The 68093-nt window shown below is 45.3% G+C and overlaps 2 protein-coding genes across 4 annotated transcripts; both read right to left on the bottom strand.

Moving 5' to 3' along the window:
• Positions 1 to 22869: 22869 nt before the first annotated feature.
• On the bottom strand, positions 22870 to 31563 carry LOC135540245 (alpha-1,3-galactosyltransferase 2-like). 3 transcript variants are annotated; one of them, XM_064966782.1, is made up of 6 exons: positions 31443 to 31563; positions 31221 to 31238; positions 30692 to 30781; positions 28136 to 28231; positions 24144 to 24281; positions 22870 to 24007 (listed from the first exon to the last, which is right to left on the bottom strand). In XM_064966782.1, the coding sequence occupies exons 2-6, from the start codon at positions 31223 to 31225 to the stop codon at positions 23320 to 23322; spliced, it is 1017 nt and encodes a 338-aa protein (XP_064822854.1). In that variant the 5' UTR covers positions 31226 to 31238; positions 31443 to 31563; the 3' UTR covers positions 22870 to 23319. The 3 variants fall into 3 exon arrangements, with proteins under 3 accessions (XP_064822854.1, XP_064822852.1, XP_064822855.1); XM_064966780.1 differs by having other exon boundaries at positions 31221 to 31241; XM_064966783.1 differs by lacking the exons at positions 30692 to 30781; positions 31221 to 31238; positions 31443 to 31563 and adding an exon at positions 28635 to 28905.
• Positions 31564 to 32587: 1024 nt separating this feature from the next.
• Positions 32588 to 53695, bottom strand: LOC135540246 (zinc finger protein 362-like). Its single transcript, XM_064966784.1, has 9 exons — positions 53433 to 53695; positions 47948 to 48011; positions 47155 to 47407; positions 46663 to 46788; positions 41672 to 41981; positions 41338 to 41562; positions 40600 to 40678; positions 37697 to 37855; positions 32588 to 37474 (listed from the first exon to the last, which is right to left on the bottom strand). Exons 2-9 carry the CDS (start codon positions 48008 to 48010, stop codon positions 37358 to 37360), a joined length of 1332 nt encoding a protein of 443 aa, XP_064822856.1. The 5' UTR covers position 48011; positions 53433 to 53695; the 3' UTR covers positions 32588 to 37357.
• Positions 53696 to 68093: the final 14398 nt, after the last annotated feature.

Consider the following 68093-nt stretch of genomic DNA (forward strand, 5'->3'; position numbering starts at 1 on the left):
GCGTCTGCCTCTCTCTGCGTCTCTGCCTCTCTCTGCGTCTCTGCCTCTCTCTGCGTCTCTGCCTCTCTCTGCGTCTCTGCGTCTCTGCCTCTCTCTGCGTCTCTGCCTCTCTCTGCCTCTCTCTGCGTCTCTGCGTCTCTCTGCGTCTCTGCGTCTCTGCCTCTCTCTGCGTCTCTGCCTCTCTCTGCGTCTCTGCCTCTCTCTGCGTCTCTGCCTCTCTCTGCGTCTCTGCCTCTCTCTGCGTCTCTGCCTCTCTCTGCGTCTCTGCCTCTCTCTGCGTCTCTGCCTCTCTCTGCGTCTCTGCCTCTCTCTGCGTCTCTGCCTCTCTCTGCGTCTCTCTGCGTCTCTCTGCGTCTCTGCGTCTCTCTGCGTCTCTCTGCGTCTGTCTGCGTCTCTGCGCCTCTGCCTCTCTCTGCGCCTCTGCCTCTCTCTGCCTCTCTCTGCCTCTCTCTGCCTCTCTCTGCCTCTCTCTCTGCTCTGCCTCTCTGCCTCTCTCTGCCTCTCTCTGCCCTCTCTGCCTCTCTCTGCCTCTCTCTGCCTCTCTCTGCGTCTCTCTGCCTCTCTCTGCGTCTCTGCCTCTCTCTGCGTCTCTGCCTCTCTCTGCGTCTCTGCCTCTCTCTGCGTCTCTGCCTCTCTCTGCGTCTCTGCCTCTCTCTGCGTCTCTGACTCTCTCTGCGTCTCTGACTCTCTCTGCGTCTCTGCCTCTCTCTGCGTCTCTGCCTCTCTCTGCGTCTCTGCCTCTCTCTGCGTCTCTGCCTCTCTCTGCGTCTCTGCCTCTCTCTGCGTCTCTGCCTCTCTCTGCGTCTCTGCCTCTCTCTGCGTCTCTGCCTCTCTCTGCGTGCGTCTCTGCGTCTCTCTGCGTGCGTCTCTGCGTCTCTCTGCGTGCGTCTCTGCGTCTCTGCCTTTCTCTGCGTGCGTCTCTGCGTCTCTGCCTCTCTCTGCGTGCGTCTCTGCGTCTCTGCCTCTCTCTGCGTGCGTCTCTGCGCCTCTGCCTCTCTCTGCGTGCGTCTCTGCGCCTCTGCCTCTCTCTGCGTGCGTCTCTGCGTCTCTGCCTCTCTCTGCGTCTCTGCCTCTCTCTGCGTCTCTGCCTCTCTCTGCGTCTCTCTGCGTCTCTGCCTCTCTGCCTCTCTCTGCGTCTCTGCGTCTCTGCGTCTCTGCCTCTCTCTGCGTCTCTGCGTCTCTGCCTCTCTCTGCGTCTCTGCGTCTCTGCCTCTCTCTGCGTCTCTGCGTCTCTCTGCGTCTCTCTGCGTCTCTGCGTCTCTGCCTCTCTCTGCGTCTCTGCGTCTCTCTGCGTCTCTGCGTCTCTGCGTCTCTCCCTCTCTCTGCGTCTCTGCCTCTCTCTGCGTCTCTGCCTCTCTCTGCGTCTCTGCGTCTCTGCCTCTCTCTGCGTCTCTGCCTCTCTCTGCGTCTCTCTGCGTCTCTGCGTCTCTCTGCGTCTCTGCGTCTCTGCGTCTCTGCCTCTCTCTGCGTCTCTGCGTCTCTGCCTCTCTCTGCATCTCTGCGTCTCTGCGTATCTGCCTCTCTGCGTCTCTGCGTCTCTGCCTCTCTCTGCGTCTCTGCCTCTCTCTGCGTCTCTGCCCTCTCTGCGTCTCTGCCTCTCTCTGCGTCTCTGCCTCTCTGCCTCTCTGCCTCTCTCTGCGTCTCTGCGTCTCTGCCTCTCTGCCTCTCTCTGCGTCTCTGCCTCTCTCTGCGTCTCTCTGCGTCTCTGCCTCTCTCTGCCTCTCTCTGCGTCTATCTGCGTCTCTGCCTCTCTCTGCCTCTCTCTGCGTCTCTGCCTCTCTCTGCGTCTCTCTGCCTCTCTCTGCGTCTCTGCCTCTCTGCGTCTCTGCCCCTCTCTGCGTCTCTGCCCCTCTCTGCCTCTCTGCCTCTCTCTGCGTCTCTCTGCGTCTCTGCCTCTCTCTGCGTCTCTGCCTCTCTGCGTCTCTGCCTCTCTCTGCGTCTCTGCCTCTCTCTGCGTCTCTGCCTCTCTCTGCGTCTCTGCCTCTCTCTGCGTCTCTGCCTCTCTCTGCGTCTCTGCCTCTCTCTGCGTCTCTGCCTCTCTCTGCCTCTCTGCCTCTCTCTGCCTCTCTCTGCCTCTCTCTGCCTCTCTCTGCCTCTCTCTGCCTCTCTCTGCCTCTCTCTGCCTCTCTCTGCCTCTCTCTGCCTCTCTCTGCCTCTCTCTGCCTCTCTCTGCCTCTCTGCGTCTCTGCGTCTCTGCCTCTCTCTGCGTCTCTGCCTCTCTCTGCGTCTCTCTGCGTCTCTGCCTCTCTCTGCCTCTCTCTGCCTCTCTCTGCCTCTCTCTGCCTCTCTCTGCCTCTCTCTGCCTCTCTCTGCCTCTCTCTGCCTCTCTGCGTCTCTGCCTCTCTCTGCGTCTCTGCCTCTCTCTGCGTCTCTCTGCGTCTCTGCCTCTCTGCGTCTCTGCCTCTCTCTGCGTCTCTGCCTCTCTCTGCGTCTCTGCCTATCTCTGCGTCTCTGCCTCTCTCTGCGTCTCTCTGCGTCTCTCTCTCTCTACCTCTGTGCGTCTCTGCGTCTCTGCCTCTCTCTGCGTCTCTGCGTCTCTCTGCGTCTCTCTGCCTCTCTGCCTCTCTCTGCCTCTCTCTGCGTCTCTGCCTCTCTCTGCGTCTCTGCGTCTCTGCGTCTCTGCGTCTCTGCCTCTCTCTGCGTCTCTGCGTCTCTGCCTCTCTCTGCGTCTCTGCCTCTCTCTGCGTCTCTGCCTCTCTCTGCGTCTCTGCCTCTCTCTGCGTCTCTCTGCGTCTCTGCCTCTCTCTGCGTCTCTGCCTCTCTCTGCCTCTCTCTGCGTCTCTGCCTCTCTCTGCGTCTCTGCGTCTCTGCCTCTCTCTGCGTCTCTGCCTCTCTCTGCGTCTCTGCCTCTCTCTGCGTCTCTGCGTCTCTCTGCGTCTCTCTCTCTCTGCCTCTCTGCGTCTCTGCGTCTCTGCGTCTCTCTGCGTCTCTCTGCGTCTCTCTGCGTCTCTGCCTCTCTGCGTCTCTGCGTCTCTGCGTCTCTGTCTCTCTGCGTGCCTCTCTGTCTCTCTCTGCGTGCCTCTCTGCCTCTCTCTGCGTGCCTCTCTGCGTGACTCTGCGTGACTCTCTGCGTGACTCTCTGCGTGACTCTCTGCGTGACTCTCTGCGTGACTCTCTGCGTGACTCTCTGCCTCTCTCTGCGTGCCTCTCTGCCTCTCTCTGCGTGCGTCTCTGCCTCTCTCTGCGTGCGTCTCTGCCTCTCTCTGCGTGCGTCTCTGCCTCTCTCTGCGTGCGTCTCTGCCTCTCTCTGCGTGCGTCTCTGCCTCTCTCTGCGTGCGTCTCTGCCTCTCTCTGCGTGCGTCTCTGCCTCTCTCTGCGTGCGTCTCTGCCTCTCTCTGCGTGCGTCTCTGCCTCTCTCTGCGTGCGCCTCTCTGTCTCTGCCTCTCTCTGCGTGCGTCTCTGCCTCTCTCTGCGTGCGTCTCTGCCTCTCTCTGCGTGCGTCTCTGCCTCTCTCTGCGTGCGTCTCTGCCTCTCTCTGCGTGCGTCTCTGCCTCTCTCTGCGTCTCTGCGTGCCTCTCTGCCCCTCTCTGCGTGCCTCTCTGCCTCTCTCTGCGTGCCTCTCTGCCTCTCTCTGCGTGCCTCTCTGCCTCTCTCTGCGTGCCTCTCTGCCTCTCTCTGCGTGCCTCTCTGCCTCTCTGCGTGCGTCTCTGCCTCTCTCTGCGTGCGTCTCTGCCTCTCTCTGCGTGCGTCTCTGCCTCTCTCTGCGTGCGTCTCTGCCTCTCTCTGCGTGCGTCTCTGCCTCTCTCTGCGTGCGTCTCTGCCTCTCTCTGCGTGCGTCTCTGCCTCTCTGCGTGCGTCTCTGCCTCTCTCTGCGTGCGTCTCTGCCTCTCTCTGCGTGCGTCTCTGCCTCTCTCTGCGTGCGTCTCTGCCTCTCTGCGTGCGTCTCTGCCTCTCTCTGCGTGCGTCTCTGCCTCTCTCTGCGTGCGTCTCTGCCTCTCTCTGCGTGCGTCTCTGCCTCGTCTCTGCGTGCGTCTCTGCCTCTCTCTGCGTGCGTCTCTGCCCTCTCTGCGTGCGTCTCTGCCTCTCGTCTGCGTGCGTCTCTGCCTCTCTCTGCGTGCGTCTCTGCCCTCTCTGCGTGCGTCTCTGCCCTCTCTCTGCGTGCGTCTCTGCCTCTCTCTGCGTCGTCTCTGTGTCTGCGTCTCTCTGTGTGTCTGCGTCTCTCTGTCTGTCTCTCTGTCTCTCTGTGTGTCTCTCTGCGTGTCTGTCTGTCTCTCTGCGTGTCTGTCTGTCTCTCTGCGTCTCTGTCTGTCTCTCTGCGTCTCTGTCTGTCTCTCTGCGTCTCTGTCTGTCTCTCTGCGTCTCTGTCTGTCTCTCTGCGTCTCTGTCTGTCTCTCTGCGTCTCTGTCTGTCTCTCTGCGTCTCTGTCTGTCTCTCTGCGTCTCTGTCTGTCTCTCTGCGTCTCTGTCTGTCTCTCTGCGTCTCTGTCTGTCTCTCTGCGTCTCTGTCTCTCTCTGCGTCTCTGCGTCTGTCTCTCTGCGTCTGTCTCTCTGCTCTCTGCGTCTGTCTCTCTGCGTCTCTGCGTCTGTCTCTCTGCGTCTCTGCGTCTGTCTCTCTGCGTCTCTGCGTCTCTGCGTCTCTGTCTGCCTCTCTGCCTCTCTACGTCTCTGTCTCTGTCTCTGTGCGTCTCTGTCTCTCTCTGCGTGCCTCTCTGTCTCTCTCTGCGTGCCTCTCTGTCTCTCTCTGCGTCTGTGTCTCTCTCTGCGTCTCTGTCTCTCTGCGTGCCTCTCTGTCTCTCTCTGCGTGCCTCTCTGCCTCTCTGCGTGCCTCTCTGCGTGACTCTCTGCGTGACTCTCTGCGTGACTCTCTGCGTGACTCTGCGTGACTCTGCGTGACTCTCTGCGTGACTCTCTGCGTGACCTCTGCCTCTCTCTGCGTGCCTCTCTGCCTCTCTCTGCGTCTCTGCCTCTCTGCGTCTCTGCCTCTCTCTGCGTGCGTCTCTGCCTCTCTCTGCGTGCGTCTCTGCCTCTCTCTGCGTGCGTCTCTGCCCTCTCTGCGTGCGTCTCTGCCTCTCTCTGCGTGCGTCTCTGCCTCTCTCTGCGTGCGTCTCTGCCTCTCTCTGCGTGCGTCTCTGCCTCTCTCTGCGTGCGTCTCTGCCTCTCTCTGCGTCTCTGCCTCTCTCTGCGTCTCTGCCTCTCTCTGCGTCTCTGCCTCTCTCTGCGTCTCTGCGTCTCTGTGTCTCTGCCTCTCTCTGCGTGCGTCTCTGCCTCTCTCTGCGTGCGTCTCTGCCTCTCTCTGCGTAAGTCTCTGCCTCTCTCTGCGTGCGTCTCTGCCTCTCTCTGCGTGCGTCTCTGCCTCTCTCTGCGTCTCTCTGTGTGTCTGCGTCTCTCTGTCTGTCTCTCTGTCTCTCTGTGTGTCTCTCTGCGTCTCTGTCTGTCTCTCTGCGTCTCTGTCTGTCTCTCTGCGTCTCTGTCTGTCTCTCTGCGTCTCTGTCTGTCTCTCTGCGTCTCTGTCTGTCTCTCTGCGTCTCTGTCTGTCTCTCTGCGTCTCTGTCTCTCTCTGCATCTCTGCGTCTGTCTCTCTGCGTCTGTCTCTCTGCTCTCTGCGTCTGTCTCTCTGCGTCTCTGCGTCTGTCTCTCTGCGTCTCTGCGTCTGTCTCTCTGCGTCTCTGCGTCTGTCTCTCTGCGTCTCTGCGTCTGTCTCTCTGCGTCTCTGCGTCTGTCTCTCTGCGTCTCTGCGTCTGTCTCTCTGCGTCTCTGCGTCTCTGCGTCTCTGTCTGCCTCTCTGCCTCTCTACGTCTCTGTCTCTGTCTCTGTGCGTCTCTGTCTCTCTCTGCGTGCCTCTCTGTCTCTCTCTCTGCGTCTGTGTCTCTCTCTCTGCGTCTCTGTCTCTCTGCGTGCCTCTCTGTCTCTCTCTGCGTGCCTCTCTGCCTCTCTCTGCGTGCCTCTCTCTGCGTGACTCTCTGCGTGACTCTCTGCGTGACTCTCTGCGTGACTCTCTGCGTGACTCTCTGCGTGACTCTCTGCGTGACTCTCTGCGTGACTCTCTGCGTGACTCTCTGCGTGACTCTGCTGCTCTCTCTGCTGCCTCTCTCTGCGTGCCTCTCTGCCTCTCTCTGCGTGCGTCTCTGCCTCTCTCTGCGTGCGTCTCTGCCTCTCTCTGCGTGCGTCTCTGCCTCTCTCTGCGTGCGTCTCTGCCTCTCTCTGCGTGCGTCTCTGCCTCTCTCTGCGTGCGTCTCTGCCTCTCTCTGCGTGCGTCTCTGCCTCTCTCTGCGTGCGTCTCTGCCTCTCTCTGCGTGCGTCTCTGCCTCTCTCTGCGTCTCTGCCTCTCTCTGCGTCTCTGCGTCTCTGTGTCTCTGCCTCTCTCTGCGTGCCTCTCTGCCTCTCTCTGCGTGCCTCTCTGCCTCTCTCTGCGTGCCTCTCTGCCTCTCTCTGCGTGCCTCTCTGCCTCTCTCTGCGTGCCTCTCTCTGCGTCTCTGCCTCTCTCTGCGTGCCTCTCTGTCTCTCTCTGCCTCTCTCTGCCTCTCTCTGCGTGCCTCTCTGCCTCTCTCTGCGTGCCTCTCTGCCTCTCTCTGCCTCTCTCTGCGTGCGTCTCTGCCTCTCTCTGCGTGCGTCTCTGCCTCTCTCTGCGTGCGTCTCTGCCTCTCTCTGCGTGCGTCTCTGCCTCTCTCTGCGTGCGTCTCTGCCTCTCTCTGCGTGCGTCTCTGCCTCTCTCTGCGTGCGTCTCTGCCTCTCTCTGCGTGCGTCTCTGCCTCTCTCTGCGTGCGTCTCTGCCTCTCTCTGCGTGCGTCTCTGCCTCTCTCTGCGTGCGTCTCTGCCTCTCTCTGCGTCTCTCTGTGTGTCTGCGTCTCTCTGTCTGTCTCTCTGTCTCTCTGTGTGTCTCTCTGCGTCTCTGTCTGTCTCTCTGCGTCTCTGTCTGTCTCTCTGCGTCTCTGTCTGTCTCTCTGCGTCTCTGTCTGTCTCTCTGCGTCTCTGTCTGTCTCTCTGCGTCTCTGTCTGTCTCTCTGCGTCTCTGTCTGTCTCTCTGCGTCTCTGTCTGTCTCTCTGCGTCTCTGTCTGTCTCTCTGCGTCTCTGTCTGTCTCTCTGCGTCTCTGTCTGTCTCTCTGCGTCTCTGCGTCTGTCTCTCTGCGTCTGTCTCTCTGCTCTCTGCGTCTGTCTCTCTGCGTCTCTGCGTCTGTCTCTCTGCGTCTCTGCGTCTGTCTCTCTGCGTCTCTGCGTCTCTGCGTCTGTCTCTCTGCGTCTCTGCGTCTCTGCGTCTCTGTCTGCCTCTCTGCCTCTCTACGTCTCTGTCTCTGTCTCTCTGCGTCTCTGTCTCTCTCTGCGTGCCTCTCTGTCTCTCTCTGCGTGCCTCTCTGTCTCTCTCTCTGCGTCTCTGTCTCTCTCTCTGCGTCTCTGTCTCTGTCTCTCTGCGTGCCTCTCTGTCTCTCTCTGCGTGCCTCTCTGTCTCTCTCTGCGTGCCTCTCTGCCTCTCTCTGCGTGCCTCTCTGCCTCTCTCTGCGTGCCTCTCTCTGCGTGACTCTCTGCGTGACTCTCTGCGTGACTCTCTGCGTGACTCTCTGCGTGACTCTCTGCCTCTCTCTGCCTCTCTCTGCGTGCCTCTCTGCCTCTCTCTGCGTGCCGTCTCTGCCTCTCTCTGCGTGCGTCTCTGCCTCTCTCTGCGTGCGTCTCTGCCTCTCTCTGCGTGCGTCTCTGCCTCTCTCTGCGTGCGTCTCTGCCTCTCTCTGCTGCGTCTCTGCCTCTCTCTGCGTCTCTGCCTCTCTCTGCGTCTCTGCCTCTCTGCGTCTCTGCCTCTCTCTGCGTGCCTCTCTGCCTCTCTCTGCGTGCCTCTCTGCCTCTCTCTGCGTGCCTCTCTGCCTCTCTCTGCGTGCCTCTCTGCCTCTCTCTGCGTGCCTCTCTGCCTCTCTGCCTCTCTCTGCGTGCCTCTCTCTGCGTCTCTGCCTCTCTCTGCGTGCCTCTCTGTCTCTCTCTGCCTCTCTCTGCCTCTCTCTGCGTGCCTCTCTGCCTCTCTCTGCGTGCCTCTCTGCCTCTCTCTGCCTCTCTCTGCGTGCGTCTCTGCCTCTCTCTGCGTGCGTCTCTGCCTCTCTCTGCGTCTCTGCCTCTCTCTGCGTCTCTGCCTCTCTCTGCGTCTCTGCCTCTCTCTGCGTCTCTGCCTCTCTCTGCGTCTCTGCCTCTCTCTTCCCTCTTACCTGAGGGAAGACACTGGTTTTATGTCTGGTGTTCTTTCCTGAGGGAAGACACTGGTTTTATGTCTGGTGTTCTTACCTGAGGGAAGACACTGGTTTTATGTATGGTGTTCTTACCTGAGGGAAGACACTGGTTTTATGTATGGTGTTCTTACCTGAGGGAAGACACTGGTTTTATGTATGGTGTTCTTACCTGAGGGAAGACACTGGTTTTATGTATGGTGTTCTTACCTGAGGGAAGACACTGGTTTTATGTATGGTGTTCGTACCTGAGGGAAAACACTGGTTTTATGTCTGGTGTTCTTACCTGAGGGAAGACACTGGTTTTGTTTTTATATATGTGTAATTGGTGGGATTATAGATTTGGTGTAAGATAATTGTTGTATGAATACAAGAACAGATACATTTGCGGATTGGGAAAGACGTGAGTTTACTCTTCCATTACATCAACAAGAGAGGAGACAGGGAGACCCCCGTATTAAAGTTAAAATACAATTGAAATCAATTGTGGTTATTTACCACACATATGTGAAACCATTTACAGTAGTGTGGTTAGTGAATAAATAAGGTGATACGAAAGAAGAGGGGTTAGAGAAAAACTAACTCTGTAAGGTATATCCTCCTATGTTCGGTTCTACTACCCATATACGACGATAGAACTGGGTGTTTCTACATTACCATACAGATAAGTCACTCAGTCTACATTACATAGAACCTGATAAAAACAAAATCACGGGGCACCATGACAGATTCAACCAAAGGCAGTGCAGAGACAGTGGGTCCCACACCAATGACTAAGGCCAGGCCTGCCCTCTCTGACACTGCCCTGACTTGGAGCTTTTCATTGACTGTTCTTCATATTTATATCAAACTACAGGGAAGAAATATACAGGGTTTGGTATTGTGACAATTGATAGAACCACTCACATCCAACAACCCTTTCCAGAGACTTTCTCAGCTCCACAGGCTGAACTTTTGGCACTAACCACTGCCTGTAAAATGGGAGAAGGGAAAATGGTTACAATTTTCTCTGATTCTGCTTATGCAATAGGGGTTTGTCTCTCCTGGTGTGGTGTCTGGAGGAGTAGGGGTTTGTCTCTCCTGGTGTGGTGTCTGGAGGAGTAGGGGTTTGTCTCTCCTGGTGTGGTGTCTGGAGGAGTAGGGGTTTGTCTCTCCTGGTGTGGTGTCTGGAGGAGTAGGGGTTTGTCTCTCCTGGTGTGGTGTCTGGAGGAGTAGGGGTTTTCACAATGCTTGTGGAAGGCCTATTCATAATAGAACTATGGTTTTAGATCTCTTGGAGGCTATGATGCTGCCCTCTGCTTTGGCTATTGCTGCTCACACTGGGGGGGAAAGATTTTGCGAGTATGGTTAACGCCATGGCAGATGAGGTTGCTAAATTGGATGCCTCCAATTGTCACAGCCACTCCATGTTCTTCTCTGCTACTGTTGGGCCATACCACGGGCCAAGTGGCCCATGGGATGGCCCATTTGTCAAGGGGGGCTAGACAATCTCGACCCTGTCTTTCTAAAAATTATTGAAATTGTTGCAACCCCTATTGAAATTGTTGCAACCCCTATTACTAGCCTGTTCAACCTCTCGTGTCGTCTGAGATTCCCAAAGATTGGAAAGAAGCTGCGGTCATCCCCCTCTTCAAAGGGGGGGGACACTCTTGACCCAAACTGCTACAGCCCTATGTCTATCCTACCCTGCCTTTCTAAGGTCTTCGAAAGCCAAGTCAACAAACAGATTACCGACCATTTTGAATCCACCATACCTTCTCCGCTATGCATTCAGAGCTGGTCATGGGTGCACCTCAGCCACGCTCAAGGTCCTAAACGATATCTTAGCCTCCATCGATAAGAAACAATACTGTGCAGCCGTATTCATTGACCTGGCCAAGGCTTTCGACTCTGTCAATCACCACATCCTCATCGGCAGAATCGATAGCCTTGGTTTCTCAAATGATTGCCTCGCCTGGTTCACCAACTACTTCTCTGATAGAGTTAAGTGTGTCAAATCGAAGGGCCTGTTGTCCGGGCCTCTGGCAGTTTCTATGAGGGTGCCTCAGGGTTCAATTCTTGGACTGACTCTCTTCTCTGTATACATCAATGATGTCGCTCTTGCTGCTGCTGATCCACTTCTACGCAGACAACGCCATTCTGTACTTCTGGCCCTTCTTTGGACACTGTGTTAACTTTTTATGGCTGCAGAGGCAATATTGAGTAGCTTGGATGAAAAGGTGCCCATTGTAAAACGGCCAGCTCCTCAGTCTCAGTTGCTAATATATGCATATTATTATTAGTATTGGATAGAAAACACTGAAGTTTCTAAAACTGTTTGAATTATGTCTGTGAGTATAAAAGAACTTAGTCAAAAACCTGAGAAATTCCACTTCCTGATTTTTTTTTTTCTGGGGGTGGCAGATTTTCAACCAAGCTTTCATTGAAATTACAACGAGATATGGAGGAGTTTTCACTTCCTACGCCTTCCACTAGATGTCAACAGTCAATAGAACTTTGTCTGATGACTAATGTGAAGGGGGGGGGGTCAAATGACACAGGAAATAGTCACCACTGCCACGACGTTGACCATGCATTCACAATGCGCGTTCACAGGGGAAGCACCTGCCTTCCACCGCTCATTTGAAGTCATTCTAATTCTGCGGTTGGAACCTCGTTCAAGATATGTAAATAACATTCTAAAGATTGATTCAGTACATCGTTTGACATGTTTCTACTGACTGTTACGGAACTTTTGGACATTTCATCATGTTACAGTGGACGCGCTTTGTGACTTTGGAATTGTTTACCAAATGCGCTAACCAAAGCAGCTAATTTGACATAAATAACAGACATTTTCGAACAACAGCATTTATTGTGGACCTGGGATTCCTAGGACTGCATTCTGATGAAGTTCATCAAAGATAAGGAAATATTTATTGTATTTTCTGGTTTCTGTTGACTCCAACATGGCGGCTAATTTGGCTTCTGTTCTGAGCGCCGTCTCAGATTATTGCATGTGTTGCTTTTTCCGTAAACTTTTTTTGAAATCTGACACAGCGGTTACATTAAGGAGAGGTATATCTATAATTCCATGTTAATAACTTGTATTATCATCTACATTTATGATGAGTATTTCTGTTGAAATGATGCGGCTATGCACTTGATGATTTTGGAACTAGTGAATCTAAATAACCAATGTAAACTCAGATTTTTTTATATAAATATGAACTTTATCAAACAAAACATGAATGTATTGTGTAACATGAAGTCCTATGAGTGTCATCTGATGAAGATAATTCAAGGTTAGTGATTAATTTTATCTTTATTTCTGCTTTTTGTGAATGCTATATTTCGCTGGAAAATGGGTGTGCTTATTGTGGTTTGGTGGAGACCTAACATAATCATTTGTAGTGCTTTCGCTGAAAAGCCTATTTGAAATCGGACACTTTGGTGGGATTAACAACAAGATTACCTTTAAAATGATGAGACACGTTTGTTTTAGGAATTGTAATTATGAGATTTGTGGTTTGAATTTGGCGCCCTCTATTTTCACTGGTAGTTGTCATATCGATCCTAGTATTGGGATTGTAACACAATGACAAAGTTGGATGACAAATCAGCAGAACTCATTGAAGTCGCTGACCAAATGAATGATGAGAGAACTCAGGTGATGAAGATGGAAATATTGATTTCTAAGCAAGCGGAGGAAATCTCATAACTGAATCTCTCGCTCCGTACTCAAGACCTCTATCTGCAAACGATGACAGAGAAGTTTGAGACCGAAAGGAGCAAGTGTGACACTCACGTGTCCAAAATCAGTACTCTAGGCGCTCAAGTGGACTCTGCAATGCAGCAGAATACCACCCTTAGGTACCATCTAGAGGAAGTCCAGAATGGTCACGCTCTACAGTGTGACTACCAATCCAAGCAACCGGAGCCCTGTACTCAGACAATAGGTAAAGACAATAGGTTTTAGACCTTGCCTCCATTAAGTGTCCCTCAGTCTTCTCCTATTGGCCATTTGGCACTAAGTAATATTGCACCTCTTGGCCAACAACAACAACAAGTCTTGGCTTCTCCTCTTGGCCTCCTCTTGGCCTTGAAGCCAACCCTCTCCGACCGCTTGGCGCGGAATACCTTGACAAACTCATCAAGAATTTCCCCACCTTTGACCCCGTTCCAGGGCAGCCAAACAATACCGAGACGTTCCTAGCTGACATAGAGGACGGGTTGGATGGCTACCCAAACGCTACTGTTTCTGACAGGGTTTACCTGTTGAAGCGAACGTTGAATAGACACGTGACAAGTTTCATTCGTCTACAACAGCAACACGTGCTAAATGACTACACTAAAACTTGCCACAGCTTTGAAATTAGAATTCAGTGGTTCCGCGACTCGCAAACATGATAGCTTACTGGCTAACACCGTCAAACAAGCTTAGAACGAATACCCACAAGCTTACTATCATAGGCTTCGTTCAGCTTACTTTGGCCTACTCACTGAAATAGGCATGGAAGACCTGTTACCTTTTAAACAAATGTTCCTGTCGAACATGTATCCTACCTTCATTACCTACTTGGGCCCTGCAGCCCACGTTGGCTTGCCTATCTTACAATTCAGAGAGCTTGCAAGCACAGCTTTTGAGGCATCAAAAGTTCACAACGCTAAGAGCCCTGACCACTCGGTTTTGAAGTTTGTCCAGGAGCACTCACTCCAGTTAGAGGGTGTATTATCAGGTATTGGAGCGTTGAGAGATGACGCACAACAAGAGTTTCTACCACGAAACCATGATTCCAATAACCTCCGCGGTCGAAATAACTATAAAGTACGTCGCCATCAACATGACCCACCGCTACAATCGACCTGTTCGCTACGTTCTTGCACCCAACACATGATCTTAAAAGGGCTTTGAAGCCAACTAAACGTTGGTTAAAAGTGGAACGATGCGGCAGTACACTTCGAGGGGTCACTCAGACTACCTCGCCTCTCACATTGAGAGTCATGCTGAAACTACACTTCAAGGACGTATCGCTCGTTCACCCTGTGTATGTTACCAGCCTCGAAACTGTAACCCTGCTACTTGGAGCAGACTTGATGAATCGGTTCATTGATGGATTGGAAAACCAACCAGGTATGGTCACAGGCCACCGTGCCTCCTCCACCGACCACACTGTCTTCCCCTAACGCTAGCTGCAACGCAGTCATTCACGTGGGGGTATCTGTTGAAAGCACCCCTTTGGAAAAAGATGTTTAAAAACCTCTTGGGGCAGAATCCGAACCAAAGGAGATATTACGATATCTCAACACATTCCATCAGCCAACCTGATTGACCATTTTTTCATGATTTCGAGCCAGCTGTCTCTGTGAATAAGCAACTTCCCTCCTCCTTGCAGTCATGCAATACGGTAGTTGAGATGAACTCCTCTTGCCCTTCGGACACTTCCTCAAGCACTGCGGCCGTCTCAGCAAGAAAAACATTGATGCACAGAGTATACTCTGCTTCCGATGATACACCTTCCGCATTGTTGGAGACGGTCACCTCTTACAATGACACTAATGGCGTCAGTCCAGCAACTGACCCAATGACTCCCACTGGTGAAACACTTTGCGATATCACAGACCGATATCCTCGTCTCAGTTCGCAGGTACTGGAGAGGTTGCCACACGCGGATGTGGTAGTGACTGACTTGCCTCGACAGCCACTGAGCGTTTTGAAGCACAAACACCAGGAGATTTGGTTGAATGGCTGTAACCTTTCTCATAACAACGCGGCCGCTGACAACTCGTACATAGGGACCTTTTCGTTTGCGCCTCGGACACCAACACCACCCGCTGGTGGGGGGGTCTGGAGACACAAAGGGGGGGGAATAGTAGCCCAGACCCATGATGAGCCTCATCGAGGCCGGTGGGGGGGGGGGGGGGGGTCGAGACCACGGACAACACCGTACGAGGCCGCCAGAGCATAAATCAAATCTTGTTGTAAACTCACCTATGAGAACAGTGAGGAGCAGACAGGCCACTAGACGGGGATTATCTTAGAACACATCTAAGAAAGTACTGAGGTGTACCACACTAGTCGTAAAGGAAGTCCAGTGGACTTGTCCACCTCCAAACAAATGGCAACAATAATCATTCCTTGACATGTGTAGGTTCAACTACAATACAACTAGTAAAATGCTCCAATCATGTGTTCCGGTAGTATAATATTTCAGAATAAATCAGTAGGATAACTGGTCCCTTTGAGCACCAGTACCAATACCAGCGACAGTCAGTCTAGCTACAATGAGTAAGAAGGTTAGAGACCTAACCAATCAAATTACCCTTGACAATAGCGACATAGGATTCACTCAGAGTGCAACACGTGGAAAGGAATCTTCAGTGCACTCTTCCAATAGTTAACAGACATGTCACTGATAAATAGAATCCTCCATTCGGGAGGAAAATTATTAGAATCATTAACCACGATCACACCACGTACGACTGGTCCACTACTTAGAGTACTTTGGTCGTGAGGTTAGCTCCTCCGTGGATAACATAGCTATGAAAGAGACTTCATACATATCACCACTACAATAGTGGAAGACACAGTGACTTGTAGTAAAAACTACTACAAACTCCCTCGACACCAATTCTGACTGACCTCCAGGCATTGACTTGAAAATTATCTGACTACGTCAGACTCATTCTGAACAAGTTATAATCTGCCAGGATACTTGGTATTCTTCCCTTGACATGCGCGCTTGTGTAAGCATAAACTCACATACACAATGGAACATCCAATTAGGATTTATGCTAGGATCACTTAAGGGTCCAAGCAAAATACCAGCCTTAGTAAACAAAGTTGAACATTTACTTCAAGGCCTTTGACTCTACAGCACTCACCAGTTTTCTTCCCAGAAGTCCATAGGTCATCCCTGTAGACTGCCAAAACTAGCGCCTTACAGCTGTAAACTTATCATAGTGCCTAAGCAACACACCAAGTAGGAAAACCCGAGATATGGTATTAAAGACAATGCCATGATAGTCATTTTGCCAGAACATTGGACGTATATAGAATACAGCCCAATTAGATGATTTTTGTGTGAGAACTATATTTTGTATATACTTCCATTCCTTTTCGGTTCAGTTCCTTTGACACTTAGGAAGTGATAGACCCATAAACAAAGTCCCCAACCACCACCACTTAGTGCCACAACATCGCACTTTGGGGAATTAATGTAATTAACATCTGCCTAAGTTACTGCCGCAACAGCGATCACCAACCAGGACATCCCCTGGCCCTCCCTGGGGTTCTTTGCAGCTTCCAGGGAACCTACCAAGGTACATCACTAGAAGGGACCGCAACGGCGATCACCAACCGGACATCAACTGCCATCCTTATGGTGGACTGCTCCGCATTCAGAGAAGCCTACCAAGTTCAGCCACCAGAGGGGACGGCAACGATGATCTACAAAAAGGACATCACGTGTTCATGATTTTATGTTGATTTGTAACTTGCAGGACAAACAAGATCCAAACCACCAGGGGGGGTATGTCATGACGTTGGCCTCTTTGGGTATAGCAAGCCCATCCTCCTCTCCCTGCCTCCCCCTTTCTTCCTTCAACTAGGTTGCTGTGGTCAGATGTTGTAAATTCCTGAGAAGACCTCATGGACACACAGTTAGAGGGTAAACCTTCATAGAGGACAAAGGAAATCCTTCCACCTCACAGAACTTGAGGTACGAACAAATTTCATGTTCCGGAGAAAGTGTAAAAGATCGGTGAAGAATCCAGCTACGAACTGGTCTGTTTGTCACAACTTGGGGAAAATCATGGGAGATGGTGTGGCCACATTACCATAACGCTGTTTATATAATAGCCTCAGATATGAGGTTTACACCTAATTGTTGCTTAACCTCTTACATCTATGGGGGCGCTATTTCATTTTTGGATGAAAAACGTTCCCGTTTTAAACAAGATATTTTGTCACAAAAAGATGCTCGACTATGCATATAATTGCTACCGTTCGAAAGAAAACACTCTGACGTGTCCAGAAATACAAAGATCTTCTCTGTGCGTGCCCTATAACGTGAGCTACAGGCAAAACCAAGATGAGATGGCATCCAGGAAATGACAAGGATTTTTGAGGCTCTGTTTTCCATGGTCTCCTTATATGGCTGTGAACGCGAGAGGAGTAAGTCTGCCCTTTCTGTTGTTTCCCCAAGGTGTCTGCAGCATTGTGACGTATTTGTAGGCAGATCATTGGAAGATTGACCATAAGAGACCACATTTACCACGTGTCCGCCCGGTGTCCTGCGCCGAAATTGGTGCGCAAAAGTCACCTGCCAGTATTTTTCCATATGATACAGAGAGTAAAGCAAGCTTCCACGAACTGCATGTCAATGAAGAGATATGTGAAAAAACACCTTGAGGACTGATTCCAAACAACGTTTGCCATGTTTCGGTCGATATTATGTAGTTAATCCGGAAAAAGTTTCACGTTGTAGGTGACTGCATTTTCGGTTCGTTTCGGTAGCCAGACGCAATGTAGAAAACGGAACGATTTCTCCTACACACAGACGCTTTCAGGAAACACTGCGCATTTGGTATGTGACTGAGAGTCTCCTCATTGAAAACATCAGAAGCTCTTCAAAGGTAAATGATTTTATTTATTTGGTTATCTGGTTTTTGTGAAAATGTTGCGTGCTACATGCTACACAAAATGCTATGCTAGCTTTGCATACTCTTACACAAATTAGTCAATTTCTATGGTTCAAAAGCATATTTTGAAAATCTGAGATGACAGTGTTGTTAAGAAAAGGCTAAGCTTGAGAGCAGACGCATTATTTTAATTTTATTTGCGATTTTCAGAAATCGTTAACGTTGCGTTATGTTAATGAGCCTGAGGCTTTAGTCACGATCCCGGATCCGGGATGGGGAGTTTCAAGAAGTTAAGATGAATGAATATGATACCGTTTGTATAATTGTGTAATATGATTGTGGACTTTTTAACCTCTTGATGCTATGGGGGCGCTATTTCATTTTTGGATGAAAAACGTTCCCGTTTTAAACAAGATATTTTGTCACAAAAAGATGCTCGACTATGCATATAATTGATAGCTTTCGAAAGAAAACACTGACGTGTCCAGAACTACCAAGATATTTTCTGTGCGTGCCCTAGAACGTGAGCTTCAGGCAAAACCAAGATGAGACGGCATCCAGGAAATGAGCAGGATTTTTGAGGCTCTGTTTTCCATTGTCTCCTTATATGGCTGTGAATGCGAGAGGAGTAAGTCTGCCCTTTCTGTCGTTTCCCCAAGGTGTCTGCAGCATTGTGACGTATTTGTAGGCATATCATTGGAAGATTGACCATAAGAGACCACATTTACCAGGTGTCCGCCCGGTGTCCTGCGCCGAAATTGGTGCGCAAAAAGTCAGCTGCAAGTATTTTTCCATGGAATTTAGAGAAGAATGCAAGCTTCCACGAACAATATATCAATGAAGAGATATGTGAAAAAACACCTTGAGGATTGATTCCAAACAACGTTTGCCATGTTTCGGTCGATATTATGGAGTTAATTCGGAAAAAGTTTGACGTTGTAGGTGACTGAATTTTCGGTTCGTTTCGGTAGCCAGATGCGATGTACAAAACGGAACGATTTCTCCTACACACAGACGCTTTCAGGAAAAACTGCGCATTTGGTATGTAACTGAGAGTCTCCTCATTGAAAACATCCGAAGCTCTTCAAAGGTAAATGATTTTATTTATTTGGTTATCTGGTTTTTGTGAAAATGTTGCGTGCTAAATGCTACTCAAAATGCTAAGCTAGTTTAGCATACTCTTACACAAATTAGTCCATTTCTATGGTTCAAAAGCATATTTTGAAAATCTGAGATGACAGTGTTGTTAAGAAAAGGCTAAGCTTGAGAGCAGACGCATTATTTTCATTTTATTTGCGATTTTCAGAAATCGTTAACGTTGCGTTATGCTAATGAGCCTGAGGCTTTAGTCACGATCCCGGATCCGGGATGGGGAGTTTCAAGAGGTTTTAATGAAGAAAAATACAATTCCCTTTTGATTTGAACTAAATCAGAGGACCGCCCCTGAGCCCAGTTAGGGTCAGACATCCTGGGACAGCCCTCGTCCGAATAAAACCCCACTCGGGTTTTCGATCAGCAGACCGAGCTTACCTCAATTACGAGATGGCTAAAGGTTGCAGACCATGTTTTCTCCATTGGGAGGGACAAAGGTTGTGGACCACCGCTGAAACATCCATTCTATAACGAATGTCACTCTGAACTATCCCCTCTAACCACAACTGAGAGAGAGCTGGACAATTCAACAAAAGAAACCGACTTTTCACCAGCGATCAAGACGACACGCTGAGCGTAAATATATATTGATTGCAATTGTTCCCGAATGAGTGATCGTTCATGTGTAAAGGATTAGTATTTCAATTGTTATAATTATTAACTCTGTAGTGACTTCTTCGTCGACCCCCACTTCCCCTTTGTCTAACAAGCCGCAATGCCGGTTTAGCCCACTAGGGCACATTTTCCTATCATTACATTTACCTTGTTTGTTTATGCATTTCTGTGAATTACTTAGTTAGTAATAAATAAATGATTAAAGACAATTGATGACTCATAGTGAAGACTGGGTTCGTGCAGATAACCAACAATTTACGACTTTTGGAATGAGACTAACGTGAGGAAAAGTAAATAATTCATTCATTTGAAGACTAATTGATCAGATAATATATCTGAAAAGTTATTTTAGGAAATGATGACTTTGTAATCTGAATATTTTTCCTTGGTGCCCTGACTTCCTAGTTAATTAGTTACGTGATTAATCAGTTGATCGCGCAGAAACTAATTACAGAGAATTTTTGATAAAAACTATCAGTCTTCAGTTAATGATAGTAAAGACACGACACCCCCCTTATCTCAGCTCGCTGGTCACCATAGCAGCACCCACCTGTAGCACACGCTCCAGCAGGTATATCTCTCTGGTCACCCCCAACACCAATTCTTTCTTTGGCCGCCACTCCTTCCAGTTCTCTGCTGCCAATGACTGGAACGAAATACAAAAATCTCTGAAACTGGAAACACTTATCTCCCTCACTAGCATTAAGCACCAGCTGTCAGAGCAGCTCACAGATTACTGCACATGTACATAGCCCATCTATAATTTAACCCAAAAAAACTACCTCTCCCCCTACTTTATTTATTTATGTAGGTCCTTTGCACACCATTATTTCTATCTCTACCTTGCACATTCTTCCACTGCAAATCTACCATTCCAGTGTTTTACTTGCTATATTGTATTTACTTTGCCACCATGGCCTTTTTTTTGCTTTTACCTCCCTTATCTCACCTCATTTGCTCACATTGTATATAGACTTGTTTTACTGTATGTTTGTTTTGCTCCATGTGTAACTGTGTCGTTGTATGTGTCGAACTGCTTTGCTTTATCTTGGCCAGGTTGCAATTGTAGATGAGAACTTGTTCTCAACTTGCCTACCTGGTTAAATAAAGGTGAAATAAAATACAAATAAATACAAATATGATAGAGGCAATTTCCTTGGATTTGTCCAGATTTGACTCAGCATGTGAAACAGTTTCTGTTTCGATGTGCTACGTGCATGCAGTTTAACATGGCCAATGGAGCACCTCTGAAACCAGGTCATTTCCCTACGTCAAGAGGACCATCTGTCCATCTTACCATGGATTTTATAGATCTTGCAGAAAGAAAAGAAAGGAAAAGGTACTGTTTAGTCCTTATTGACAGGTTCACCAGGTGGGTGGAGGCATTTCCCACCACACACTGTGATGCTAAGACAGTAGCAAAGCTACTAGTGAGGGAGAGCATTCCTAGATTTGGTGTTCCTGAGGTTTTATCTGCAGACAATGGTACCCACTTCACTGGTGATGTAGTGAAGCAAGTAGCCATAATGATGGGAGTGGACCAGAAGTTTGTGAACATCTACCACCCTCAGAGTAATGGGGTTAGAGAGAGCTAACCAATCTATTAAACAAGGGTTCGCTAAGGCATGCCACTCCACCAAGAAATCTTGGGTGAATTGTTTACCACCGGTGTTAATGAAAATGTGCAGTAGAGTTAATAAAGGCCTGGGGTGTATACCACATGAAATGTTGACAGGAAGACCCATGAATGTTCCTGCACACAGACCCATGACTGACAGACAAATAGACCTCACTCTAGCTGAAGTAGAACCCTTGTACATGAAAGAGCTAACTACTATTGTCAGATCTCTCCACTCTCACACTAGAAAAGCTCAGGAGGAGGTACCAGGTGAGGACCCTGACTACCAGCCTGTGGAGGTTGGAGACTGGGTCAAAATCCGGGTCCACAAGAGAAAATGGAACCAGCCAAGATGGTTGGGGCCATTCAAGGTAACCATGGCAACACCAACAGCGGTCAGAGTTCAGGAAAGGTCCGGCTGGCACCACCTGTCCCATGGAGCCAGACACAGCCTGAAACAAGAGGCAGAAGCAGATGTGAGTCGAAGACTTGAAAAAGATGAAGGGCAAGACCAAAGCCCTGAAGAACCAACTGTTTTACATGATCAGCAAGGTTATGTTGTTAATAAACAAACTCTTAGGGGGTATAAGAGAGGAAAGACGACAGCATGTGGTCGTTGGTGGTTGACTGTGTTGGCTCCATCCACACTACTTGTTTGTGTGGGTGAAGCCAGCCCTGTCAACATGTGGGTAAAGTTTTATTCAAAACTTAGGTAGAAAAGTGTCCCCAAACGGGACTGCGGTGTTAATTTTGTCTAAACCCAAATCCATGAGAGAGTTGTTTGGTTCAATGAGTAGACCAATGGCAGAGAGATCAGGCCTGTGGAATTATGTATTTTATGAGGAGGGCAAAAGACAAGCAGAGCCAGCTAAATTGTACCCCAGGACTCTTTTTATGGACATGAGATAATTGATCAGGGTAATAAGAACGTATCGAAAGGGACTGGGGGATACAAGATCTGGGGAGGGTGTTTGACAAATGGGAATCCAGAATCTGAAGGAAGAACGTGTTCCGCCATCATGTATCTGTAACAATGGCTCTTTGGCTGTGGGTGTAACAGTGCACTGTAGATCTTATGCAGGCTACCTCCCTGAAGAAGAAGAGCGCAGGACACATTTTAGCACACCCTATGGGCGGCATTTAGTGGATGCCTCATATTTAATTACTAGAGTGACCTATCTTGCTCTAAACTATGGTATGGGATCACCCTGGGGGTTTATGTGGATTTGCGGCAGTAGATGTTATCTGGTAATTCCAAATAACTGGCGCGGGCGTTGCTTCAAATCATATCAATTGTATTTATATAGCCCTTCGTACATCAGCTGATATCTCAAAGTGCTGTACAGAAACCCAGCCTAAAACCCCAAAACAGCAAGCAATGCAGGTGTTGAAGCACAGTGGCTAGGAAAAACTCCCTAGCAAAACCTAGGAGGAAACCTAGAGAGGAACCAGGCTATGAGGGGTGGCCAGTTCTCTTCTGGCTGTGCCGGGTGGAGATAACAGAACATGGCCAAGATGTTCAAATGTTCATAAATGACCAGCATGGTCAAATAATAATCACAGTAGTTGTCGAGGGTGCAACAAGTCAGCACCTCAGGAGTAAATGTCAGTTGGCTTTTCATAGCCGATCATTAAGAGTATCTCTACCACTCCTGCTGTCTCTGGAGAGTTGAACACAGCAGGTCTGGGACAGATAGCACATCCGGTGAACAGGTCAGGATTCCATAGCCGCAGGCAGAACAGTTGAAACTGGAGCAGCAGCACGGCCAGGTGGACTGGGGACAGCAAGGAGTCATCATGCCAGGTAGTCCTGAGGCATGGTCCTAGGGCTCAGGTCCTCCGAGAGAAAGAGAGAATTAGAGAGAGCATACTTAAATTCACACAGGACACCGGATAAGACAGGAGAAGTACTCCAGTACTCCAGACTCCAGACACACAAACTACTGCAGCATAAATACTGGAGGCTGAGACAGGAGGGGTCAGGAGACACTGTGGCCCCATTCGATGATACCCCCAGACAGGGCCAAACAGGAAGGGTATAACCCCACCCACTTTGCCAAAGCACAGCCCCACACCAGTAGAGGGATATCTTCAACAACCAACTTACCATCCTGAGACAAGGCCGAGTATAGCCCACAAATATCTCCGCCACGGCACAACCCAAGGGGGGGCGCCAACCCAGACAGGAAGATCACGTGAGTGACTCAACCCACTCAAGTGACGTACCCCTCCTAGGGACGGCATGAAAGAGCACCAGTAAGCCAGTGACTCAGGCCCTGTAATAGGGTTAGAGGCAGAGAATCCCAGTGGAGAGAGGGGAACCGGTCAGGTTTCCTCTGTGAAACGCTTATCAAACCAGCAATGACTTGTTAAAAGAGCAGAATAGTATGGTAGTATGGTGGCATTGGAGACATGCAATATCCCCAAACGGACATGTTAACATTTTTCAACAGTTTGGACTAGATTCAATCCTTAGCACCAAAGATCCAGACTATAGCGCAATTGAAATTTAAATGCTATGTTCCCGCGTTAATGGAGAATGTATTCACAGTAAATGCTGCATATGACAGCCAAATCTAATTACCTTTAAATAATGAAAATAACGCTAAGGTGGATCTTCCGCGGTACGGCTCGGTTCTCGTCCTTAGAGTATGGTTGCTATGGGTGGATCAAGTTCTTTATTCAGGAGTTTTTATTTATATATAAAAACAATTCCCAATACAACTTTATAAAATACATTTTACTTCATAATCCAAAAATACAAACCATACAAAAAAATATGTTGAATCATTTCTAAAGCTATCACATTAGGTCCTGACTACATGTCACTGCACTTCTCTGGAGTGGCTCAGTTAGTTGAGCATTGCACTTGCAACGCCAGGGTAGTAGGTTAGATTCCTAATAAGTAACCACAAGATTTCAAGGGAAAATTCCTGCCAATGACACATGAGAACCAGGAAATTAACAATTTGATCATTCTGGGTTCAACACGCAAGCCAAATACACCACAGTGCAATAGGCAGATGGCCCATTATGTTATATTTACAAACTTTATTGACTTGTACAAGGTGGGTCATACTGGGCTGTAGACTATCGCAGCGCTGCACTGTGAACTGTTTGAAGCTTCAGGGGCTTTTGCTCATTAGATTATTGCATACAGTTTCTGATTGCTCACTCTGTAATCCGGAGTGTGTCATATTTTTTCTTTGCCCAGAGCAGGCGGGTCACATGCATGTCACCACGGTAACCAATGTCACTGCTCCAGCAGTACTCAGGAGACAGCACTCTACTGGGCTTATGGAGCCACAGGTACTTGTTGAGGTGACTCTCATCATGCCACAGAGCCTCCACCTGGTTCTCCTTGTCCTCCATGATGGTCTGGTAACAGGTCTCTGTCATATTTTTCACATTCTGCCACGAGCCTCCAAACACGGCAGCATGATAGTAGAAGTCCCCAGTCTCCATGTAGGCCCTGGACCTGGGGTTGCGGTCGTAGGTGTACATGCTCTGTGGTCGGTGGTAGTAGTAGGCATGGAGCAGAGCAACAGAGTCTCCCAGAGCCTCTGAGCCGAACCGACCCACAAACACCTGGTCCACGTCAAAGCAGAAGATGTAGCGGCTGTATCGACGAATCTGTGACTCAATGGCGTCTGCAATGGCCCTCATACGCATCATGGAGATGTCCTGCCAGCGAGAGTGTCTCTGCACCCTCACAACTTTCAGGCTCCGCCCAGGACCAAGCTGGATGTTTGGTACCCTCTCGGGAACATCCGTGAACACATAGTATGTCACAGGTAAAGCCACCATAAAGTGACGCTCAGCAGACAAAAGGAATGCCTCCAGGTAGGCATCTAGATACCTTGGGATGGGAAGGAGTAAAACCTCAAGTTTAAGAATAGCATCTCCAAATATGCTGCTTACAGTAAGTGACAGAAGTGTTTCATAAGAATGAATAAGTTGCTAGAAAAAAATTGGTCACCAAGATGAAAACCGACCTGCCCACAGCGAATACAGTGAGAGAGACAGAGGAGTGGTTCCTCCTGTGCTCCTGGTCGTAATGATCTGGGTCAAACATTCCATCCCAGATCACAGGGGCTCCCCAGTCAGTGCAGGTCTGAACATCACCTCTGGACCTGGTAGGAACAGAGAGCCCAGCTAGCACATAATGTTTCTTAGAGCTTGGTGAGAGCGTGGTTGACCTATGGTTATTTTGCATACATTGGGAATGTTCTCAAATAGTTCAGAGAATGTTAAGAAACAAGGTTATTCTGTGAGAATTTCAATACTTCAGCGTAACGTTTCCTACAGTTTTACTTATTGTTCTATTTAAAGTCATGTTCTCATATTGTTCTGAGAACGTTCAGAAACAACATTCTTCTGTGGGCATTTTAGTATTCAGCATAATGTTTCCTGAAGGTTTCCTCAGGGTTCTATTTAAAGCCATGTTCTCAGAACATTGAGAACTTTCCATAAAAACAACAAAACATTAGTAACATTCAAAGTGTGTTCTAAGAATGTTAAAAATATACATCCCGTTCTGTGTCAACAGAACTCTATGCTCGATCTTGTTTAATGTGTTAAGGTGTCTTGGCAACGCCCACTAATTGGTCACACCTGATCTTAATGAGTGCTTGTTTCCGTTGAAATGGGGTATGTTTGAATAGACTAAAATTAACAGCTTTGTATGAGTTTTTAAAAAACATGCCACACACCATCTCCTTCCAGGTGGCACAGTGGACTAATTCCATGGAACAGAAGATCATAGGTTTGAATCGCACTGACGCCAAGCCACAAAAAACATGTTTGCCCAATTAATGTCTCAGTAAAAACGTATATGTGTTCAAAGGAAGATTTTCACAAACCTCCAAATAACATTCAAATTTCATTAAAAACATTTACAGAATGTTCTCAGTATGTTATTTAGTTACCTTCAAATAACCTATAATTTCAGTTCACAGAATGTTAATAAAACCTCCCAGGTAAACTTTCAGGGAACCACAGTAAAATTGTCAGAACCTCTCTGCAACCTAAATATGCAGACCACACAACAGTAGTGGGTTTGATTATCAACAATGACGAGACAGCCTACAGGGAGTAGGTGAGGGCCCTCGGAGTGAGGTGTCAGGAAAAACAACCTCTCACTCAACGTCAACAAAATAAAGGAGATGATCGTGGACTTCAGGAAACAGCAGAGGGAGCACCCCCCTCCCATCCATGGGACAGTAGTGGAGAAGTTGGAAATTTAAGTTCCTCGGCGTACACATCACGGACAAACTGAAATGGCCCATTCACACAGACAGTATGGTGAAGAAGGCACAACAGTGCCTCTTCAACCTCAGGAGGCTGAAGAAATTTGTCTTGTCACCCAAAACCCTGACAAACGTTTACAGATGCACAATCGAGAGCATCCTGTCGGGCTGTATCACAGCCTAGTACGGCAACTGCACCGCCCTCAACCCCAAGACTCTAAAGAGGGTGATGCAGTCTGTATAACGTACCACCGGGGGCAAAACTACCTGCCCTCCATGACACCTACAGCACCCGATGTCACAGGAAGGCCAAAAAGATCATCAAGGACATGAACCACCCAAGCCATTGCCTGTTCACACCGCTATCATCCAGAAGGTGAGGTCAGTACAGGTGCATCAAAGCTGGGACATAGTGACTGAAAAACAGCTTCGATCGCAGAGGCCATCAGACTGCTGAACAGCCATCACTAACATTGAGTGGCTGCTGCCAACATACTGACTCATCTCTAGCCACTTTAATAATGAAATACATTTATTACCTAAATGTATCACTAGCCACTTTAAACAATGCCACTTTATATAATGTTTACATACCCTACATTACTCATCTCATATGTATATACACTGTACTCCATACCATCTACTGCATCTTGCCTGTGCCGTTCAGCCATCGCTCATTAATATATTTTTTATGTACATTTTCTTATTCATTCCTTTACACTTGTGTGTATAAGGTAGTTGTTGTGATATTGTTAGGTTAGACATTACTGGTCGGAACTAGAAGCACAAGCATTTCGCTACACTCGCATTAACATCTGCTAACCATGTGTACGTGACAAATAAAATTTGATGTAAACTTCCGACTTAAACTGTATATACTGTATTCTATTCTACTATATTTAATCAATGACACTCCGAACATAGCTTATCCTAATATTTATATATTCCTTAATTCCATTAGTTTACTTTTAGGTTGTGTATATTTTGTGTATTGTTGTGAATTTTTAATATATTACTGCACTGTTGAATCCAGAAACACAAGCATTTCGCTACACCCGCAATAACATCTGCTAAACATGTAACAAATATAATTTGATAGTTTTCCTGGGAGGTTTTATTAATACTCTGAGAACGGAAATGATGCTATTTGGAAGTTTGTCCTTAACTTTCACTGAGGGCCTCCTGAGTGGCGCAGCAGTCTAAGGCACTACATCGCAGTGCTAGAGGCGTCACTACAGATCAGGGTTCCATCACAGGCTGTGTCTCAACCAGACGTGATCGGGACTCCCAAAGAGTGGCGCACAATTGGCCCAGCGTTGTCAGGGTTCGGGGAGGGTTTGGACGGGGGGGGGGGATTCTATTTACTATGTGAGGATTCTAGAATATTGAAATGAAAATGTGTTAATCAAATTGGATGGAAACCTAGCTAATTTTGGGTTCCCTTTTTTGAACTCCAAGCACAGATAAGACATGGGCTGGATTTAGACAAGCAGCCCGATTCTCATATTTTTTTTAAACTATTTGGTCTTTTGACCAATCACATCAGATCTTTTTCAGAGCTGATCTGATTGGTGAAAATACCAATTAGTAACAAACAAAAAAATAGTTGGGCTTCTTGTGTAAACGCAGCCAGAGAAATGTATTTATTTAGACATTAACCATGTATTTTTTTATGACACAGCATCAGTGAGATTTGAACCTATAATCTTCCATTCTCGATCCATGGAATTAGTCCACCGCACCACCAAGATGAACATACAAATTCAAATAGTATGCATATAAAGCTGTTAATTTTAGTCTATTAAAACAGATACCATTTAAAAGAAAACAAGAACCCATTAACATCAGGTGGGGCCAATTAGTTGGGGCGGCCAACACACACTCTTAATTAACAACGATAGCGCAGGGGTATTCAACTCTTACTCTATGAGGTCTGGCGCTTGCTGACACCTGGTGTCCCAGGTCTAAATCAGTCCCTGGTTGGAGGGGATTAATGAAAAAAAGGAACTGGCTTTGATGTCCAGAGTTGAGCTTGAGGGAGATAGAGGATAGAGTGTGTTTTGGTGATGCTGAGAATGGAATGTATAAGTTTCAAATAAAATTCTTAGATCATTCTCTGACAGTTAATATAGTTTATGGGATGTTTTCGGAAAAATTTGGTAACATGACTTTAAATGGAAACCTATAGGAAAATGTATGCTGAAGTACTGTAATTCCTACAGAAGAATGTTGTTAATGATAATTTTCTGAAGAATTTGAGAAAATTCCCAATGTCAAAGCAGTTGGAGATAAGGTGGCTGCAAAGAGGTAGGCAGCGCCATTGAGGCAACCTCCATTTTGATTTAGTCAATTTTCTTAACGATTGGTTGATTCCCCCTGATGCCCCGGTTGGACAGGACTCCAAAAAGGTCACCAAGAGGGATCAGCCAATGAAGTTGGAAGTCCTGCCCAGTTGACTACATTAAAATGGTGAAAGCCCTCAATGTCAATGCCCAGTCTAATATGGCATTTTGGTCACTGGAGACCTCTATCAAGCTCTATGGAACCTCGTAGAAGGAAGTATTTGTGGTGAGGAACTGAGGTGAGCTTAGCCCCATACTTTTACCAATAAAAAAAGCCATTAAAACGATCTTTAGATTTCATTTTCAGACTCCAACACAATATAAATCAAAGTAATGAACACAATAAAAGTAATGGCATACTCTGAACATGATTGATATAAAAACAAAATGTCCTACCAAAGGTCTAGGGAAGCATCTATACTATTCCCCAGCTTCAGCTTCTCTCCAGGGGCTAGATGACATCGGTTCATGGGGATTAAGCCCTCCAAGTACCTTCAACACAATAACATGCTGGGTCAAAACATACACAACTATTTCTGTTTCTATGTGTTGGGATTATTATGAATAAATTAATAAACAATATCCCCATTTTAAATAGTTACAATTCTAAGTAAACTTACACTCTGTTTTATTATCTGATTAACAATATGAGTTCATAAGAAGGGATTGTGTGACACGGGCAAGGAGTAATTCAAGTTAATGAACACCATTCCAACTAGGAAGAAACAAATGGGTTGGGGACTGTGTAATCAAATAAGGTCATTAACCTAGCTTTGAACCTACAGAAACTTAGCTCTGGGGTTTTTAGATAAGGCAGTGAGTGCATTCCTAGGTTCTGTTAATTAGAACTGTCAGTTCAGTGGTGATCGATAATGTTGAGGGGGTCAAAAGTTACCTGGGAGTGTGTTAGTAAGTGAGAATTAACTTTTCACCTCACTTTGTCCCGGTCGAGAGGAGGGGATTCTGTTAAAGCAATGAAATGACGTCATGATCTGTATATAAACTGTTGCTCGTCGTTAAGTGTCAGCGCGCTCCGAGAATAAATTCTGTTACCTATTATTGAAAGACTAGTCAGCGTCTATTTTATGCAAAATAGATTTAGGGTTTTCAATTGATGAAAGCACATTAGTTTAATTTAATTATGCCAACACTATGTTAAAAGGTATGGATAGTTTCAAGTGACTGAATTCATATACACTGCTCAAAAAAATAAAGGGAACACTAAAATAATACATCTTAGATCTGAATGAATGAAATATTCTTATTAAAATAGTAGTTGAATGTGCTGACAACAAAAATCACACAAATTTTCAAAGGAAATCAAATTTATCAATCCATGGAGGTCTGGATTTGGAATCACACTCAAAATTAAAGTGGAAAACCACACTACATGCTGATCCAACTTTGATGTAATGTCCTTACAACAAGTCAAAATGAGGCTCAGTAGTGTGTGTGGCCTCCACGTGCCTGTATGACCTCCCTACAACACCTGGGCATGCTCCTGCTGAGGTGGCGGATGGTCTCCTGAGGGATCTCCTCCCAGACCTGGACTAAAGCATCCGCCAACTCCTGGACAATCTGTGGTGCAACGTGGCGTTGGTGGATGGTGCGAGACATGATGTCCCAGATGTGCTCAATTGGATTCAGGTCTGGGGAACGGGCGGGCCAGTCCATAGCATCAATGCCTTCCTCTTGCAGGAACTGCTGACACACTCCAGCCACATGAGGTCTAGCATTGTCTTGCATTAGGAGGAACCCAAGGCCATCCGCACCAGCATATGGTCTCACAAGGGGTCTGAGGATCTCATCTCGGTACCTAATGGCAGTCAGGCTACCTCTGGCGAGCACATGGAGGGCTGTGCGGCACCCCAAAAAATGCCACCCCACACCATGACTGACCCACCGCCAAACCAGTCATGCTGGAGGCTGTTGCAGGCAGCTGAACGTTCTCCACGGCGTCTCCAGACTGTCACGTCTGTCACATGTGCTCAGTGTGAACCTGCTTTCATCTGTGAAGATCACAGGGCGCCAGTGGCGAATTTGCCAATCTTGGTGTTCTCTGGCAAATGCCAAACGTCCTGCACGGTGTTGGGCTGTAAGCACAACCCCCACCTGTGGACGTCGGGCCCTCATACCACCCTCATGGAGTCTGTTTCTGACCGTTTGAGCAGACACATGCACATTTGTGGCCTGCTGGAGGTCATTTTGCAGGGCTCTGGCAGTGCTCCTCCTGCTCCTCCTTGCACAAAGGCGGAGGTAGCGGTCCTGCTTCTGGGTTGTTGCCCTCCTACGGCGTCCTCCACGTCTCCTGATGTACTGGCCTGTCTCCTGGTAGCGCCTCCATGCTCTGGACACTACGCTGGCAGACACAGCAAACCTTCTTGCCACATCTCACATTGATGTGCCATCCTGGATGAGCTGCACTACCTGAGCCACTTGTGTGGGTTGTAGACTCAGTCTCATGCCACCACTAGAGTGAAAGCACCGCCAGCATTCAAAAGTGACCAAAACATCAGCCAGGAAGCATAGGAACTGAGAAGTGGTCTGTGGTCACCACCTGCAGAACCACTCCTTTATTGGCGGTGTCTTGCTAATTGCCTATAATTTCCACCTGTTGTCTATTCCATTTGCACAACAGCATGTGACATTTTTAGTCAATCAGTGTTGCTTCCTAATTGGACAGTTTGATTTCACAGAAGTGTGATTGACTTGGAGTGACATTGTGTTGTTTAAGTGTTCCCTTGATTTTTTTGAGCAGTGTAGAACAGCCCTACGGTCCTTCTTCCTAAACGTATGCTGCACAACAAGAAGCAAACAATTGGCATAGGGGAACAGCAGAGGAAAGGAAAGTACTTAGTCAGTTGCACAACTGAATGATTCAACTGAAATGTGTCTCAAATTTAACCCACCCCCCTGAAACATTGAATCATGGTGCCTTAAGAAAATACACACCTTATTGATGTAGGTGTGAAGTAGGCTATGAAGAGTAGCACAGAGGCACATCCTGCACATGTTAATACACGCTTTGCCTTGTACAATACTCTGCCGGATAAGACAAAAACATTACATCAAAAGGTGCGATAGGAGGTCAATGCAAACACTGTAAGGCCTATAGTTCCACTTTCACCTGATAACGCATCATAAAAGACCAGGACATTTTTTCATTCTCTTTTCTGACAATGAAATCATTGACTCCAACATTGTGAACATTTAATTTATTGTCATCAATGTTATTAGTTAATGGATTATGAGAGGGACTTTGTTTAAAAAAAATATATATAAAATAAACATCATGAAACATGTTTGTTAACATTTAGGCCTAATATATGAGTTTGGATTAGCATGATTCCAGTCAAGGTGTTGTGTGTGTGTTTTTTTTAATACCCCAAAATGAAGTAAAAATATAAATAACTGGTCATTTCATTTATGTTAAAATTAGTCTATTAACATTGATGACATTGCATCAGCACAGAAGCCATACCTCATTGCGTGCCTGGAACTGCTGAGGAAATTAAATGTACATTGTTAAGGTGGATAACAAACGGATGTTATTCTGACAATGATGTACAGCTCATCATACAGATAATTCTGTCCAAACTGTCTGTAAGGCACTCATATCACGAACATAAAAATTTGACAGCGTTTAAACAAAATAAAAACAGCAACAATGTCATCAGGTGTAGATGAAAATGTTGTCGCCTACCTGCTTTGCTTGTTAGAACACCTAGCCGGTTGATGCGTCTATAAAACACTTAATCTCAAGAGAAGTACTTTCCTGTATATTGCAAGGGGGTAATTATTTACACCCAAAACATGGACGGAGAGAATCAACCCAACACCAGCATCTGATCATGCGTGGGTTTGTCCTTTTACCTGTTAGCGTTTTTCGTCATGAATCTTGTTCTGGGGGCAGCTCTGCAGAGTGGTCACCATCCGACACAGCCACAAAGTTATAAAATCACATTTTAAACTTAACCACAACGCTATCCCTAATATGTAATTAAAAACCTAAAAGCAATTTTGTTTTCATTAACATTATAGCCAACTTTGGCCTTGTAGCTGGCCAATCAAAAGTGGATAGCGCTCAGTTCTGCCTCCAGAACAAGACTCGTGACAATAAACGTTGATTTGCGAGATTACTTTTCGAGGTTATGATGCTATATATACAGAGCAGAAAAGAAAAATAAACAATATGCAAAACCCGATTGTGCGATACAAAAATACCAAATCGCTGTGCTGAATATCGCCAGGTGTGTATTATAGACCAATTTCAAATGCTTATTGTCATCAAAAGGTCAAAGAATGGTTTTATACCAGTCCGTTTTGGTCATGAAAAGGCATTTGGGAATCTTTTCATTCAGGTGTATGAGGTGACCACACTTTACTGCAGTTAATACTTTCCACAGGTAACTGAAAAGTACGGTATCTCTAGCATCATATGCCTATTTGAAATAAGTGTGTTTGCCATGGAACAACAGTTGATAACAAGAGCCTCTACTTGGAGGGTACTATGGTGTTGAATGCTGAGCTTTAGTTAATGAACAGCATTCTTACATAGGTATTCCTTTTGTCCAGATGGGATAGGGCAGTGTGCAGTGTGATGGCGATTTATACATTATTATCTAAGGACCTATTGGCCAACAAAAATGATCCAAAACTATTGGAAAATGTTCATACTTTTTGCTCATTCTTACACAGTCCATTCTCTCTTAGTCTTGACTGTGTGTAATTCAGCCAATGTAACCTTGTATATGGTACCACCATTTTTAAAATGATTTATTTAACCTTTATTTATCTCGGGAAGTCATTGCAGGACAAAGGAATGTATTGTTGTAATAATAGCCAGAACTGTTTAATAATTTACTATAGAAAAGGGCTTAACGGTTAATATAGTTTACAGTATATTATTCCATGCTATAAAATCAAAATGCATAAGAGAAGCATCAATATGGGACAAATACAATGTGATGATACAATTACAATAAAGTTAAGGCTTAAATGCGTTTTTAAAATAACAATGTTAATCATTAATATTTAGACATGAGAACAAACGGATTACAAGATACAAGGAGGTATTTCTGTACATAAAGATATCTACACATATTTCATGTGGACACCCAAAACAGGAATTTACTCTTTATGTATACATTAAAGGGCATGTAATATCCTGCAGGACATAGCTGCAAAATAAATGTACAAAATTATGACTCAGTAGAAAATCTCAGTAGACTTGTTTTGAAATTGTTTCTGTAGTTAAACAGATACGATTGGCATCCCTGAAGCATTAGTTTGTTGATTTAATGTAATCTTAGAGAAGTTCAGCTAATTGATGGCATCCAAATTGGCTATTTTAATTTCAGTAAATATAGTACCCAACATCCAATTTGGACCAAACGTCTTCCGACCATTGAGTAACGTAGCTGAGACGATGTCATTTATTCTGTGAATGTCAGTGAAACGTTAGAGAAGTTAGTAATGGAAGTCACTTGCATTATTTACAATAAAGTAGTGTGAAAGTAACAGGTTTTGACTACTAGATGCTGCTGTTCCTGCTATACCTCCACACTCTTATCAATGTTGCTGGTCTCGTGTCTATTAAATAGATCACAACATTTCCTTAGCAATTTGGGGTAGAAAACCAATATATTTGGCTTGATGAAAATACATTTTGGTCATCCTCACAATTCAAGCCAGTCCTCCAGGAAAACAAATCAGTTTGTCCTTCTTAATCTGTGTCCAGGAAACAGCTTCTTTGTGTGTTGTTCATTACCTTTAAAAATATATGGATGAGTTACTGTTAGACCATTTCTGGTGAACAATCAAATTATTAGGCTACAGCAGTTCTCATGGTGTCAATGTTATGGTCTTCAAAGTCCCAAACAAACTGTGTCGTGTTTTGCAATTGGTGTTGGTTGTGTTGAGTTTAATGGTAAATGTCACAATACATACAGAGCTGTTTCCTGATAATGTTATTGAAAAACATAAGACTGCCATGCAATTCATTATATTATTAGGGTTGTTGGAAAAGTCTTCATATAAGAATTGCATAAAGATAGCCCTCTCAATAGAGCAGACACTTGGACTATTCAAGGAGAGTTTGGTTGAAGCATTAGGTTGCTAAGAGAAGGACAAACTGAATTGCTTTCATGGAAGAATTTATTTTCATAAAATATATTGGTTAAGAACCCAAAGTTGCAAAGGAAATGTTGTGACCAATTTAATAAACACAAGAGACCAGCAAAATGGATGTGTGTGGCAGTATAGTAAGAACAGCGGCATCTATTGGTCAAAACATGGTACTTTCACAGTACTTTTGGGTAAATAATGCAACTTCAATTACACATCTCTCTGAGCAGGTAGAGAAAAAACATAACCAGATTCACAAGGTACACATTACATAGTATGGAGAAGCAATACTCCATCCACAGCTTCATACTACTGTCAAACAAAGAAAAATTATACTGTTTACTGGTTGGTGGGGTGGGATTGACATGGGGTGTTGGGGATCTGTGGGTGGCTTTTTACCATTTTTGGGGGGGGGATTCCTCATGTCTTACTCATTGGTAGGAAGATGTTTGGTCCAAATTGGATGTTGGGTACTATATTTATTGAATATTATCTGAATCCCACAAATTCCAGTTGGAGTACAATCAATTAGCTACATTTCTCAGAGATGAAATTATATTTAAATATAATGTTTCAGGAATGATAATCCTGTTATTAATTACAAAAACAGTTTCAGAACAATCTCAAATGGTTGGTGTCGAAATCCTCTCGTGCGATTTGAGGTGCAACAACACAGTAGATAGTGAGGAGGCAGCAAATGTTGCTCTTGACAGAGTTTCACAGTTGTAAACCTATGAAAGGCCAGGAGGTATCACATTTTGTAATGTGCCTTGCTATTTCTCTGCCATGTTCAACCAGATAGCACACCATATGCATCACTGGCAGACAGGGACAATATATTCTAATTCAAACCGTTAGGGATTACAATTATTTGGTTGCAAACCTGTGCATTCTTGGATTTGGCCTTTTCATCTCTACTTCATAGGTAAAATAGAAGGAAATATGAGGATACCCCTTCCCTCATCAATGTAAGTAAACAAATCTATGTAGCACACAGGAAGAGCTCATTCATGTACTTTACCACAGCATTCCAAATGGTGAAGCGGTTCTTTCGGCAAGTCACATTGAAATGTTGCATATAATGGAATGTGTAATAGAAGATATTTCGTAAATTTCCATTTTTAAAATGAGTTTGTCTGCTTCATTTAAAATATTGTTAAAAGTCTCTCAGTTACTGGAATGGCTTGAACCAACAAATATGTTCAGAGCATTCGGAAAGTATTTAGAGCCCTTGATTTTCCCCCCCATATTTTGTTACATTTCAGCCTTGTTCTAAAATTGATGAAATTATTTTTTTCCATCAATCTACACACAATACCACATAATGACAAAGTAAAACGTTTAGAAATGTGTGCAAATGTACTAAAATAAAAAATAAAAACTGAAATATGACATTTACATAAGAACTCAAGTCTCTTTACCCAGTACTTTGTTGAAGCACCTTTGGCAGCGATTACAGCCTCAAGTCTTCTTGTGTATGACGCTGCAAGCTTGACAAACCTGTACTTGGGGAGTTTCTCCCATTCTTCTCTGCAGAGCCTCTCAAGCTCTGTCAGGTTGGATGGAAGCGTCACTGCACAGCCATTTTCAGGTCTCTCCAAAGATCAATCGGGTTCAAGTCCGGGCACTGAAGGACATTCAGAGACTTGTCCTGAAGCCAGTCCTGCGTTGTCTTGAATGTGTGCTTAGGGTCGTTGTCCTGTTGGAAGGTGAACCTTCGCCCCAGTCTGAGGTCCTGAGCACTCTGGAGCAGGTTTTCATCAAGGATGTTTCTGTACTTTGCTCTGTTCATCTTTCCCTTGATCCTGATTAGTCTCCCATTCCATGCATCGGAAAAACATTCCCACAGCATGATGCTGCCACCACCATGCTCCACTGTAGGGATGTTGCCAGGTTTCCTACAGACGTGACGCTTGACATTCAGGCCAAATAATGAAACCAAGATTTAACTAGAACAGAGAATCTTGGCAACTCTACCATAAAGGCCTGATTGGTGGAGTGCTGCAGAGATGGTTGTCCTTCTGGAAGGTTCTCCCATCTCCACAGAGGAACTCTGGAGCTCTGTCAGTGACCATCGGGTTCTTGGTCACCTCCCTGATCAAGGCCCTTGTCCTCCGATTGCTCAGTTTGGCCAGCAGCCAGCTCTAGGAAGAGTCTTGGTGGTTCCAAACTCCTTACATTTGATGATAGAGGCCACTGTGTTCTTGGACCTTCAATGCTGCAGACATTTTTTGGTACTCTTTCCCAGATCTGTGCCTCAACACAATCCTGTCTCAGAGCTCTACAGACAATTCCTTCAACCTCATGGCATGGTTTTTGCTTTGACATGCACTCTCAACTGTGGGACCTTATATAGACAGGTGTCTGCCTTTCCAAATCATGTCCAATCAATTGAATTTACCACAGGTGTACTCCAATCAAGTTGTAGAAACATCAAGGATGATCAATAGAAACAGGATGCACCTGAGCTCAATTTCGAATCTCATAGCAGAGAGTCTGAATAATTTTTATTTGTAATACAGTTGCTAAAATTTCTAAAAGCCTTTTTCCGCTTTGTCATTATGGGGTATTGCGTGTAGATATTATTTAATCCATTTTAGAAAAGGCTGTAACGTAACAAAATGTAGAAAAGGGGAAGGGGTCTGAATCATTTCCGAATGCACTGTATGTCAGTTCCATAATGGACCATTTCATTTCTTCAATACATGGCAGTGCTTATCAATTCAGCAAACCAAAACATTGAAGTTTCTACAAATATCAGCATCAGATTTAAAATATATATTTTAGTGCTCTTCAGGATAGCCTTGAACAGTTTCCTTTTAAATACCATGGATAATAACGAAGATGAAAAATACAACTACAACAATAACACATAGGTATTGGCCCTCCAATTGGAAAGTATTTTGTGTACATTGTTGTCTAAAAGACATACTTAAATGTGATAAAGCTTACTTGTGAACATTTTCTTTTTAAGTAACAAAATGATGCAAACATTGACATTAGGATTGGTACAAAAAATGCTTGAATAAATGATTTAGCTATTCATCTTCTTGGCCTAACAAAAAGGAAGACAAAAGTTCCCAATGCAAATATACTTTTGCAAAGAGTAAAGGGAGAATAACAATATAAAAAAGTGGTCATTTGCTGCTTTATAACACCGAAGGTGAATGTTTTTAGCTGCCTGGAGCAATGCTTTTTATTGTCTTAGCACAGGCCAAAAAGGCTTTTACTCTACCATGAAGCCTGAAAGTGCTGTAAAATCATTTTTGGATGTCCCAAACATTCCCCAACCACAAAATACAAAAAATAAATAAAAAGAGTCTGGCATCTTTTGAAAAGGTACAAATACAGTCTGGCACATTTTTGGAACCCGCATAGAGGAAAACAAACAAATAAAAGCCCATATCTAGGATTGATTACGCTAAAGTGGAGGGGTGGCCTTACAGGGGGTTCCTCCATGAGGGTCAGGGGTGGGGTGTCAAGGCAAATTGCTCAGATGAGGGAGATCCGTATGGGGATATTAGGAGACCCTGTCCTCTGTGGAGAGTGATTGCTCACCAGGTGCTCCACCACCGTGTGTTTAGACATGTGCTTCATAAGGTAGGTCTCCTGAAGACAAACAAAGAAGGGTTCAGTCAACACCGAGGCTCAGTAGACAAAGAGGTATACATGCTTCACTAAAGCGACATTGTTGAGTGATGATCTGACAACATTGGCTCACTCTTATTGCCTGAGAATGAGAAAACAAAGAACGGTCAATTGCAAACAGCGTTGCATGGTTTCTCACATCCTGTGAAAACATCAGCTCATGCTGCACTATAGCCTACTCACTGAGGTGTAGGCTCTGCCACACATGCTGCAGCAGTAGGCCTTGGTGTTTTTGATGGCATGCACAGACAAGTGAATCTGCAATGAGGCTGAGTCCGAGTAGGCACGGTAGCAGTTTGGACACTTGTAGGGCTTGTCTTTGTTGTGCTGTCTCTGGTGAGACTGGGGCAGGGAAAGAGACAGACACAGAGATTACCTAATACAATTATTCACAGACCTACAGTACCAGTCAAAAGTTTGGACACAGCGACTCATTCAAGGGTTTTTCTTTATTTTTTTACACTGTAGAATAATAGTGAAGACATCAAAACTATGGAATAACACATGCAATCATGTAGTAACCAAAAAAGTGTTGAACAAATCAAAATATATTTTAGATTTTAGCTTCTTCAAAGTGCCATAATATGGACTTGGGTCTTTTACCAAATAGGGCTATATTCTGCATACCACCCCTACCTTGTCACAACACAACTGATTGGCTCAAACACATTAAGGAAATAATTCCACAAATGTACTTTTAGTAAGGCATACCTGTTCATTGAAATGCATTCCATGTGACTACCTCACAAAGCTGGTTGAGAGAATGCCAAGAATGTGCAAAGCTGTCATCAAGGAAAAGAATGGCTATCTCAAATATTGTCACACCCTGATCTGTTTCACCTGTCTTTGTGCTTGTCTCCACGCCGCACCAGATGTCTCGCATCTCCCCTGATTATCACCTGTGTATTTATACCTGCATTTTCTGTTTTGTCTGTTGACAATTCATCTTGTCCCGTCAGTTTTTCTTCGTCTACCTGCCTGACTCTGATTTGGATTACGACCCTTTGCCTGCCTCGACTTACCTTTTGCATGCACCTTGCATGCACTAAACTCAGCAAAAAAAGAAACATCCTCTCACTGTCAACTGTATTTATTTTCAGCAAACTTAACATGTGTAAATATTTGTATGAACATAACAAGATTCAACAACTGAGTCATAAACTGAACATGTTCCACAGACATGTGACTAACAGAAATGGAATAATGTGTCCCTGAACAAAGGGGGGTCAATTCAAAAGTAAATGTCAGTATCTGGTGTGGCCACCAGCTGCATTAAGTTCTGCAGTGCATCATGGCCTGCACCAGATTTGCTAATTCTTGCTGTGAGATGTTACTCCACTCTTCCACCAAGACACCTGCAAGTTCCCAGACATTTCTAGGGGGAATGGCCTTAGCACTCACTCTCCGATCCAAAAGGTCCCAGATGTGCTCAATGGGATTGAGATCCGGGCTCTTCGCTGACCATGGCAGAACACTGACATTCCTTTCTTGCAGGAAATCACGCACAGAATGAGCAGTATGGCTGGTGGCATTGTCATGCTGGAGGGTCATGTCAGGATGAGCCTGCAGGAAGGGTACCAAATGAGGGAGGAGGATGTCTTCCCTGTAACGAACAGCATTCAGATTGCCTGCAATCGCACCAAGCTCAGTCCGATGATGCTGTGACCCACCGCCCCAGATCATGACGGACCCTCCACCTCCAAACGGATCCCGCTCCAGAGTACAGGCCTCGGTGTAACGCTCATTCCTTCGAAGATGAACGCGAATCCGACCATCACCCCTGGTGAGACAAAACCGTGACTCGTCAGTGAAGAGTACTTTTGCCAGTTCTGTCTGGTCCAGCGGTGGTGGGTTTGTGTCCATAGGCGACATTGTTGCCGGTGATGTCTGGTGAGGACCTGCCTTACAACAAGCCTACAATCCCTCAATCCAGCCTCTCTCGGCCTATTGTTGACAGTCTGAGCACAGATGGAGGGATTTTGCGTTCCTGGTGTAACTCGGGCAGTTGTTGTTGCCATCCTGTCCCTGTCCCGCAGGTGTTATGTTCGGATGTACCGATCCTGTGCAGGTGTTGCGACATGTGCTCTGCCACTGCGAGGATGATCAGTGTCTCACAGTACGGACATTGCAATTTATTTCCATGGCCACATCTACAGTCCTCATGCCTCCTTGCAGCATGCCTATGGCACGTTCACGCAGATGAGCAGGGACGTTGGGCATCTTTCTTATGGTGTTTTTTTAGAGTCGGTAGAAAGGCCTCTTTAGTGTCCTAAGTTTTCATAACTGTGATCTTAATTGCCTACAATCTGTAAGTTGTTTGTGTCTTAACGACAGTTCCACAGGTGCATGTTCATTAACTGTTCATTGAACAAACATGGGAAACAGTGTTTAAACCCTTTACAATGAAGATCTGTGAAGTTATTTTGATTTTTACAAATTACCTTTGAAAGACAGGGTCCTGAAAAAGGGATGTTTCTTTGTTTGCTGAGTTTATAATAAGTTCTGAGACTAGAACTATCTGCCTCTTGTGTCTGCATCTGGGTCTTAACCTGAGCCATGATAAATATAAAATAGATTTGGATTTGTTTAACACTTTTTTGGTTACTACATGATTCCATTTGTGTTATTTCATAGTTTTGATGTCTTCACAATTATTCTACAATGTATAAAATAGTAAAAATAAAGAAAAACCCTGGAATGAGTAGGTCTCCAAACTTTTGACTGGTACTGTATTTGTCTAGACATTCAGGGTGGGGAAACACCTGTCAAACCAGGCCATTATCTGACCAAAATGGAGGAAAATCATGCTGAATATGTAATGTTCAAAATCTAAAACATAATACAGTAAAAATACAATTATTTACAAAAGTTGGCATTAATTTCAGATATAATAGCATGTGTGTGAAATATGAGGAATGAATAGCATTGTCTTTGATTGTGGATTTGATATGTTATGTGTTCCTCTACTGTAAAACCAATTGTGACAAATGTGACACTTTAGGAGATTTTATGCCAACCACAGCGGTAAAGAACCCAGCATCAATGCTTCAAAAGTAGAACCTGAGCATGAGTTTAACTGAAAATACCTGCAGATTGGAGAGCTGGGTGAAGGCTTTTTCACAACCTGGATGGGCACATTTATAGGGCCGATCCCCAGTGTGAATTCTGTAAAAGATATAGTGTGTATATATAGTAAATGAGGCTGCAGGCACCCATGTCAACATAGGGCAGCAGGCAGGATATTTTTTTTTTTTCTCTCTCTCTAAGATAGTTCATTTCCTTTTTGATATAATCTATAAAGGCAAATAACACTAGGGTAAATAAACGTAGGCCTAGATTCAATCAGATCAAGCCATTAACCGTCCGTAACTGATGATGTGGCATGTCGGAGGTGTAACTGTGTTGGAGCTGTCAAATTGGTGAGTCCCACTCACGTTTGTTCAGAATGAGAAAGTGTAGGCAATATAGAAATAATGACGATCCAATTGAAAATCATTAAAGAAAAGAATGGTTTCTATCAGCCTTAGAGGTGTAGATTACAACTCACATTCCTGTGCCATCTTATAATCAAGACTGGGATTTATCTTCATGCGACTCAGTGCATGACAGCTCTAACACAGTTCTGACACCGCCAAAACAACTGCAGGTGTCAGGTAGATAGAATCTATCCCTTCAAGCGTTAGGATTCTGGGAAAGATACATTATCACCACACTATATGACTTATTTTCCTTTTTGGTGTTCTTGGTAGAGCATCTATAAAGATCTGTATAGGGTACATGAAAACACTATCAAACTTGTGATCAAATAAGTCCATAGATTTGACCTGGTGTGCTGCTGCAGGTGGGAGAGCTGGCGGAAGCATTTCTCGCAGTAAGAGCAGTGATAAGGTTTGACGCCCAGGTGAATGCGGAGGTGCTGGGCCAGGTAGGATGCGTTGGTGAAAGATTTGGAGCAGTAGGGACACTTGTGCGGCTTGACCTCTGTGTGGGACTTGGAGTGCATCTGCATGTCTGACTTGGAGAAGAAGGTCAGTGGGCACAATTTACACCTGTGCAAACACACACACGAAACACACCGTAAGCAATCAATATGACAGTAATACATTTGGAGTGAAATCAACATGTAGCAGTCTATAAAAGTGTAATGTGTGCTCATGCCTGTAGCATTTGCCCTCTTTGGGGATGATGGTGTGGCAGGATTGGTCGTTGCCTGAAGCGAGGATTGGGTAAGGCACCACCAACAGAGGGCAACCACTGTTCTCGGCTTTTATCTTCTTACGCCCTCGCCCCAGCAGTCCAGCAAGGCCCCCGTTACTTTTGATTTGCTCCATCCCAGGGCCACTGGCCAAGCTGGAGAGGACATGATGAGGCGAGAGGGCTCCGCCTAGCCGGCTCTGGCTGTTGGAGGTGGGTGTGGTCAGAGTGATGGAGGTGTTATGGTTGCCAGTTCGAGAGGAAAGTGCCAGACCTGGCAAGTCAAGAGGTGAAAATGACTTACAAACTAGATTTAACAGAACTGTAATGCAAGACTGAATATATACACTATATATACACAAAAGTATGTCGACACCCCTTCAAATTAGTATATTCGGCTATTTCAGCCACACCAGTTGCTGACAGGTGTATAGAAATCGAGCACACAGCCATGCGATCTCCATGGACAAATATTGGCAGTATGTTGGCCTTACTGAAGAGCAGCTCAGTGACTTTCAATTGGGTACCGTCACCTTTCCAACAAGTCAGTTCATCAAATTTCTGCCCTGCGAGAGCTGCCTCTGTCAATTGTAAGTGCTGTTATTGTGAAGTGGAAACGTCTAACAGCAACAACAGCTCAGCCGCGGAGTGGTAAGCTACACAAGCTCACAGAAGGGAACTGCCGAGTGCTGAAGTGCGTATCGCGTAACAATTGTCTGTCCTCAGTTCCAACACTCACTACCGAGTTCCAAACTGCCTGGGAGCTTCATGTAATGGGTTTCCATGGCAGAGCAGCCGTACACAAACCTAAGATCAACAATGCTCAATGCCAAGTGTCGGCTGGAGTGGTGTAAAGCTTGCCGCCATTGGACTCTTGAGCAGTGAAAATGCATTCTCTGGAGTGATGAATCACGCTTCACCATCTGGCAGTCAGATGGACGAATCTGGGTTTGGTGGATGCCAGGAGAACGCTACCTGCCCCAATGCAAAGTGCCAACTGTAAAGTTTGGTGGAGGAGCAATAATGGTCTGGGGCTGTTTTCATGGTTTGAACTAGGCCCCTTAGTTCCAGTGAAGGGAAAACAACACGACAGCATACAATGGCCAAGTTAACAAACAGATCACAGACCATTTTGAATCCCACCGTACCTTCTCCGCTGTGCAATCTGGTTTCCGAGCTGGTCAAGGGTGCACCTCAGCCACGCTCAAGGTACTAAACGATATCATAACCGCCATCGATAAAAGACAGTACTGTGCAGCCGTCTTCACTGACCTGGCCAAGGCTTTTGACTCTGTCAATCACTGCATTCTTATCGGCAGGCTCAACAGCCTTGGTTTCTCAAAAGAATGCCTCGCCTGGTTCACCAACTACTTCTCAGATAGAGTACAGTGTGTCAAATCGGAGGGCCTGTTGTCCGGACCTCTGGTAGTCTCTATGGGGGTGCCACAGGGTTCAATTCTCGGGCCGACTCTTTTCTCTGTATATATCAATGATGTCGCTCTTGCTGCGCGTGATTCTTTGATCCACCTCTATGCAGACGACACCATTCTGTATACATCTGGCCCTTCTTTGGACACTGTTAACAAACCTCCAAACGAGGTTCAATGCCATACAACACTCCTTCCGTGGCCTCCAACTGCTCTTAAATGCTAGTAAAACTAAATGCATGCTCTTCAACCAATCGCTGCCCTCACCCGCCTGCCCGACTAGAATCACTACTCTGGACGGTTCTGACTGAGAATATGTGGACAACTACAAATACCTAAGTGTATGTCTGAACTGTAAACTCTCCTTCCAAACTCATATCAAGCATCTCCAATCCAAAATTAAATCTAGAATTGGCTTCCTATTTCACAACAAAGCCTCCTTCAATTAAGCTGCCAAACAGCCTCGTAAAACTGACTATCCCACCAATCCTCGACTTCGGCGATGTCATTTACAAAATAGCCTCCAACACTCTACCCAGCAAACTGGATGCAGTCTATGACAGTGCCATCCGTTTTGTCACCAAAGCTCCATATCAGCCACCACTTCGACCTGTATGCTCTCGTCAAACCCACTGGCTCCAGGTCATCTATAAGTCTTTGCGAGGTAAAGCTCCGCCTTATCTCAGCTCACTGGTCACCATAGCAACACCCACCCGTAGCGCACGCTCCAGCAGGTACAGTGGGGCAAAAAAGTATTTAGTCAGCCACCAATTGTGCAGGTTCTCCCACTTAAAAAGATGACAGAGGCCTGTAATTTTCATCATAGGTACACTTCAACTATGACAGACAAAATGAGGGGAAAAAATCCGGAAAATCTCATTGTAGGATTTTTAATGAATGTATTTGCAAATTATGGTGGAAAATAAGTATTTGGTCACCTACAAACAAGCAAGATTTCTGGCTCTCACAGACCTGTAACAACTTCTTTGGAGGCTCCTCTGTCCTCCACTCGTTACCTGTATTAATGGCACCTGTTTGAACTTGTTATCAGTATAAAAGACACCTGTCCACAACCTCAAACAGTCACACTCCAAACTCCACTATGGCCAAGACCAAAGAGCTGTCAAAGAACACCAGAAACTAAATTGTAGACCTGCACCAGGCTAGGAAGACTGAATCTGCAATAGGTAAGCAGCTTGGTTTGAAGAAATCAACTGTGGGAGCAATTATTAGGAAATGGAAGACATACAAGACCACTGATAATCTCCCTCGATCTGGGGCTCCACGCAAGATCTCACCCCGTGAGGTCAAAATGATCACAAGAACGGTGAGCAAAAATCCCAGAACCACACGCGGGGACCTAGTGAATGACCTGCAGAGAGCTGGGACCAAAATAACAAAGTCTACCATCAGTAACACACTACGCCGCCAGGGACTCAAATCCTGCAGTGCCAGACGTGTCCCCCTGCTTAAGCCAGTACATGACTAGGTCCGTCTGAAGTTTGCTAGAGAGCATTTGGATGATCCAGAAGAAGATTGGGAGAATGTCATATGGTCAGATCAAACCAAAATAGAACCTTTTGTTAAAAACTCAACTCGTCGTGTTTGGAGGACAAAGAATGCTGAGTTGCATCCAAAGAACACCATACCTACTGTGAAGCATGGGGGTGGAAACATCATGATTCAGGGCTGTTTTTCTGCAAAGGGACCAGGACGACTGATCAGTGTAAAGGAAAGAATGAATGGGGCCATGTATCGTGAGATTTTGAGTGAAAACCTTCCATCAGCAAGGGCATTGAAGATGAAACGTGGCTGGGTCTTTCAGCATGACAATGATCCCAAACACACCGCACGGGCAACGAAGGAGTGGCTTCATAAGAATTTTCCACCTTCATTTGCAAATAAATTCATTAAAAATCGTACAATGTGATTTTATGGATTTTTTTTTCTCATTTTGTCTGTCATAGTTGAAGTGTACCTATGATGAAAATTACAGGCCTCTTTCATCTTTTTAAGTGGAGAACTTGCACAATTAGTGGCTGACTAAATACTTTTTTGCCCCACTGTATATCTCACTGGTCATCTCCAAAGCCAACACCCACTTTGGCTGCCTTTCCTTCCAGTTCTCTTCTGCCAATGACTGGAACGAATTGCAAAAATCGCTGAAGTTGGAGACTTCTATCTCCCTCACTAACTTCAAGCATCAGCTATCTGAGCAGCTTACCGATTGCTGCAACTGTACACAGACCATCTGTAAATAGCCCATCCAATCTACCGACCTCATCCCCATATTGTTTTTTTACACACCAGTATTTCTACTTGCACATCTATCACGCCAGTGTTAATTTGCTAAATTGAAATTACTTCACTACTATGGCCTATTTATTGCCTTACCTCCTTACTCCATTTGCACACACTGTATGTAGATTTGTATATTGTGTTATAGACTGTACTTCTGTTTATTCCATGTGTATCTCTGTGTTGTTGTCTTTTGTTGCACTGCTTTGCTTTATCCTGGCCAGGTTGCAGTTGTAAATGAGAACTTGTTCTCAACTGGCCGTCCTGGTTAAATAAAGGTGAAATAAAAAGAAAAACAATGACATACTAGATGATTCTGTGCTTCCAACATTGTGGCAACAGTTTGGGGAATGCTCTTTCTTGTTTCAGCATGGCAATGCCCCCGTGCACAAAGTGCGGTCCATATGCAACAGTATAACTTTAGACCGTCCCCTCGCCCATACCCGGGCGCAAACCAGGGACCCTCTGCACACATCAACAACAGTCACCCACGAAGCATCGTTACCCATCGCTCCACAAAAGCCGCGGCCCTTGCTGAGCAAGGGGAAACACTACTTCAAGGTCTCAGAGCAAGTGACGTCACCGATTGAAACGCTATTTAGCGCGCACCACCGCTAACTAGCTAGCTATTTCACATCCGTTACACATACAGGAATGGTTTGTTGAGGTCAGGTGTGGAAGAAACTGACTGGCCTGCACAGAGCCCTGACCTCAACCCCATCGAACACCTTTGGGATGAATTGGAACACTTACTGCGAGCCAGGCCTAATCGCCCAACATCAGTGCCCAACCTCACTAATGCTCTTTTGGCTAAATGGAAACAAGTCCCCGCAGAAATGTTCCAACATAATTTGGAAAGCCTTCCCAGAGGAGTGGAGGCTGTTTTATAGCAGTAAAGGGGGACCAACTCCATATTAATGCCCATTATTCTAGAATGTTTGACCAGCAGGTGTCCACATACTTTTTTAATTACGCAGACTTGTTCAGATAAAATTATTTCTTGACATGTTCCCTTTTAGTTAGTCGCTCAACATAGGAATACTCTTTGTGCCTACTCCTTGGCTGAAGTAGTTTGAAATCACACCGGTAAGCCAAAAGTCATGTCACATTTTGAGAAGCCTGGATTAGTCTACAGGCCAATAGTACAGGATTCTGGAAAAAAGCTGTGGAAGTCAGCCTCTCTTTCCGTGTATGTGCCAGGAGGCACAAATGTCAAAACAATGTCATTACCTGATAGGTGATTCGTTCTAGAGGGTTGGTCAATGATTTGGCGCAAATGCCAGTCTTCCCACAATCCTCTTGCTTTTATAGCCGTCTTATCGTCCAGATTCAAATTTACATCACCAAGAATACGTCCTGTTAGAGATGTGCAGAAAATGCACATAATTTACCAGAAATGCTTTTACAGGAAATATAAAGCCTTGGCTCATAAGAATCCATAACAATTTTCCTTATCTATCCATCCATCAAGGATAAAAAAATATATAAGTATTACAGTAATTACAAGATACAATTTACAAAAAGTGTTGGGATGTGTGCCAATCATTTGATGAGACTGAGGAAGATGGGAGGGAGAGTGATCGCATGACATTCAGTAGAGATGCATTCTGATGTGAACCACCTCTGAGAATGGGTGAATTTCTTGCACATCACTAACTGAGTGAGGGGTGGTGGTCAATGACAATGGAGTCTGGCCTGGTGAGGTGGGTGTGGTCAGCGTACCTGCGACTGAGCTGGAGGCCGTCTGGGTGTGCAGGGCAATGTCTGGCTGGGACGAGCTGTGGACATGGAGACCTTGTTGCATCTGCTGCAGTTTCTGAACTGACATCTGGACTTGCTGCCCACCTCCTGTCTGTGTAGGATTCCCCAGTCGTTGCTGAGGGGAGGGAACTGTGGAAGGCGGCAGGTGGGGTGGTCTGATCTTCTCAGCCATCAGCTGTTCCTTGATCTTGTTGATCAACACAATATTATCCATCTGATAGCAGGTAGACAACACAGAGACAAGAGAACAGTCAGTTAAATCTGAGACATTCTCATTTTGGAAAATACTGACTGTGACCAAAGTTATCCTACTTATGCTTGTCAGTCAATTTTGGGACTATAATTGATGTTTATGACTGCTACGGCCACATAGGCCGATCACAACCAGAGAAGTTGATTTTTCGGTTCAGTTCCTCTAACATCTTTGAGTGGGCTTACAATTGTGTTGCTTTGGCTCCCTCCAATGGACTCAAAGGGAAATAACTTAAAATGTAACCTAATAACATTTACAATAATTTATGTCCTCTCTTCAGGTGATCTGTAAAAATAGTGTGTACTTTACATGGAAATGTGGATGACAATCAAGCAGGCAAAATACCTCTCATTGCTCATGGGTCTCAATGTTACACTGCCTAGAATAATAATTTAAAATCTTCCCAATATACTGCCCACTGTCATCTTCTTCTTCATCCTCTTGTACACTAACAATCCTGTTGTTGAATGTTAGAGGGTAAAGTCTACAGTTAGTACTCACCTGCCCAGGCATGGTGGGGGGTGGAGGCCAGAAGTAGGGATTATTAAAACGAGGTTCAGCCATTCTATGAAAAACAAACCAAATAAAAAATTATATTCTGCACAAATAAAAACATGTTTTTATTGTGCAGTGAAACGTGTGGTTTTACAAGGTCAGTCGTAGTAGTACGGCGCCCCTGGAGCAAATTAGGGCTAAGTGCCTTACTCAAGGGCACCGACAGATTTTTCACTTTTTCGGCTCGGGTATTCAAACCAGCGACCTTTCGGTTATTGGCCCAACGCTCTAACAGCTAGGCTACCTGCCGCTAAGCTTCCTGTCACTAGACTACCTGCCACTAGCCTGCCGCTAGGATACCTGCCGCTAAGCTACCTGCCACTAGCTTGCAGTTAGGATACCAGCCGCTAGCCTGCCGCTAAGCTACCTGCCGCTAGCCTGCCGCTCTACAACAGTTTATTCAGCATCATACAATTAAACGCAAATGTTTTCAGCATTTATGAGTTCATAAGTTCCAATAGACTTATATAGTTAATACTTGCCATTTAGCCACATGCCAAATACTGAGCTTATGTTTGTAAATGTGTTGTATTCTAGCCTCCCGATTTCAAAGTAAATGGAATTACTTTCTAACTTCCTTCCCATTCTCTTCCTTCACCATATCCATGACAAAAGTTTGTTTCCACATGCACTGTAGCTAAGTATAAAACTTCCTCCTCACGCTGTTCTGAGTCACAACTTTCTAAAGTTGCCAACAGACAGCTGAAAATTTGCAGAGGATTCAATTCAGCAATAAATTATTCAAAGAAGAGAAAGCTTGTGAGTCACAGGGATTGTCTCCTAGGAATTACCCAGGAGGCCTTTATTCTCCCTCTGTCAGCTCGTCAGCAGGGTCTTGAACCACCACACTGAATGATGAACATCTCCTCAAAGAAAACACAATCCCATAACATGATAGGCTATAGCTTGTTAATGAACACTTGAAAGCTGCTATCTGAGAAAGCAGAAATGTTTATAAAAATACAGAGACAGTAAGCAGCTCAGAGCTGAACTACTGTCCATCCTCCTCTATGTCAACCAAACCATGGGGTCATCAGCTAGTCTCATGGGAAACAGGACAGGCACTTTGTCTCTCTCCTCCAAATACATCATGAACAGGACATAAATGATATCTCAAATGATGACAGGTCAGCCAAAGAAATTAGTTTGCTTTATGAAAGCCAGCATATGTGATGGGAGTCTAGATGGAGTCAGACAGGTTGCATAATATGTTTTTCATAGTCTTATGAGCTTGTCCAAAAACTATATAGAGGCATTTTGGCAGTTTCCTATAACATCTTGTGATTGAAGATAGAATTGCAAAAATAGTTGAGGCGTTTGAAAAAGATATGGTCTTTCGGTAGCCTACAGTGTCTATGAGAATGTTGATATTTTCACATGGGACAAAGTATCCCCGCTTCCTGATGTTCCATTTAGAGTGTATGTCATTGATTTTCATTCCAATATCTCTAAATGCAAAGGTCCAATTTGGAAGTATTTGGGGGAAAGAGCATTGCTTCTCTTTGTCCCATGGTAGAGCCTGCTGCTCACTCATAGCTGTCTGAGATCTGTGGGGGTCTTTCTTTCCATTGCTTCGTTTTTCAAGCCTTATAATTTTTTCATGACATATTGCGTGATTTGGCACAGACTACCATTCTGATGTCTGACTTAGCAGCGTAGCACAGTCCATTTGCATGAGCCAAAATAAACAAAAAAAATATGTCCAAGCGTATGAACCTAAACCAAGAAAATATTTCCCTAATGATGCCGACGGGTGTCCGTTTCACTTCCTGGAGTTACTCTGAGTCTCCTGGGCAAAGATTTGTTTTATTTTTTTCACCTTTATTTAACCAGGTAGGCAAGTTGAGAACAAGTTCTCATTTACAATTGCGACCTGACCAAGATAAAGCAAAGCAGTTCGACACATACAACGACACAGTTACACATGGAGTAAAACAAACATACAGTCAATAATACAGTATAAACAAGTCTATATACGATGTGAGCAAATGAGGTGAGATAAGGGAGGTAAAGGCAAAAAAAGGCCATGGTGGCAAAGTAAATACAATATAGCAAGTAAAACACTGGAATGGTAGATTTGCAATGGAAAAATGTGCAAAGTAGAAATAAAAATAATGGGGGGTGCAAAGGAGCAAAATAAATAAATAAATTAAATACTGCAGGGAAAGAGGTAGTTGTTTGGGCTAAAATATAGGTGGGCTATGTACAGGTGCAGTAATCTGTGAGCTGCTCTGACAGTTGGTGCTTAAAGCTAGTGAGGGAGATAAGTGTTTCCAGTTTCAGTGCTTTTTGTAGTTCGTTCCAGTCATTGGCAGCAGAGAACTGGAATGAGAGGCGGCCAAAGAAAGAATTGGTTTTGGGGGTGACTCGAGAGATATACCTGCTGGAGCGTGTGCTTCAGGTGGGAGATGCGATGGTGACCAGCGAGCTGAGATAAGGAGGGACTTTACCTAGCAGGGTCTTGTAGATGACATGGAGCCAGTGGGTTTGGCGATGAGTATGAAGCGAGGGTCAGCCAACGAGAGCGTACAGGTCGCAATGGTGGGTAGTATATGGGGCTTTGGTGACAAAACGGATTGCACTGTGATAGACTGCATCCAATTTGTTGAGTAGGGTATTGGAGGCTATTTTGTAAATTACATCGCCAAAGTCGAGGATTGGTAGGATGGTCAGTTTTACAAGGGTATGTTTGGCAGCATGAGTGAAGGATGCTTTGTTGCGAAATAGGAAGCCAATTCTAGATTTAACTTTGGATTGGAGATATTTGATATGGGTTTGGAAGGAGAGTTTACAGTCTAACCAGACACCTAAGTATTTGTAGTTGTCCACGTATTCTAAATCAGAGCCGTCCAGAGTAGTGATGTTGGACAGGCGGGCAGGTGCGGGTAGCGATCGGTTGAAGAGCATGCATTTAGTTTTACTTGTATTTAAGAGCAATTGGAGGCCACGGAAGGAGAGTTGTATGGCATTGAAGCTTGCCTGGAGGGTTGTTAACACAGTGTCCAAAGAAGGGCCAGAAGTATACAGAATGGTGTCGTCTGCATAAAGGTGGATCAGAGATCTCAGACAACACGAAAGAGAGGTTGAACAGGCTAGTAATAGGGGTGGCAACAATATAAACTTGAGTTGATTATCTCCACCATATGACAGCTCAGTCTTTGATATGCCATGTTTGACGTTGGTGATGACAACCAGCCATCTTCTCCGGCGACAGAGAGTAGTGTCAAACTATATTAAAGTAGAGACCTTTGTCCATTTCAAATACACAAAGTGTAGGGCATCCTGCCTGATGGTGACTGTATGGGGTTTCTTCTCAGCCATTATTTTGTAAACCATTGGCTCAATGGACATCCAGCCTACAACAGGCATAACTGCTATATTCAACTATCTGATCAGACTGGGAAAAAAATATGTCTTTCCCATGGCTACCCCTTGAAGACTGTATACTGTTATCATGGTATTACCAACATATTTTGTAACTTGACTTTGTCTAGATCAGTTCCTCTTATGTACAGTATGATGGTTGATCACGTCATTGGACACTAAACTGACTTTCTGAGGTTATTTCAGGGATAACAGGGACATGGTGCAGAACTGAGCCCTGGATCTAATCCTGTGGACCTACTGTGTATGCAATCTAAAGTTCAAACCAATTGGCAAGACAGTAAGATTTCATCCAATTGATTACCTTAACTATTCCAGGTAACTAAACCTGCAGAGAGAATAGGTGATTACGAGTGTTTTTCAGATGGTAGGTTGCCAATCTGATGTACTATGTTTCTAATTTATACTCAGCTGGAGTAAAATCCAACAGAGCCACATACTGTGGGAACCCAGGATCAATGTTGGGAAATTAAACACACTTCACTCCTGTTATTGTCTAAGCCACTTGAAGATATGCCTATCATTAAAGTGTGGAACAACAAAATGTTCAACAACAATGGAGCAAATGTATCCCATGACCTTTTCACATGCAAATATCACTTGATTTATATTATGTATATGTAGTGATTAATTTGCCATTCAAATAGAGCAATATTACTTTTTCTTTTGTTAGAAGTCTCATAACTAATCATACACACCGTTGTTCAAAAAACCTTTTTCCAGTATGCAATGTTGAAACATTTCAATTGTATTGAGGAAGCAATGTCTTCAATTGAAATATTACAATATTTTGCATTTGTGAAATAGCCACGGTGGACTAGTTTATAAGCTATTTGAGTCATAGCAGAAATGGATGCATGCTGAAAACATCTGGTGAGATTGAGAACCACCATCTGAAATAAACGTGTCTATAATAAACCCGCAACACTGATGAAATCAATCTGAATGTATCGTTGTGTGACGCAGTAAAACCGCAAATATTCCTGTTTAGCACTCAACATTTTGTCTATTGCTGTCAAGACAGTCAGATGTCCTAAGAAAACTATTCGACCACTGTTGCCTATATAAACGTATAGGGCTGGTCGTGTTTTTAAGAACATTAAAAAGAATAGGCTGCAGGCTATCAATCTTCTGACAATTAGCGGCAAATTAGTAAATACATCGTGTAACATTAGCCCAACATCACATTTGCAGTAATATAATATAGGCTATTATTTGCTCTATAAATTATTTTCTCAAAACAAAGTGATCTATTATTAGGATATAACAAGGGATGGCACATCACTTGAGGACGGTCCAGACTTGTAGACTAAAACAAAAGTTACTTAACTTGTCCTTTATTCTATCGGTAAATCAGCGTTTATTTCCAGATAAAAAAAAGACCTTTAGAACCTAAAATGCAAACACATAAAAACATCCAATAAGGTGCATTTTGACTGCAGAGCAACTCCAATCCCCCTAGCTTGTGCCTCGCTCCAATGCCTCTCCCACATTCACAGACAGTTTTATTAAAACATTTCAGACAAAAGGAAAACAAAAATGGCAGCCTGTCTTATTTTTATAAGGTCGGGACGCCATATTCTGCAGATCCCACATTTACAGATCCCACAATTAAAAACAAGACTCGATGCATGCAAATTTGTCATCCGTTTATTTGTATTAAGTGTTCGAATGATTGTTTACTTAGATGTACTGGTTTGAATAGCCCGGCTCGAGGAATAAAAAAAACAAGACACTTCCCACAACAAAGCATGCATCGCAAAATGCAATGCGTTACGGTAACAGTTCGCTATCCAAATCCACAATTTATTCCCGAAGTAGCAAGCATAACTGCATTTCATCTGGCGATTTATTTTTCCTACATTCATAATAGAACTAGAATGTTGCCATATTCAAAAATGGATTGGTAATACACTAGTATTATTTATTTTTGTAACTTTTTGACGACTGAAATGGTAGCAATAACTGCTTTCAAAATAGCATTGAGGTAGCCGAACGTTTTTAGAATGCCACGCAGAATATAAACGGGAAACAAATGTATACAAACCTGACACGTCGATTGTAGATTTTATTATATTTGATAAAAGGTTATTTTTGCTTGTCTTCAGTCGGAGTTACTTCAGACCTTCCGGGTCGCCATCTGTTCACTTCTGGGTGCTGCAAGCTAGGAATTGCTTTCACTGAAGCGGTCCGTTTTAAGTTAATTTTTAGAAATAGGCCTACAAGAGTACAAATATAGATATGTTAATTTTGAATACTTGCGCGATATAAACGTGGTTCAGCAGATTATGCGTAATTGTAGTGACATAATTGACAAGCCTTTGGTGTGGCAGGACTGTCTGTACCATCATTTCAAGGCACAGATTTACAGTATGTGATCAGGAGTGGAAAGAAAGAAGCTGCATTTAATGGATACAATTAAACAATTCTCAACAAACAATGCCCATCATGCCCTGAATTCTCGCAGATGTATACATTGTAAATTGTACAGATCCCGTTCTTTGAAGGCACACGGGTTCGCATATCGTATTGGTCTTTGTAACTGGAAAACAAAATCAGTCATTGGAGGTTTCAAGTAGCAAACATCCTCATTGCTTGACGCTCACCGTAGTGTTTTTATTTTATTTTTTTATCTCTTATCAATAGGCTACTTCTCAAATTTAAAGGATTTTTCGGATAAGGGTTGAAAATGGGGGTCACTGTTCATGTAAACCCTATAGCACAGAGTAGCCTATTTGGTGTTTTACCCTGAAACCGTAATAATTATGATAATGTATTTTTAAACTGTTGAACAGGCCTATATATATATATATATATAAGTATTATACCATGATATTACTATTAGTTTCTGTGCTGTAATCACTTTTTCTGGTCAAACATACATTTAGCCATTTTCCATTCCATAAACTCCCTAAAGCTGGTCAACCATACATTTAGCCATTTTCCATTCCATAAACTCCCTAAAGCTGGTCAACCATACATTTAAAAATAAAAATAAAAGTAAAAGAGAGCCGCACACTCTTGGAGCTCAGATGCAAAAATTTTAATACCAACGTTTCGACAGCCAAGCTGTCTTCATCAGGGTATACCCTGTGTGCGGCTCTCTTTTATTTTTATTTTCAAGTTTCTACTCCGCTAGCCAGCACCTCGTCTTTATAGGTGTGCGTTTCTCTTTCTTTTTCAACCATACATTTAACCATTTTCCATTCCATAAACTCCCTAAAGCAGGTCAACCATACATTTAGCCATTTTCCATTACTTAAACTCCCTAAAGCTGGTCAACCATACATTTAACCATTTTCCATTACTTAAACTCCCTAAAGCTGGTCAACCATACATTTAACCATTTTCCGTTACTTAAACTCCCTAAAGCTGGTCAACCATACATTTAACAATTTTCCATTACTTAAACTCCCTCAAGCTGGCCAACCATACATTTAACCATTTTCCATTCCATAAACTCCCTAAAGCTGGTCAACCATACATTTAGCCATTTTACATTCCATAAACTCCCTAAAGCTGGTCAACCATACATTTAGCCATTTTCCATTCCATAAACTCCCTAAAGCTGGTCAACCATACATTTAAAAATAAAAATAAAAGTAAAAGAGAGCCGCACACTCTTGGAGCTCAGATGCAAAAATTTTAATACCAACGTTTCGACAGCCAAGCTGTCTTCATCAGGGTATACCCTGTGTGCGGCTCTCTTTTATTTTTATTTTCAAGTTTCTACTCCGCTAGCCAGCACCTCGTCTTTATAGGTGTGCGTTTCTCTTTCTTTTTCAACCATACATTTAACCATTTTCCATTCCATAAACTCCCTAAAGCAGGTCAACCATACATTTAGCCATTTTCCATTACTTAAACTCCCTAAAGCTGGTCAACCATACATTTAACCATTTTCCATTACTTAAACTCCCTAAAGCTGGTCAACCATACATTTAACCATTTTCCGTTACTTAAACTCCCTAAAGCTGGTCAACCATACATTTAACAATTTTCCATTACTTAAACTCCCTCAAGCTGGCCAACCATACATTTAACCATTTTCCATTCCATAAACTCCCTAAAGCTGGTCAACCATACATTTAGCCATTTTACATTCCATAAACTCCCTAAAGCTGGTCAACCATACATTTAGCCATTTTCCATTCCATAAACTCCCTAAAGCTGGTCAACCATACATTTAAAAATAAAAATAAAAGTAAAAGAGAGCCGCACACTCTTGGAGCTCAGATGCAAAAATTTTAATACCAACGTTTCGACAGCCAAGCTGTCTTCATCAGGGTATACCCTGTGTGCGGCTCTCTTTTATTTTTATTTTCAAGTTTCTACTCCGCTAGCCAGCACCTCGTCTTTATAGGTGTGCGTTTCTCTTTCTTTTTCAACCATACATTTAACCATTTTCCATTCCATAAACTCCCTAAAGCAGGTCAACCATACATTTAGCCATTTTCCATTACTTAAACTCCCTAAAGCTGGTCAACCATACATTTAGCCATTTTACATTCCATAAACTCCCTAAAGCTGGTCAACCATACATTTAGCCATTTTACATTCCATAAACTCCCTAAAGCTGGTCAACCATACATTTAGCCATTTTCCATTACTTAAACTCCCTAAAGCTGGTCAACCATACATTTAGCCATTTTCCATTCCATAAACTCCCTAAAGCTGGTCAACCATACATTTAGCCATTTTCCATTACTTAAACTCCCTAAAGCTGGTCAACCATACATTTAGCCATTTTCCATTCCATTAACTCCCTAAAGCTGGTCAACCATACATTTAGCCATTTTCCATTACTTAAACTCCCTAAAGCTGGTCAAGCACAAGATATGGTAGACTAACTCTTAAAACTATATTTTCCAACTAACAATGGGGGAAACAGACATGTAGGGTAACTTGAATCCTCTGTGCATGCTTCAGTAAGAGATGGCAGCACTGCACTATTAGATACTCTTATCTGAGTGATAAACTTCTGATACAGACAGTAGCTTACTATCAATGGCAATGTTGCCCAACAACAAGCTGTCATTTCCCAACAGAACACATCCATCTATAAATGACACCCATGGTGCCAGTTGACACTAGACAAACAGATGCAGAGACACACGAACACACACACAGATACACAGAAATAAAGACCCCCGCATTACAAAAGTTGTCAAACTGGTTTCCCTGTTGTCTGTGCAAAAATTGCCACACCCTCTATCTAAAATGCACACATGCCCCCAAACTTACCCAGGCCAGATGAGGAGAGAGTGCCTGAAAACATCCCACGGGGGGAGGTGTGAGGGGAGGTGTACAGGAAGGATGAGAGCTGTTTGGCTCACACCGACGTGCTGTGCTGCTGGAGGCTCTTGTGTGCACAGGTAAGACGCTAAACTCCAACTTCACAACTATTTAACATAAACTCACTCCTTGATTGAAATGGTCTCATTGTCCAACCACCTCTATGCAATGCCGTGGGCTGTAAATTAGATCTGTTCTGTTGTTATCAGGATTTAGGGCGGTGGAGGCTTGAGTGTTAGTTTGAATGAAGACAGAAACTGGCAGTGAAGCATAACTCCAAATAAGTCAGACATGAGAGAGGAGTGCCAGTGTGTGTGCAAGAGTTCTCATGACATTTGCCTGGTGGATGATAATGCTTTACGTTTGTTATGTTTCTCAAAAGTTGAAAGGCTAACAAAATACCCCAAAAATCATACACTGATCTAATTTCTCTCTATTGACATTTCAGTGACTAAAAACAGTAACGTGGCTGAGAAGGCAATTGTCCAATATGTACACAAAGAGATAGTAATATATCTAAATTATGTTTATCATTATATCTTAAAAGTATTGCTTGCATAATACAGCATATCTGCTACAGTATTTCACATGATGGGCCTTGAGTTCGTTTAAGGGCCCAGTGCAGTCAAAATTCAAATTTCCTGTGTTTTGTATCATATTGTAGAACAACAGCTGATGTAACACAATGTAACACTGTAAAAGTGTGAAACAATGGATTAGTATTATTTTCTGATAGTTACTCCTTGTAAATCAGCAGGTTTTGCATGGGTTCAGTTTTGGCTTGCCTGGTTGCATCACCAGGCAGTATCAGTTTTAATAGACCAATAATAAAGAAAGTTCCAAACCTATGCCAATAAAAGCTCGTTTTCAGTTTTCCTCTACCCTCCCCTCGAAACTGCCGTGCAGCCTCCCCGGGACTGCGGCGCAGAAATATTAGCCCACAGAGAGAAGCTCGAGATTGAACTTCATTCATTCTTTCTAGATTGAACTTCATTCATTCTTTCTAGAGCAGTGGTCACCAACCGGTCGATCGCGATCCACTGGTGATCTCGAAGGCATTCCTAGTCGATCGCCAAACATTTCTGTAAAAAACCCAACGATAAAGCATTGTGTTGCTATTTCTTTGTATTCGTTTCGGGCTGTTTGCGGTAGGTGCACGCCGGGTAGACGAACTGTTGCCATTTTGAACCGTTTAATGTGTCTCAAGGTATAAAAATGCCTTCCCGGCGAGCCCACAGAGCAAATCAAGTGCACGACAAGGTTACCGATGGCCAATCGCATTGCTCAGACGACTGTGCCTGCAGTAACGTAGCAAGCAACATACCGAAACAAAACAAACTATTCAAGAGATGTTGTTGTAGTAAGAACGCATCGGAGTATGATTCAATTGCATTGACACCAGTGGAGGCTGCTGAGGGGAGGACTGCTCATAATAATGGAATTTGCATCAAACACGTGTTTGATGTATTTGATACCACTCCACCAACTCTGCTCCAGCCATTACCACGAGCCCATCCTCCCCAGTTAAGGTGCCACCAACCTCCTGTGATTGACACACTAATCAGCCCAATCAGCCCAGTATTTTGAGACAGGCTTGAATAAGCTTAATAGCCAACAGGCAGAGGGTAGCATAATTTGTCTGATTCTCAGTAACATTGGTATGTGAATAATAATGGATTTAATTTTGTAAAGTGGTTTCTTGCATCAAACAACACAACATTTTCAGTCACATTTTCAGTCAAGTGGATAAACAGGTTAATGTCAAGCATGTTTTTTTTCTCTCTCAAAAGTCTCATGGAATGTACAGGAGGCATACATCACACATTGGCTGCTACTGTAGGCTGTGTGATAGAACAGCCTCTGTATGTCCATATTAAAATTTTATGGGATGTATTTTCTCCATTGTTTTTGATGGTAGGCCACTCTGGTAGGCCTACTACATTATGATCAAATAGCCACAGTACCCTACATGGCCACTGTTAAAACTGTAAGTTAAATGTTCACAATGTTCAAGTGTGCGCTCAGCAGACCTCAAAATTTGCCCAGTTATAAAAATTTAGAGGGAAAATTGCACATAGCTAAATTCTTGCTTGAGAAATAGTTTTTTGCTAAAAAAAGGTTTATTTTTGACCATTTTAATGGAAAACTAACTTAAGTACTAAATTGTTACCCAGATATGATTTAATATTGAGATAAAAACAGCTGCAATCAGTCAGGAAGTTAAAGCTTGGTCGCAAATGGTTCTTCCAAATGGACAATGACCCCAAGCATACTTCCAAAGTTGTGTTATGAACTTGAGTGAAGACCCAAAAGCGGTTTTAACAGAAAACAGAGTTCTTTAATGAAAAACAGGAATGGCATAAATCCTCTTCCAACGTTGTCAGCGGAACAAAAAGAACGTTAGTATAGTGCAGGATACACCTGCCAGGCAGACTCCGACAGGACAGGACAAGGTGGAAGCAAACGAGACGACAGCTTGCTTCTGGCATCAAAAAACACAAACAAGAATCAGACACTGAAAGTAGCAGGAACAGAGAGAGAAATAGAGACCTAATCAGAGGGGGAAGAGAGAACAGGTGGGGAAGAGTGAAAGAGCTAGTTAGGGCAGATGTAGAACAGCTGAGGAATGAGAGACAGAGAAGGTAACCTAAAAAGACCAGCAGAGAGAGTGAAGAGAAAGGACAGGAACAGACATAACAAGACATGACAGTACCCCCCACTCACCGAGCGCCTCCTGGCGCACTCGAGGAGGAAACCTGGCGGCAACGGAGGAAATCATCGATCAGCGAACGGTCCAGCACGTCCCGAGAGGGAACCCAACTCCTCTCCTCAGGACCGTACCCCTCCCAATCCACTAGGTACTGATGACCACGGCCCCGAGGGCGCATGTCCAAAATCTTACGAACCCTGTAGATGGGTGCGCCCTCGACAAGGATGGGGGGGGGGGAGGGACGAGCGGGGGCGCGAAGAACGGGCTTAACACAGGAGACATGGAAGACCGGGTGAACGCGACGAAGATAGCGCGGGAGAAGAAGTCGCACTGCGACAGGATTAATGACCTGGGAAATACGGAACGGACCAATGAACCGCGGGGCCAACTTGCGAGAAGCTGTCTTAAGGGGAAGGTTCTGAGTGGAGAGCCATACTCTCTGACCGCAACAATATCTAGGACTCTTGGTCCTACGCTTATTAGCGGCCCTCACAGTCTGCGCCCTATTACGGCAAAGTGCCGACCTGACCCCCTTCCAGGTGCGCTCGCAACGCTGGACAAAAGCCTGAGCGGAGGGGACGCAGGACTCGGCGAGCTGAGATGAGAACAGCGGAGGCTGGTACCCGAGGCTACACTGAAAAGGGGATAGACCGGTAGCAGACGAGGGAAGCGAGTTGTGGGCGTACTCTGCCCAGGGGAGCTGTTCTGACCAAGACGCAGGGTTACGAAAAGAAAGACTGCGTAAAATGCGACCAACAGTCTGATTGGCCCGTTCGGCTTGACCGTTAGACTGGGGATGAAAGCCGGACGAGAGACTGACGGAAGCCCCAATCAAACGGCAAAACTCCCTCCAAAATTGAGACGTGAACTGCGGGCCTCTGTCGGAAACGACGTCAGACGGAAGGCCATGAATTCGGAAAACATTCTCGATAATGATCTGAGCCGTCTCCTTAGCAGAAGGGAGCTTAGCGAGAGGAATGAAATGAGCCGCCTTAGAGAATCTATCGACAACCGTAAGAATAACTGTCTTCCCCGCTGATGAAGGCAGTCCGGTGATAAAATCTAAAGCGATGTGAGACCACGGTCGAGAGGGAATGGGAAGCGGTCTGAGACGGCCGGCAGGAGGAGAGTTCCCAGATTTAGTCTGCGCGCAGACCGAACAAGCGGCGACAAATCGACGCACGTCACGTTCCCGAGTGGGCCACCAGAAACGCTGGCGAATGGAAGCGAGCGTACCCCGAACGCCGGGGTGGCCGGCTAACTTGGCAGAGTGGGCCCACTGAAGAACGGCCGGACGAGTAGGAACGGGGACGAACAGAAGGTTCCTAGGACAAGCTCGCGGCGACGGAGTGTGAGCGAGTGCTTGCTTTACCTGCCTCTCAATTCCCCAGACAGTCAACCCGACAACACGCCCGTCAGGGAGAATCCCCTCGGGGTCGGTGGAGACCTCAGAAGAACTGAAGAGACGAGATAAAGCATCAGGCCTGGTGTTTTTTGAGCCCGGACGATAAGAAATAACAAACTCGAAACGAGCGAAAAACAGAGCCCAACGAGCCTGACGCGCATTAAGTCGTTTGGCTGAACGGATGTACTCAAGGTTCCTATGGTCAGTCCAAACGACAAAAGGAACGGTCGCCCCCTCCAACCACTGTCGCCATTCGCCTAGGGCTAAGCGGATGGCGAGCAGTTCGCGATTACCAACATCATAGTTACGTTCTGACGGCGATAAGCGATGAGAGAAAAACGCGCAAGGATGGACCTTGCCGTCAGAGAGAGAGCGCTGAGAAAGAATGGCTCCCACGCCCACCTCTGACGCGTCAACCTCAACAACAAACTGGCTAGAGATGTCAGGAGTAACAAGAATAGGAGCGGATGTAAAACGATTCTTAAGAAGATCAAAAGCTCCCTGGGCGGAAACGGACCACTTAAAGCACATCTTAACAGAAGTAAGGGCTGTGAGGGGAGCTGCCACCTGACCGAAATTACGGATGAAACGACGATAGAAATTAGCGAAGCCCAGAAAGCGCTGCAGCTCGACGCGTGACTTAGGAACGGGCCAATCAATGACAGCCTGGACCTTAGCGGGATCCATCTTAATGCCCTCAGCGGAAATAACGGAACCGAGAAAAGGGACAGAGGCGGCATGAAAAATGCACTTCTCAGCCTTCACATAAAGACAGTTCTCCAAAAGGCGCTGGAGGACGCGTCGCACGTGCTGAACATGAATCGAGAGAGACGGAGAAAAAATCAGGATATCGTCCATGTAAACGAAAACAAAAATGTTCAGCATGTCTCTCAGGACGTCGTTAACTAGTGCCTGAAAGACAGCTGGAGCGTTAACGAGGCCGAAAGGAAGAACCCGGTATTCAAAGTGCCCTAACGGAGTGTTAAACGCCGTCTTCCACTCGTCCCCCTCCCTGATGCGCACGAGATGGTAGGCGTTACGAAGGTCCAATTTGGTGAAAAACCTGGCTCCCTGCAGGATCTCGAAGGCTGAAGACATAAGAGGAAGCGGATAACGATTCTTAACTGTTATGTCATTCAGCCCTCGATAATCCACGCATGGGCGCAGGGACCCGTCCTTCTTCTGAACAAAAAAAAACCCCGCTCCGGCGGGAGAGGAGGAGGAGACAATGGTACCGGCGTTGAGCGAAACCGACAAATAATCCTCGAGAGCCTTACGTTCGGGAGCCGACAGAGAGTATAATCTACCCGGGGGGAGTAGTTCCCGGAAGGAGATCAATACTACAGTCATACGACCGGTGTGGAGGGAGAGAAGTGGCCTTGGAACGACTGAACACCGTGCGCAGATCGTGATACTCCTCCGGCACCCCTGTCAAATCGCCAGGCTCCTCCTGTGAAGTAGAGACAGAGGAAACAGGAGGGATAGCAGACATTAAACAGGTTACATGACAAGAAACATTCCAGGATAGGATAGTATTACTAGACCAATTAATAGAAGGGTTATGGCGCACTAGCCAGGGATGACCCAAAACAACAGGTGTAAAAGGTGAACGAAAAATTAAAAAAGAAATGGTTTCGCTATGATTACCAGAGACAGTGAGGGTTAAAGGCAGCGTCTCACGCTGAATCTTGGGGAGAGAACTACCATCTAAAGCGAACAAGGCCGTGGGCTCCCCTAACTGTCTGAGAGGAATGTCATGTTCCCGAGCCCAGGTCTCGTCCATAAAACAGCCCTCCGCCCCAGAGTCTATCAAGGCACTGCAGGAAGCAGATGAACCGGGCCAGCGGAGATGGACCGGAAAAGTAGTGCGTGATCCAGAAGGAGAGGCCTGAGTAGTTGCGCTCACCAGTAGCCCTCCTCTTACTGATGAGCTCTGGCTTTTACTGGACATGAGGTGACAAAATGACCAGCGGAGCCGCAGTAGAGACAGAGGCGATTGGTGATTCTCCGTTCCTTCTCCTTGGCCGAGATGCGGATACCCCCCAGCTGCATAGGCTCAGCATCCGAGCCGGCGGAGGAGGGTGGCAGTGATGCGGCAGGTGGCAGTGATGTGGAGAGGGGAGCAGCGGAGAACGCGAGCTCCTTTCCACGAGCTCGGCGACGAAGATCAAACCGTCGCTCTATGCGAATAGCGAGAGCTATTAAGGAGTCCAGACTGGAAGGAACCTCCCGGGAGAGGATCTCATCCTTAACCTCGACGAGGAGACCCTCCAGAAAACGAGCGAGCAAAGCCGGCTCGTTCCAGTCACTTGAGGCAGCGAGAGTGCGAAACTCAATAGAATAATCCGTTATGGATCGATTCCCCTGACATAGGGAAGACAGGGCCCTGGAAGCCTCCTCCCCAAAAACAGAACGATCAAAAACCCGTATCATCTCCTCCTTAAAGTCTTGATACTGGTTAATACACTCAGCCCTCGCCTCCCAGACTGCCGTGCCCCACTCACGCGCCCGTCCGGTAAGGAGAGAAATGACGTAGGCGATGCGGGCTGCGCTCCTGGAGTAAGTGTTGGGCTGGAGAGAGAACACCACATCACACTGAGTGAGGAATGAGCGGCACTCAGTGGGCTCCCCAGAGTAACACGGCGGGTTGTTGATCCTGGGCTCCGGAGACTCGGAAACCCTGGAAGTGGGCGGTGGATCGAGGTGGAGTTGGTGAACCTGTCTTGTGAGGTCGGAGACTTGGACGGCCAGGGTCTCAACGGCATGTCGAGCAGCAGACAATTCCTCCTCGTGTCTGCCTAACATCGCTCCCTGGATCTCGACGGCGGAGTGAAAAGGGTCCGGAGCCGCTGGGTCCATTCGTGGTCTGATTCTTCTGTTATGAACTTGAGTGAAGACCCAAAAGCGGTTTTAACAGAAAACAGAGTTCTTTAATGAAAAACAGGAATGGCATAAATCCTCTTCCAACGTTGTCAGCGGAACAAAAAGAACGTTAGTATAGTGCAGGATACACCTGCCAGGCAGACTCCGACAGGACAGGACAAGGTGGAAGCAAACGAGACGACAGCTTGCTTCTGGCATCAAAAAACACAAACAAGAATCAGACACTGAAAGTAGCAGGAACAGAGAGAGAAATAGAGACCTAATCAGAGGGGGAAGAGAGAACAGGTGGGGAAGAGTGAAAGAGCTAGTTAGGGCAGATGTAGAACAGCTGAGGAATGAGAGACAGAGAAGGTAACCTAAAAAGACCAGCAGAGAGAGAGAGTGAAGAGAAAGGACAGGAACAGACATAACAAGACATGACAAGTTGTGGCAAAATGGCTTAAGGACAACATAGTCAAGGTATTGGAGTGGCCATCACAAAGCCCTGACCTCAATCCCATAGAACATTTGTGGGCAGAACTGAAAAAGAGTGTGGGAGCAAGGCCTACAAACCTGACTCGGTTACATCAGCTCTCAGGAGGAATGGGCCAAAATTTCCCCCAATTTATTGTGGAAAGTGTCGTGTCGTGGAAAAAGGGGGAAAGAGGTATTTATGACTGTCATAAACCTATCCCCAGGCCAACGCCATAACAGAAGCTTGTGGAAGGCTACCCAAAACATTTGACCCAAGTGTATGTAAACTTCTGACCCACTGGAAATGTGATGAAAGTGTAATATGTAAACTTCCGACTTCAACAGTATGTTCCAAGGAGTAATAATCCATTCATAATCCAATAATGGTTTGTAATATAGTCCTCTGTCTGTGTTGTTTTATTTTAGTCATGGATGGTGTGTTGGAGGGAGCGGCTGTGGTGTGTGTGTGTAAACTGGCCTGCAGACTTCTCTTCCTGCCCATGGTCACTGCTTCTCTCAGTGCAGTCAGCTTCTGCTGCAACTGCCTGCTGCTCTTCACAGACCTCGTAGTCACAAGTAAGTGTCCATCTCTAACCCTATTTTTGCTGTGTACATCAGAGCTACAACTACCTGTTACTCCTTGCAATAGGAATTTCCAGTTGAACAAAAAGGAGAGCAGACTTTGTGTCAATCAAAAATCAATAGGTCGTTCCATGAATAGAGTACATTTTGTGTTGTTTTGATATATATATATATATATATTTTAATTATACCCCTTTTCTCCGTGGTATCCAATTGTTAGTAGTTACTATCTTGTCTCATCGCTACAACTCCCGTACGGGCTCGGGAGAGACGAAGGTCGAAAGCCATGCGTCCTCTGAAACACAACCCAACCAAGCCGCACTGCTTCTTAACACAGCACGCATCCAACCCGGAAGCCAGCCGCACCAATGTGTCGGGGGAAACACTGTGCACCTGGCGACCTGGTTAGCGTAATATTAAATATTAAAAAATACTTTCTAGAATCATCATTTTGACATGTCCCTCATGTGTTTCTGACTTCTAGAAAGGTTTTAACCCACTTAACCCCAAAATGTCAAAGTGTTCACTATCATTGTAAAGCCCTAGTTATGTTATTGCTTTTACGAAGTAATTTACAAAGATCTTTACTTTTTTCAACCTTTATTTAACTAGGCAAGTCAGTTAAGAACAGATTCTTATTTACAATGACAGCCTACACCAGCCAAACCCAGACGACGCTTTGCCAAATGTGCGCTGCCCTATGGGACTCCCAATCACGGCCGGTTGTGATACAGCCTGGATGTGAGAACTGATACATTTATGTCCCTCATTCGAACGTCAACTCTTGTTTTAATATGGTGAAGATGTTCCTTTTAAAAATACTGTTTTTAAAGAAACATTGATCAGATAGTGTTAAAGCAGGTGAGCTGGTTCTTTTCTTTTTGGCGATTTCCTGGTGGAAAACTGAGTGAGTTGAGCATAACACGTCAACCCTGTAACTTTAGACCGTCCCCTCGCCCATACCCGGGCGCGAACCAGGGACCCTCTGCACACATTAACAACAGTCACCCATGAAGCATCATTACCCATCGCACCACAATGCCACGGCCCTTGCAGAGCAAGGGGAACCACTACTTCAAGGTCTCAGAGCAAGTGACGTCACCGATTGAACCGCTATTTAGCGTGCACCACCGCTAACTAAGCTAGCCGTTTCACATCCGTTACATAGACAGGCTAGAAATATTTTAATAATATTTTTTTTTGTGAAGCTTGCATTCAATTTCCCCACATCTGTTGTACACAACAAGCTTCAATTCTCCCTGTCAAGGGGATTTATGGCTGATTTAAGATGAAAACCTCTGTTACTTAAATGGCTAAATGGCACCAAGCCGGTATATTACAAGTTGCAACAGGGAACAGAAGCACCCTGCGTACCCAACACAGAAGCACCCTGCGTACCCAACACAGAAGCACCCTGCGTACCCAACACAGAAGCACCCTGCATACCCAGCACAGAAGCACCCTGCGTACCCAACACAGAAGCACCCTGCGTACCCAGCACAGAAGCACCCTGCGTACCCAGCACAGAAGCACCCTGCGTACCCAGCACAGAAGCACCCTGCGTACCCAGCACAGAAGCACCCTGCGTACCCAGCACAGAAGCAGCACAGAAGCACCCAGCACACAGAAGCACCCTGCGTACCCAGCACAGAAGCACCCTGCGTACTCAGCACAGAAGCACCCTGCGTACCCAGCACAGAAGCACCCTGCGTACCCAGCACAGAAGCACCCTGCGTACTCAGCACAGAAGCACCCTGCGTACTCAGCACAGAAGCACCCTGCGTACCCAGCACAGAAGCAGAGAAAATGCCATTGGAAACAGGCCCTTTGTAGGAAGTCAAAACAAAAGGCAATAAGTGACCTTGTCAGTTGTTACAGAATCACAGTGTTCACAGGATGTCATCAATACAATACAACAGTGAATAATCAGTGTCCTCTGTTCTTGTACATCCAGTCTGGTATCAACTACTATCAACAGAATAATCCATAAACTTCAGGATGAAGTCTAGTGGCCATCAACCAGCACCTTGAGTGTCACAAACACTGGAAGTCATGTATTACAGAAAGGGCAAATATATTAACATGCTAAACATTCTGTTAATCACTCTAAACTAAATATGAACTTTTGTGATCTTACATTTCCCCATTACACTCTTATAGTGTCATGTGTGACTCAGTTGGTAGAGCATGGTACTTGCAACGCCAGGGTCGTGGATTCAATTCCCACAGGGGATCAGTATGAAAAAGTATGAAAATGTATGCACTCACTACTGTAAGTTGCTCTGGATAAGAGTGTCTGCTAAATTACTTAAATGTAAAATATCTATAGGCTATTTCAGTGTCCTAATGCTGCCAGTCCCATCCTCCACATTTCTCCATTTGATTGATTGATCTTTGTTGTCCCTCAGCCTTCCTGGTTGTACTCTGGTTTACAGAGCCCTGGCTACCTCAATTTTCCATGTCCACTGATGTCATCGCCCTGCGCTTCCTGCTCTTCCTCAGCTACATCTACTGGGCAGTGATGCTGATGACCACACCTCTGGTTGCTGTGGAGACGGCCATGAGGTTGCAGTGGCCCCAAGACTGTGGTGGCGGAGCAGTGGACGGAGACATTGACAAACAGAGTAAAAATCCTGCACCTCATGGCGGTGTGACACTGGAGGTAGAGAACTGGCAGAGCAGGGACACAGACACCCAGAGAGTAGGGAGACCAGGACCAGGGAAGTTGTCTGTCCCACATCATTGGCTTCTTCTGCTGTCTGCTGGTGTGGGCTGTCTGTGGCATCTGTGGAGGTCAGGGCTGGAGACTGGAGGTGCTGTGGGTGGAGGTCTGCCTGGAGAGGACCAGCTCCCTCACTCTGTCTCCCTAGCCTCCCCAACACCGTCCTGCTTGCTCTGGGTGAGCCCAGCTGGGGCCTGGCCACTGTGACCTTGGCTCTCCTGCTGGTGCTGACGGTGGGCTGGGGCTTTCTCAGAAGACACCTGGCCCACACAGAGACGGACCCACACACACCCACAACCACACAGACACACAAGGAGGAACATGGTACTGACATTCAACTGCCCGTTCAAACACTCCCTGCACCACGCAAGGCTATGAAACCTGTGATGTCAGTGGCGTCAGCCCCACGGTTTGTTGACACAGAGACAACATGGTCCAGATGCTCCGTTCACAGCCCATGTTCTGGGAACAACATGCAGCTGTCACTGGGTCACCATGTCCTCTTATCCCTGGAGTTTTTGTCAGCAGACAGACTAGAGGGACACAAAGAGAAAAAAGGACTAGGAGACATACCTCTCACTGGTATTGTGGAGGAACACACAGACAGGAGACAGCATGGGCTTGGGCGATTTCCATGCCTGGGGGTGAATATATAATG

Source organism: Oncorhynchus masou, chromosome 5 (assembly GCF_036934945.1).
Source record: "Oncorhynchus masou masou isolate Uvic2021 chromosome 5, UVic_Omas_1.1, whole genome shotgun sequence".
In the NCBI taxonomy this organism is placed as follows: Eukaryota; Metazoa; Chordata; class Actinopteri; order Salmoniformes; family Salmonidae; genus Oncorhynchus; species Oncorhynchus masou.

What these genes read in the sequence shown, in the direction of transcription:
- LOC135540245 (XM_064966782.1), bottom strand. An exon ending in TTCACACCTACATCAATAAG is followed by an intron (nt 28,232 to 30,691) that starts GTGTGTATTTTC and finishes ATTGTGTTGAAG; the next exon opens with GTACTTGGAGGGCTTAATCC. An exon ending in ACTGTATTCGCTGTGGGCAG is followed by an intron (nt 24,008 to 24,143) that starts GTCGGTTTTCAT and finishes TCCCATCCCAAG; the next exon opens with GTATCTAGATGCCTACCTGG.
- LOC135540246 (XM_064966784.1), bottom strand. Translation starts at nt 48,010, where the DNA reads ATGGCTGAACCTCGTTTTAATAATCCCTACTTCTGGCCTCCACCCCCC. An exon ending in CCCCCACCATGCCTGGGCAG is followed by an intron (nt 47,408 to 47,947) that starts GTGAGTACTAAC and finishes ACCTGCTATCAG; the next exon opens with ATGGATAATATTGTGTTGAT. An exon ending in GGCCTCCAGCTCAGTCGCAG is followed by an intron (nt 46,789 to 47,154) that starts GTACGCTGACCA and finishes CATCTCTAACAG; the next exon opens with GACGTATTCTTGGTGATGTA.